Here is a 72,089-nt window from a genome sequence, read left to right as displayed (position 1 = left end):
ACACACACCTGGGCATGAGTATCCCACACATGCACATCTCTCCCCTCCCCCTCCACTCCATTTGCTCTAAGGATGGGAAGAGTCTTTTTCTGGGTATACCCAGAGGAGTTGGGTCTGTCCAATGTCCTGGGGAACCGGAACTGCAAACAATCTACAATGTAACATTTGGATCTCAGGCAACCCAATCCCAAGTGCGCTGTGCAAGCCTAGGAAGGCGAAAACACCCCACTCTGAGCACAAGGTCTGCCTGGGGCAGTGGCTCCTCCAGTGGACTCAGAGACAGGCAGAGGCAGACAGCGTTTTCAGGTTCAAAACCTGTACTTCCCAGAAGCTGGTCCATCAGTAGGGTAAAAAAAAAAAAAAGGCTTTTTTTTTTTTTCCCACTGCCTGACTCTCCTGTGTGATGCCTGTTTCTCAGTGAAACAAGGGACAAAAATCTTTTTGGGAGGGAGCAGGACCAAGATGCAGGCAGGTGGACTCCGTGGAGGCTGGATGGGTAGATGGACCATGTCCTGGCTCTAGAGCCCCAGCTGCTGTTCCAGGCACTCACTGATTCCAGAGATCCCCCTGTGGCTTCTCATGAGACTATTTCCAAGACTGATCCTCAGGATATTGAGGATTCAAAAAATAGACAGGTGATATTGATGTCAAAAGGAAATCCAGGGAGGTTGGGCGGAATGTCAGAGGGTTAAGAGGTGGTGGAGGAAACGAGGGGACAGGCAGAAGGATCTGCAGTATGGCCCCCAGACCCCCACCTGCAGGGGAGTAGCTTTACAGGGGGTGAAGCAGATCTTCAGGGGCTCTATCTTTCACTTCCCCCTCTGACTTTCCCCTCCCCTATCCCTTTTTCTCTGTCCTATGCATGGACAGTAACAACAACAACAACAATAAGAAGAAGAAGCACAATGATCAAGCTACAAGGGCAGCAAAAGGAGAATAAATGGTCTGCAGGAGCAGTGGATTCCAGGTATATGTATCGAGCACAGGCAGTGACCATGGAAGCAATAAATAAATATATATATATATATATATATATATATATATATATAAACTCATAGAGAAAATATACAGGTAATATACATGTATACATGTGTCGGTGTATCCACTTTGTAAATAAATGTACATGCACTTTTGTTTATCTAGTGAAGCAGACCTGCAGGGGTCTACCTTTCTCTCACCCTTCTGTGTTTCCACTCCTCTCTCCCTTTCTCTCTGTCCTATGCAAGGACAGTAACAGCAACAACAACGATAATAATAACCACAACAAAGTTCAGGCAACAAGGGCAGCCAAAGGGGAAAACATGGTCTGCAGGAGCAGTGGGTTCGTGGTACAGGCCCCTAGCCCTGACAATAACCCTGGAGGCAATCAATCAGTCAATCAATCAATCAATAAATAAAGAATACATAAATAAAAAATGCAGGTATTATACATGTATACGTGTCTCTGTGTTTCTACTGAGTCAAATGAAAATGTGCTTTATTTATTTAGTGAAGCAGATCTTCAGGGGGCCTATCTTTCTCTCCCCCATCCCTCTTTAAGCTCCTATTTCCATTTTTCTCTGTTCTCCGCAAGGACAGTAACTATCACAAAAACAATAATAATATTATTAATAACCACAATATTCAAGCCACAAGGGCAGCAAAAGGGGAAAAAATGGAACATAGGAGCAGTGGATTAGTGGTACTGGCACTGCGCTATGGCAATAACCCCTTGTGGCAATAAATAAATAAATGAATAATACAAGTATTATACAAGAATATGTCCCAGTGTGTGTTTCCACAGTGTAAACGTAAAAGCACTTTTATTTACTTATTTATATTTTAATTATTTCTTACCTAGCCAAGAGAATTTCTTTTCATTGCTAAAAAATGTCACATTAAGCTTAGCAGGTGGTGCCTCACCTGGTTAAGCACTCATGTTAAACTGTAGGAGGACCTGGGTTCAAGACCCTGGTTCCAACCTGCAGTGGGAAATCTTTACAAGTGGTGCAGATGTGCTGCAGGTATCTCTCTGGTTCTCAAAATCTCTATCCCTCCCTTGTCTCTCAATTCTTGACTGTCCATTCCAAAAAATAAATCAAGATAATAGAAAGCAAAAAAAAAGAAGATGAAGAAGAAGAAGAAGAAGAAGAAGAAGAAGAAGAAGAAGAAGAAGAAGAAGAAGAAGGCAAAATGAAATATCCTAATATTTCAAGGGGCTGCTAAAAACAATGCTTTCCTTATTATGATCCTCACAGCATACCATATTCAGAAAGGGAAAAGACACCGCGTTTTTTTAACCCAGTTTATTTAATACATTTATTCATTTATTTATTGAGGTGTTAATGTTTTACATTCGACAGAAGACTAGGGCTCTTATGCCAGAGGTCTCAAGTACCCCTAGATGGCTCTCTGCCTCTACAAAACCAATTGATCATGCATCATTCCATCCTTCCATCCATCCATCCTTCCATCCATCCACCATCCATCCATCCATCCATCCATCCATCCATCCATCCATCCAACTATCAATCGACAATCAACCAAGCTAAGTACAAACGGAGATATAATCTTGAATAATAAAGACAGTCAAACCTGCACAGATACGTTGCCAACTGGGCAGTTTGGCTGAATAGGGCGGAGGAGCTGCTCCAGGGAATGTGGTGGGGCGTGTGGCTGTGGGTGGGGTGAGCAGAGGAGCCTGTGAGCTGGGTCCCATCAGGGACGCGGTGGGGTGGTGTGGGCAGCTGTCACAGGTGAAATGTCAAAAGCGCTCGAGCTGGTGATCAGGGCACCCGGAAGTGAGGAGAGAAAAGAGGAGCGGAGCGGACAGGAGAGGAGAGGAGAAGAGAGGAGAGGACAGGAGAGGACAGGAGAGGAACTGAGAAACCCACCTGGACAGAGGTAGCATACCGGCATCCAGCAAGGCAGGCAGGCATGTAGGTAGCTGTAGCCCGGGCTCCCTGGCTCCTGGGCGCACCTCCTCCTTTGCTCTCTTGGCTGCCAGCCCCGAGGTCCGTCGTCGGTCAGCGCTGTCCTCCCGTTCTTCCGTCCCTCTGTGCCAGGGCCCAGGGGTCTGGTTGCTGCCGCTTGACATAGTGGCAGGACAGTTGGGCTGCCCAGTGCCAGTGCGCATGCGCACAGAATCCTGGGAGGGGGACATCACAGAGGGCTCCAGAGGTTGCTAGGCCACGAGGACCCCGCCCACCTAGTTGACCCCTAGGGAGGCAGTGGTGGTGGCAGCAGCCATGACACCCACCCTGAACTTGATCTGAGGGGTGGTGGCCAGCCACCAGAGCCAGAGCCCCAGGCCAAAGCCAGCGCAGGTGGGCAGGGCTCTGAGGCAAGGGGCACGGTGGGGGCGTGTCCGGGGGCGGGGCCGGCATCTGACAGCCCAGGGCTGGGGTCCAAGGGCCGCCAGGCCCCTGTCCAAGCAAGTGCACTGACACACAGACAGACTGACTGACTGACAGCCCCCAACCCACAGACACCCCCCAGGGCCCTGGGAGCCCTGAGCTGCCCCGGATCTGGCGGGCAGCCACCTGGACACAGGCCTCCACAGTGGAGGCCCCTGTAGACCCCGTTGCCTGCTGACAGCGGCCCTCCTCCCCCTCCCTCTACCCCTCCCCCTCCCCTTCCTCATCCTCAGAGGGACTCACTCAGGGCCCTTGGCCTAGGCAAGCCAGGGCTGCTGCTCTGGCTGCTGCAGCTGCTATCCAGTGGGTGGGTGCAGGTATCTGGCCCTGTCACTTCCTGATTCTTGGGACCTGCCTGCCTCCAGCTCCACCCACTCTCCAGTCCAGCCCCCTGCCCCTCCTCCGCAAGGATGCCCCCTTTTCCCCTTGCCCCCTGTCCCCCAGCTCCCCAACTGTCATCTACTGTTTGCCTCCTTTCCTGCCAGCCTGCTGCTGCCCTCCAGCCCTGGGGGCCCTGGGCCAGCCCAGCTGCCATCTTCACCATCCTGCAGGGGGACCTGCCCTAATGCCCTGCCACCACAGGCACACACAGACCTGCACCTATTCAGGGGCTCCCCTGCCTGCAGCCTGCCCCCCAAACAGTCTCCTTCTGCCCCTCAACCCCCTTCTAACCCCTGTCAGGGCCCCTCACACACACCTGGGCATGAGTATCCCACACATGCACATCTCTCCCCTCCCCCTCCACTCCATTTGCTCTAAGGATGGGAAGAGTCTTTTTCTGGGTATACCCAGAGGAGTTGGGTCTGTCCAATGTCCTGGGGAGCCGGAACTGCAAACAATCTACAATGTAACATTTGGATCTCAGGCAACCCAATCCCAAGTGCGCTGTGCAAGCCTAGGAAGGCGAAAACACCCCACTCTGAGCACAAGGTCTGCCTGGTGCAGTGGCTCCTCCAGTGGACTCAGAGACAGGCAGAGGCAGACAGCGTTTTCAGGTTCAAAACCTGTACTTCCCAGAAGCTGGTCCATCAGTAGGGTAAAAAAAAAAAAAAGGCTTTTTTTTTTTTTTTTTCCCACTGCCTGACTCTCCTGTGTGATGCCTGTTTCTCAGTGAAACAAGGGACAAAAATCTTTTTGGGAGGGAGCAGGACCAAGATGCAGGCAGGTGGACTCCGTGGAGGCTGGATGGGTAGATGGACCATGTCCTGGCTCTAGAGCCCCAGCTGCTGTTCCAGGCACTCACTGATTCCAGAGATCCCCCTGTGGCTTCTCATGAGACTATTTCCAAGACTGATCCTCAGGATATTGAGGATTCAAAAAATAGACAGGTGATATTGATGTCAAAAGGAAATCCAGGGAGGATGGGCGGAATGTCAGAGGGTTAAGAGGTGGTGGACGAAACGAGGGGACAGGCAGAAGGATCTGCAGTATGGCCCCCAGACCCCCACCTGAAGGGGAGTAGCTTTACAGGGGGTGAAGCAGATCTTCAGGGGCTCTATCTTTCACTTCCCCCTCTGACTTTCCCCTCCCCTATCCCTTTTTCTCTGTCCTATGCATGGACAGTAACAACAACAACAACAATAAGAAGAAGAAGCACAACAATGATCAAGCTACAAGGGCAGCAAAAGGAGAATAAATGGTCTGCAGGAGCAGTGGATTCCAGGTATATGTATCGAGCACAGGCAGTGACCCTGGAAGCAATATATATATATATATATATATATATATATATATATATATATATATATATAACTCATAGAGAAAATATACAGGTAATATACATGTATACATGTGTCGGTGTATCCACTTTGTAAATAAATGTACATGCACTTTTGTTTATCTAGTGAAGCAGACCTGCAGGGGTCTACCTTTCTCTCACCCTTCTGTGTTTCCACTCCTCTCTCCCTTTCACTCTGTCCTATGCAAGGACAGTAACAGCAACAACAACGATAATAATAACCACAACAAAGTTCAGGCAACAAGGGCAGCCAAAGGGGAAAACATGGTCTGCAGGAGCAGTGGGTTCGTGGTGCAGGCCCCTAGCCCTGACAATAACCCTGGAGGCAATCAATCAGTCAATCAATCAATCAATAGATAAAGAATACATAAATAAAAAATGCAGGTATTATACATGTATACGTGTCTCTGTGTTTCTACTGAGTCAAATGAAAATGTGCTTTATTTATTTAGTGAAGCAGATCTTCAGGGGGCCTATCTTTCTCTCCCCCATCCCTCTTTAACCTCCTATTTCCATTTTTCTCTGTTCTCCGCAAGGACAGTAACTATCACAACAACAATAATAATATTATTAATAACCACAATATTCAAGCCACAAGGGCAGCAAAAGGGGAAAAAATGGAACATAGGAGCAGTGGATTAGTGGTACTGGCACTGCGCTATGGCAATAACCCCTTGTGGCAATAAATAAATAAATAAATAATACAAGTCATATACAAGAATATGTCCCAGTGTGTGTTTCCACAGTGTAAACGTAAAAGCACTTTTATTTACTTATTTATATTTTATTTATTTCTTACCTAGCCAAGAGAATTTCTTTTCATTGCTAAAAAATGTCACATTAAGCTTAGCAGGTGGTGCCTCACCTGGTTAAGCACTCATGTTAAACTGTAGGAGGACCTGGGTTCAAGACCCTGGTTCCAACCTGCAGTGGGAAATCTTTACAAGTGGTGCAGATGTGCTGCAGGTATCTCTCTGGTTCTCAAAATCTCTATCCCTCCCTTGTCTCTCAATTCTTGACTGTCCATTCCAAAAAATAAATCAAGATAATAGAAAGCAAAAAAAAAAGAAGATGAAGAAGAAGAAGAAGAAGGCAAAATGAAATATCCTAATATTTCAAGGGGCTGCTAAAAACAATGCTTTCCTTATTATGATCCTCACAGCATACCATATTCAGAAAGGGAAAAGACACCGCGTTTTTTTAACCCAGTTTATTTAATACATTTATTCATTTATTTATTGAGGTGTTAATGTTTTACATTCGACAGAAGACTAGGGCTCTTATGCCAGAGGTCTCAAGTACCCCTAGATGGCTCTCTGCCTCTACAAAACCAATTGATCGTGCATCATTCCATCCTTCCATCCATCCATCCTTCCATCCATCCACCCATCCATCCATCCATCCATCCAACTATCAATCGACAATCAACCAAGCTAAGTACAAACGGAGATATAATCTTGAATAATAAAGACAGTCAAACCTGCACAGATACGTTGCCAACTGGGCAGTTTGGCTGAATAGGGCGGAGGAGCTGCTCCAGGGAATGTGGTGGGGCGTGTGGCTGTGGGTGGGGTGAGCAGAGGAGCCTGTGAGCTGGGTCCCATCAGGGACGCGGTGGGGTGGTGTGGGCAGCTGTCACAGGTGAAATGTCAAAAGCGCTCGAGCTGGTGATCAGGGCACCCGGAAGTGAGGAGAGAAAAGAGGAGCGGAGCGGACAGGAGAGGAGAGGAGAAGAGAGGAGAGGACAGGAGAGGACAGGAGAGGAACTGAGAAACCCACCTGGACAGAGGTAGCATACCGGCATCCAGCAAGGCAGGCAGGCATGTAGGTAGCTGTAGCCCGGGCTCCCTGGCTCCTGGGCGCACCTCCTCCTTTGCTCTCTTGGCTGCCAGCCCCGAGGTCCGTCGTCGGTCAGCGCTGTCCTCCCGTTCTTCCGTCCCTCTGTGCCAGGGCCCAGGGGTCTGGTTGCTGCCGCTTGACATAGTGGCAGGACAGTTGGGCTGCCCAGTGCCAGTGCGCATGCGCACAGAATCCTGGGAGGGGGACATCACAGAGGGCTCCAGAGGTTGCTAGGCCACGAGGACCCCGCCCACCTAGTTGACCCCTAGGGAGGCAGTGGTGGTGGCAGCAGCCATGACACCCACCCTGAACTTGATCTGAGGGGTGGTGGCCAGCCACCAGTGCCAGAGCCCCAGGCCAAAGCCAGCGCAGGTGGGCAGGGCTCTGAGGCAAGGGGCACGGTGGGGGCGTGTCTGGGGGCGGGGCCGGCATCTGACAGCCCAGGGCTGGGGTCCAAGGGCCGCCAGGCCCCTGTCCAAGCAAGTGCACTGACACACAGACAGACTGACTGACTGACAGCCCCCAACCCACAGACACCCCCCAGGACCCTGGGAGCCCTGAGCTGCCCCGGATCTGGCGGGCAGCCACCTGGACACAGGCCTCCACAGTGGAGGCCCCTGTAGACCCCGTTGCCTGCTGACAGCGGCCCTCCTCCCCCTCCCTCTACCCCTCCCCCTCCCCTTCCTCTTCCTCAGAGGGACTCACTCAGGGCCCTTGGCCTAGGCAAGCCAGGGCTGCTGCTCTGGCTGCTGCAGCTGCTATCCAGTGGGTGGGTGCAGGTATCTGGCCCTGTCACTTCCTGATTCTTGGGACCTGCCTGCCTCCAGCTCCACACACTCTCCAGTCCAGCCCCCTGCCCCTCCTCCGCAAGGATGCCCCCTTTTCCCCTTGTCCCCTGTCCCCCAGCTCCCCAACTGTCATCTACTGTTTGCCTCCTTTCCTGCCAGCCTGCTGCTGCCCTCCAGCCCTGGGGGCCCTGGGCCAGCCCAGCTGCCATCTTCACCATCCTGCAGGGGGACCTGCCCTAATGCCCTGCCACCACAGGCACACACAGACCTGCACCTATTCAGGGGCTCCCCTGCCTGCAGCCTGCCCCCCAAACAGTCTCCTTCTGCCGCTCAACCCCCTTCTTACCCCTGTCAGGGCCCCTCACACACACCTGGGCATGAGTATCCCACACATGCACATCTCTCCCCTCCCCCTCCACTCCATTTGCTCTAAGGATGGGAAGAGTCTTTTTCTGGGTATACCCAGAGGAGTTGGGTCTGTCCAATGTCCTGGGGAGCCGGAACTGCAAACAATCTACAATGTAACATTTGGATCTCAGGCAACCCAATCCCAAGTGCGCTGTGCAAGCCTAGGAAGTCGAAAACACCCCACTCTGAGCACAAGGTCTGCCTGGGGCAGTGGCTCCTCCAGTGGACTCAGAGACAGGCAGAGGCAGACAGCGTTTTCAGGTTCAAAACCTGTACTTCCCAGAAGCTGGTCCATCAGTAGGGTAAAAAAAAAAAAAGGCTTTTTTTTTTTTCCCACTGCCTGACTCTCCTGTGTGATGCCTGTTTCTCAGTGAAACAAGGGACAAAAATCTTTTTGGGAGGGAGCAGGACCAAGATGCAGGCAGGTGGACTCCGTGGAGGCTGGATGGGTAGATGGACCATGTCCTGGCTCTAGAGCCCCAGCTGCTGTTCCAGGCACTCACTGATTCCAGAGATCCCCCTGTGGCTTCTCATGAGACTATTTCCAAGACTGATCCTCAGGATATTGAGGATTCAAAAAATAGACAGGTGATATTGATGTCAAAAGGAAATCCAGGGAGGTTGGGCTTAATGTCAGAGGGTTAAGAGGTGGTGGAGGAAACGAGGGGACAGGCAGAAGGATCTGCAGTATGGCCCCCAGACCCCCACCTGCAGGGGAGTAGCTTTACAGGGGGTGAAGCAGATCTTCAGGGGCTCTATCTTTCACTTCCCCCTCTGACTTTCCCCTCCCCTATCCCTTTTTCTCTGTCCTATGCATGGACAGTAACAACAACAACAACAATAAGAAGAAGAAGCACAACAATGATCAAGCTACAAGGGCAGCAAAAGGAGAATAAATGGTCTGCAGGAGCAGTGGATTCCAGGTATATGTATCGAGCACAGGCAGTGACCCTGGAAGCAATAAATAAATAAATAAATAAATAAATATATATATATATATATATATATATATATATAACTCATAGAGAAAATATACAGGTAATATACATGTATACATGTGTCGGTGTATCCACTTTGTAAATAAATGTACATGCACTTTTGTTTATCTAGTGAAGCAGACCTGCAGGGGTCTACCTTTCTATCACCCTTCTGTGTTTCCACTCCTCTCTCCCTTTCTCTCTGTCCTATGCAAGGACAGTAACAGCAACAACAACGATAATAATAACCACAACAAAGTTCAGGCAACAAGGGCAGCCAAAGGGGAAAACATGGTCTGCAGGAGCAGTGGGTTCGTGGTGCAGGCCCCTAGCCCTGACAATAACCCTGGAGGCAATCAATCAGTCAATCAATCAATCAATCAATAGATAAAGAATACATAAATAAAAAATGCAGGTATTATACATGTATACGTGTCTCTGTGTTTCTACTGAGTCAAATGAAAATGTGCTTTATTTATTTAGTGAAGCAGATCTTCAGGGGGCCTATCTTTCTCTCCCCCATCCCTCTTTAACCTCCTATTTCCATTTTTCTCTGTTCTCCGCAAGGACAGTAACTATCACAACAACAATAATAATATTATTAATAACCACAATATTCAAGCCACAAGGGCAGCAAAAGGGGAAAAAATGGAACATAGGAGCAGTGGATTAGTGGTACTGGCACTGCGCTATGGCAATAACCCCTTGTGGCAATAAATAAATAAATAAATAATACAAGTCATATACAAGAATATGTCCCAGTGTGTGTTTCCACAGTGTAAACGTAAAAGCACTTTTATTTACTTATTTATATTTTATTTATTTCTTACCTAGCCAAGAGAATTTCTTTTCATTGCTAAAAAAATGTCACATTAAGCTTAGCAGGTGGTGCCTCACCTGGTTAAGCACTCATGTTAAACTGTAGGAGGACCTGGGTTCAAGACCCTGGTTCCAACCTGCAGTGGGAAATCTTTACAAGTGGTGCTTGTGTGCTGCAGGTATCTCTCTGGTTCTCAAAATCTCTATCCCTCCCTTGTCTCTCAATTCTTGACTGTCCATTCCAAAAAATAAATCAAGATAATAGAAAGCAAAAAAAAAAGAAGATGAAGAAGAAGAAGAAGAAGAAGAAGGCAAAATGAAATATCCTAATATTTCAAGGGGCTGCTAAAAACAATGCTTTCCTTATTATGATCCTCACAGCATACCATATTCAGAAAGGGAAAAGACACCGCGTTTTTTTAACCCAGTTTATTTAATACATTTATTCATTTATTTATTGAGGTGTTAATGTTTTACATTCGACAGAAGACTAGGGCTCTTATGCCAGAGGTCTCAAGTACCCCTAGATGGCTCTCTGCCTCTACAAAACCAATTGATCGTGCATCATTCCATCCTTCCATCCATCCATCCTTCCATCCATCCACCCATCCATCCATCCATCCATCCATCCATCCAACTATCAATCGACAATCAACCAAGCTAAGTACAAACGGAGATATAATCTTGAATAATAAAGACAGTCAAACCTGCACAGATACGTTGCCAACTGGGCAGTTTGGCTGAATAGGGCGGAGGAGCTGCTCCAGGGAATGTGGTGGGGCGTGTGGCTGTGGGTGGGGTGAGCAGAGGAGCCTGTGAGCTGGGTCCCATCAGGGACGCGGTGGGGTGGTGTGGGCAGCTGTCACAGGTGAAATGTCAAAAGCGCTCGAGCTGGTGATCAGGGCACCCGGAAGTGAGGAGAGAAAAGAGGAGCGGAGCGGACAGGAGAGGAGAGGAGAAGAGAGGAGAGGACAGGAGAGGACAGGAGAGGAACTGAGAAACCCACCTGGACAGAGGTAGCATACCGGCATCCAGCAAGGCAGGCAGGCATGTAGGTAGCTGTAGCCCGGGCTCCCTGGCTCCTGGGCGCACCTCCTCCTTTGCTCTCTTGGCTGCCAGCCCCGAGGTCCGTCGTCGGTCAGCGCTGTCCTCCCGTTCTTCCGTCCCTCTGTGCCAGGGCCCAGGGGTCTGGTTGCTGCCGCTTGACATAGTGGCAGGACAGTTGGGCTGCCCAGTGCCAGTGCGCATGCGCACAGAATCCTGGGAGGGGGACATCACAGAGGGCTCCAGAGGTTGCTAGGCCACGAGGACCCCGCCCACCTAGTTGACCCCTAGGGAGGCAGTGGTGGTGGCAGCAGCCATGACACCCACCCTGAACTTGATCTGAGGGGTGGTGGCCAGCCACCAGAGCCAGAGCCCCAGGCCAAAGCCAGCGCAGGTGGGCAGGGCTCTGAGGCAAGGGGCACGGTGGGGGCGTGTCCGGGGGCGGGGCCGGCATCTGACAGCCCAGGGCTGGGGTCCAAGGGCCGCCAGGCCCCTGTCCAAGCAAGTGCACTGACACACAGACAGACTGACTGACTGACAGCCCCCAACCCACAGACACCCCCCAGGGCCCTGGGAGCCCTGAGCTGCCCCGGATCTGGCGGGCAGCCACCTGGACACAGGCCTCCACAGTGGAGGCCCCTGTAGACCCCGTTGCCTGCTGACAGCGGCCCTCCTCCCCCTCCCTCTACCCCTCCCCCTCCCCTTCCTCATCCTCAGAGGGACTCACTCAGGGCCCTTGGCCTAGGCAAGCCAGGGCTGCTGCTCTGGCTGCTGCAGCTGCTATCCAGTGGGTGGGTGCAGGTATCTGGCCCTGTCACTTCCTGATTCTTGGGACCTGCCTGCCTCCAGCTCCACACACTCTCCAGTCCAGCCCCCTGCCCCTCCTCCGCAAGGATGCCCCCTTTTCCCCTTGCCCCCTGTCCCCCAGCTCCCCAACTGTCATCTACTGTTTGCCTCCTTTCCTGCCAGCCTGCTGCTGCCCTCCAGCCCTGGGGGCCCTGGGCCAGCCCAGCTGCCATCTTCACCATCCTGCAGGGGGACCTGCCCTAATGCCCTGCCACCACAGGCACACACAGACCTGCACCTATTCAGGGGCTCCCCTGCCTGCAGCCTGCCCCCCAAACAGTCTCCTTCTGCCCCTCAACCCCCTTCTAACCCCTGTCAGGGCCCCTCACACACACCTGGGCATGAGTATCCCACACATGCACATCTCTCCCCTCCCCCTCCACTCCATTTGCTCTAAGGATGGGAAGAGTCTTTTTCTGGGTATACCCAGAGGAGTTGGGTCTGTCCAATGTCCTGGGGAGCCGGAACTGCAAACAATCTACAATGTAACATTTGGATCTCAGGCAACCCAATCCCAAGTGCGCTGTGCAAGCCTAGGAAGGCGAAAACACCCCACTCTGAGCACAAGGTCTGCCTGGGGCAGTGGCTCCTCCAGTGGACTCAGAGACAGGCAGAGGCAGACAGCGTTTTCAGGTTCAAAACCTGTACTTCCCAGAAGCTGGTCCATCAGTAGGGTAAAAAAAAAAAAAAGGCTTTTTTTTTTTCCCACTGCCTGACTCTCCTGTGTGATGCCTGTTTCTCAGTGAAACAAGGGACAAAAATCTTTTTGGGAGGGAGCAGGACCAAGATGCAGGCAGGTGGACTCCGTGGAGGCTGGATGGGTAGATGGACCATGTCCTGGCTCTAGAGCCCCAGCTGCTGTTCCAGGCACTCACTGATTCCAGAGATCCCCCTGTGGCTTCTCATGAGACTATTTCCAAGACTGATCCTCAGGATATTGAGGATTCAAAAAATAGACAGGTGATATTGATGTCAAAAGGAAATCCAGGGAGGATGGGCGGAATGTCAGAGGGTTAAGAGGTGGTGGAGGAAACGAGGGGACAGGCAGAAGGATCTGCAGTATGGCCCCCAGACCCCCACCTGAAGGGGAGTAGCTTTACAGGGGGTGAAGCAGATCTTCAGGGGCTCTATCTTTCACTTCCCCCTCTGACTTTCCCCTCCCCTATCCCTTTTTCTCTGTCCTATGCATGGACAGTAACAACAACAACAACAATAAGAAGAAGAAGCACAACAATGATCAAGCTACAAGGGCAGCAAAAGGAGAATAAATGGTCTGCAGGAGCAGTGGATTCCAGGTATATGTATCGAGCACAGGCAGTGACCCTGGAAGCAATAAATATATATATATATATATATATATATATATATATATATATATATATATATATAAACTCATAGAGAAAATATACAGGTAATATACATGTATACATGTGTCGGTGTATCCACTTTGTAAATAAATGTACATGCACTTTTGTTTATCTAGTGAAGCAGACCTGCAGGGGTCTACCTTTCTATCACCCTTCTGTGTTTCCACTCCTCTCTCCCTTTCTCTCTGTCCTATGCAAGGACAGTAACAGCAACAACAACGATAATAATAACCACAACAAAGTTCAGGCAACAAGGGCAGCCAAAGGGGAAAACATGGTCTGCAGGAGCAGTGGGTTCGTGGTGCAGGCCCCTAGCCCTGACAATAACCCTGGAGGCAATCAATCAGTCAATCAATCAATCAATAGATAAAGAATACATAAATAAAAAATGCAGGTATTATACATGTATACGTGTCTCTGTGTTTCTACTGAGTCAAATGAAAATGTGCTTTATTTATTTAGTGAAGCAGATCTTCAGGGGGCCTATCTTTCTCTCCCCCATTCCTCTTTAACCTCCTATTTCCATTTTTCTCTGTTCTCCGCAAGGACAGTAACTATCACAACAACAATAATAATATTATTAATAACCACAATATTCAAGCCACAAGGGCAGCAAAAGGGGAAAAAATGGAACATAGGAGCAGTGGATTAGTGGTACTGGCACTGCGCTATGGCAATAACCCCTTGTGGCAATAAATAAATAAATAAATAATACAAGTCATATAAGAATATGTCCCAGTGTGTGTTTCCACTGTGTAAACGTAAAAGCACTTTTATTTACTTATTTATATTTTATTTATTTCTTACCTAGCCAAGAGAATTTCTTTTCATTGCTAAAAAAATGTCACATTAAGCTTAGCAGGTGGTGCCTCACCTGGTTAAGCACTCATGTTAAACTGTAGGAGGACCTGGGTTCAAGACCCTGGTTCCAACCTGCAGTGGGAAATCTTTACAAGTGGTGCAGATGTGCTGCAGGTATATCTCTGGTTCTCAAAATCTCTATCCCTCCCTTGTCTCTCAATTCTTGACTGTCCATTCCAAAAAATAAATCAAGATAATAGAAAGCAAAAAAAAAGAAGATGAAGAAGAAGAAGAAGAAGAAGAAGAAGGCAAAATGAAATATCCTAATATTTCAAGGGGCTGCTAAAAACAATGCTTTCCTTATTATGATCCTCACAGCATACCATATTCAGAAAGGGAAAAGACACCGCGTTTTTTTAACCCAGTTTATTTAATACATTTATTCATTTATTTATTGAGGTGTTAATGTTTTACATTCGACAGAAGACTAGGGCTCTTATGCCAGAGGTCTCAAGTACCGCTAGATGGCTCTCTGCCTCTACAAAACCAATTGATCGTGCATCATTCCATCCTTCCATCCATCCATCCTTCCATCCATCCAACCATCCATCCATCCATCCATCCATCCCTCCATCCATCCATCCAACTATCAATCGACAATCAACCAAGCTAAGTACAAACGGAGATATAATCTTGAATAATAAAGACAGTCAAACCTGCACAGATACGTTGCCAACTGGGCAGTTTGGCTGAATAGGGCGGAGGAGCTGCTCCAGGGAATGTGGTGGGGCGTGTGGCTGTGGGTGGGGTGAGCAGAGGAGCCTGTGAGCTGGGTCCCATCAGGGACGCGGTGGGGTGGTGTGGGCAGCTGTCACAGGTGAAATGTCAAAAGCGCTCGAGCTGGTGATCAGGGCACCCGGAAGTGAGGAGAGAAAAGAGGAGCGGAGCGGACAGGAGAGGAGAGGAGAAGAGAGGAGAGGACAGGAGAGGACAGGAGAGGAACTGAGAAACCCACCTGGACAGAGGTAGCATACCGGCATCCAGCAAGGCAGGCAGGCATGTAGGTAGCTGTAGCCCGGGCTCCCTGGCTCCTGGGCGCACCTCCTCCTTTGCTCTCTTGGCTGCCAGCCCCGAGGTCCGTCGTCGGTCAGCGCTGTCCTCCCGTTCTTCCGTCCCTCTGTGCCTGGGCCCAGGGGTCTGGTTGCTGCAGCTTGACATAGTGGCAGGACAGTTGGGCTACCCAGTGCCAGTGCGCATGCGCACAGAATCCTGGGAGGGGGACATCACAGAGGGCTCCAGAGGTTGCTAGGCCACGAGGACCCCGGCCACCTAGTTGACCCCTAGGGAGGCAGTGGTGGTGGCAGCAGCCATGACACCAACCCTGAACTTGATCTGAGGGGTGGTGGCCAGCCACCAGAGCCAGAGCCCCAGGCCAAAGCCAGCGCAGGTGTGCAGGGCTCTGAGGCAAGGGGCACGGTGGGGGCGTGTCCGGGGGCGGGGCCGGCATCTGACAGCCCAGGGCTGGGGTCCAAGGGCCGCCAGGCCCCTGTCCAAGCAAGTGCACTGACACACAGACAGACTGACTGACTGACAGCCCCCAACCCACAGACACCCCCCAGGGCCCTGGGAGCCCTGAGCTGCCCCGGATCTGGCGGGCAGCCACCTGGACACAGGCCTCCACAGTGGAGGCCCCTGTAGACCCCGTTGCCTGCTGACAGCGGCCCTCCTCCCCCTCCCTCTACCCCTCCCCCTCCCCTTCCTCATCCTCAGAGGGACTCACTCAGGGCCCTTGGCCTAGGCAAGCCAGGGCTGCTGCTCTGGCTGCTGCAGCTGCTATCCAGTGGGTGGGTGCAGGTATCTGGCCCTGTCACTTCCTGATTCTTGAGACCTGCCTGCCTCCAGCTCCACCCACTCTCCAGTCCAGCCCCCTGCACCTCCTCCGCAAGGATGCCCCCTTTTCCCCTTGCCCCCTGTCCCCCAGCTCCCCAACTGTCATCTACTGTTTGCCTCCTTTCCTGCCAGCCTGCTGCTGCCCTCCAGCCCTGGGGGCCCTGGGCCAGCCCAGCTGCCATCTTCACCATCCTGCAGGGGGACCTGCCCTAATGCCCTGCCACCACAGGCACACACAGACCTGCACCTATTCAGGGGCTCCCCTGCCTGCAGCCTGCCCCCCAAACAGTCTCCTTCTGCCCCTCAACCCCCTTCTAACCCCTGTCAGGGCCCCTCACACACACCTGGGCATGAGTATCCCACACATGCACATCTCTCCCCTCCCCCTCCACTCCATTTGCTCTAAGGATGGGAAGAGTCTTTTTCTGGGTATACCCAGAGGAGTTGGGTCTGTCCAATGTCCTGGGGAGCCGGAACTGCAAACAATCTACAATGTAACATTTGGATCTCAGGCAACCCAATCCCAAGTGCGCTGTGCAAGCCTAGGAAGGCGAAAACACCCCACTCTGAGCACAAGGTCTGCCTGGGGCAGTGGCTCCTCCAGTGGACTCAGAGACAGGCAGAGGCAGACAGCGTTTTCAGGTTCAAAACCTGTACTTCCCAGATGCTGGTCCCTAAGTAGGGTAAAAAAAAAAAAAGGCTTTTTTTTTTTTCCCCACTGCCTGACTCTCCTGTGTGATGCCTGTTTCTCAGTGAAACAAGGGACAAAAATCTTTTTGGGAGGGAGCAGGACCAAGATGTAGGCAGGTGGACTCCGTGGAGGGTGGATGGGTAGATGGACCATGTCCTGGCTCTAGAGCCCCAGCTGCTGTTCCAGGCACTCACTGATTCCAGAGATCCCCCTGTGGCTTTTCATGAGACTATTTCCAAGACTGATCCTCAGGATATTGAGGATTCAAAAAATAGACAGGTGATATTGATGTCAAAAGGAAATCCAGGGAGGTTGGGCGGAATGTCAGAGGGTTAAGAGGTGGTGGAGGAAACGAGGGGACAGGTAGAAGGATCTGCAGTATGGCCCCCAGACCCCCACCTGCAGGGGAGTAGCTTTACAGGGGGTGAAGCAGATCTTCAGGGGCTCTATCTTTCACTTCCCCCTCTGACTTTCCCCTCCCCTATCCCTTTTTCTCTGTCCTATGCATGGACAGTAACAACAACAACAATAAGTAGAAGAAGCACAACAATGATCAAGCTACAAGGGCAGCAAAAGGAGAATAAATGGTCTGCAGGAGCAGTGGATTCCAGGTATATGTATCGAGCACAGGCAGTGACCCTGGAAGCAATAAATAAATATATATATATATATATATATATATATATATATATATATATAAACTCATAGAGAAAATATACAGGTAATATACATGTATACATGTGTCGGTGTATCCACTTTGTAAATAAATGTACATGCACTTTTGTTTATCTAGTGAAGCAGACCTGCAGGGGTCTACCTTTCTCTCACCCTTCTGTGTTTCCACTCCTCTCTCCCTTTCTCTCTGTCCTATGCAAGGACAGTAACAGCAACAACAACGATAATAATAACCACAACAAAGTTCAGGCAACAAGGGCAGCCAAAGGGGAAAACATGGTCTGCAGGAGCAGTGGGTTCGTGGTGCAGGCCCCTAGCCCTGACAATAACCCTGGAGGCAATCAATCAGTCAATCAATCAATCAATAAATAAAGAATACATAAATAAAAAATGCAGGTATTATACATGTATACGTGTCTCTGTGTTTCTACTGAGTCAAATGAAAATGTGCTTTATTTATTTAGTGAAGCAGATCTTCAGGGGGCCTATCTTTCTCTCCCCCATCCCTCTTTAACCTCCTATTTCCATTTTTCTCTGTTCTCCGCAAGGACAGTAACTATCACAACAACAATAATAATATTATTAATAACCACAATATTCAAGCCACAAGGGCAGCAAAAGGGGAAAAAATGGAACATAGGAGCAGTGGATTAGTGGTACTGGCACTGCGCTATGGCAATAACCCCTTGTGGCAATAAATAAATAAATAAATAATACAAGTCATATACAAGAATATGTCCCAGTGTGTGTTTCCACAGTGTAAACGTAAAAGCACTTTTATTTACTTATTTATATTTTATTTATTTCTTACCTAGCCAAGAGAATTTATTTTCATTGCTAAAAAAATGTCACATTAAGCTTAGCAGGTGGTGCCTCACCTGGTTAAGCACTCATGTTAAACTGTAGGAGGACCTGGGTTCAAGACCCTGGTTCCAACCTGCAGTGGGAAATCTTTACAAGTGGTGCAGATGTGCTGCAGGTATCTCTCTGGTTCTCAAAATCTCTATCCCTCCCTTGTCTCTCAATTCTTGACTGTCCATTCCAAAAAATAAATCAAGATAATAGAAAGCAAAAAAAAAGAAGATGAAGAAGAAGAAGAAGAAGAAGGCAAAATGAAATATCCTAATATTTCAAGGGGCTGCTAAAAACAATGCTTTCCTTATTATGATCCTCACAGCATACCATATTCAGAAAGGGAAAAGACACCGCGTTTTTTTAACCCAGTTTATTTAATACATTTATTCATTTATTTATTGAGGTGTTAATGTTTTACATTCGACAGAAGACTAGGGCTCTTATGCCAGAGGTCTCAAGTACCCCTAGATGGCTCTCTGCCTCTACAAAACCAATTGATCGTGCATCATTCCATCCTTCCATCCATCCATCCTTCCATCCATCCACCCATCCATCCATCCATCCATCCATCCATCCATCCAACTATCAATCGACAATCAACCAAGCTAAGTACAAACGGAGATATAATCTTGAATAATAAAGACAGTCAAACCTGCACAGATACGTTGCCAACTGGGCAGTTTGGCTGAATAGGGCGGAGGAGCTGCTCCAGGGAATGTGGTGGGGCGTGTGGCTGTGGGTGGGGTGAGCAGAGGAGCCTGTGAGCTGGGTCCCATCAGGGACGCGGTGGGGTGGTGTGGGCAGCTGTCACAGGTGAAATGTCAAAAGCGCTCGAGCTGGTGATCAGGGCACCCGGAAGTGAGGAGAGAAAAGAGGAGCGGAGCGGACAGGAGAGGAGAGGAGAAGAGAGGAGAGGACAGGAGAGGACAGGAGAGGAACTGAGAAACCCACCTGGACAGAGGTAGCATACCGGCATCCAGCAAGGCAGGCAGGCATGTAGGTAGCTGTAGCCCGGGCTCCCTGGCTCCTGGGCGCACCTCCTCCTTTGCTCTCTTGGCTGCCAGCCCCGAGGTCCGTCGTCGGTCAGCGCTGTCCTCCCGTTCTTCCGTCCCTCTGTGCCAGGGCCCAGGGGTCTGGTTGCTGCCGCTTGACATAGTGGCAGGACAGTTGGGCTGCCCAGTGCCAGTGCGCATGCGCACAGAATCCTGGGAGGGGGACATCACAGAGGGCTCCAGAGGTTGCTAGGCCACGAGGACCCCGCCCACCTAGTTGACCCCTAGGGAGGCAGTGGTGGTGGCAGCAGCCATGACACCCACCCTGAACTTGATCTGAGGGGTGGTGGCCAGCCACCAGAGCCAGAGCCCCAGGCCAAAGCCAGCGCAGGTGGGCAGGGCTCTGAGGCAAGGGGCACGGTGGGGGCGTGTCCGGGGGCGGGGCCGGCATCTGACAGCCCAGGGCTGGGGTCCAAGGGCCGCCAGGCCCCTGTCCAAGCAAGTGCACTGACACACAGACAGACTGACTGACTGACAGCCCCCAACCCACAGACACCCCCCAGGGCCCTGGGAGCCCTGAGCTGCCCCGGATCTGGCGGGCAGCCACCTGGACACAGGCCTCCACAGTGGAGGCCCCTGTAGACCCCGTTGCCTGCTGACAGCGGCCCTCCTCCCCCTCCCTCTACCCCTCCCCCTCCCCTTCCTCATCCTCAGAGGGACTCACTCAGGGCCCTTGGCCTAGGCAAGCCAGGGCTGCTGCTCTGGCTGCTGCAGCTGCTATCCAGTGGGTGGGTGCAGGTATCTGGCCCTGTCACTTCCTGATTCTTGGGACCTGCCTGCCTCCAGCTCCACCCACTCTCCAGTCCAGCCCCCTGCCCCTCCTCCGCAAGGATGCCCCCTTTTCCCCTTGCCCCCTGTCCCCCAGCTCCCCAACTGTCATCTACTGTTTGCCTCCTTTCCTGCCAGCCTGCTGCTGCCCTCCAGCCCTGGGGGCCCTGGGCCAGCCCAGCTGCCATCTTCACCATCCTGCAGGGGGACCTGCCCTAATGCCCTGCCACCACAGGCACACACAGACCTGCACCTATTCAGGGGCTCCCCTGCCTGCAGCCTGCCCCCCAAACAGTCTCCTTCTGCCCCTCAACCCCCTTCTAACCCCTGTCAGGGCCCCTCACACACACCTGGGCATGAGTATCCCACACATGCACATCTCTCCCCTCCCCCTCCACTCCATTTGCTCTAAGGATGGGAAGAGTCTTTTTCTGGGTATACCCAGAGGAGTTGGGTCTGTCCAATGTCCTGGGGAGCCGGAACTGCAAACAATCTACAATGTAACATTTGGATCTCAGGCAACCCAATCCCAAGTGCGCTGTGCAAGCCTAGGAAGGCGAAAACACCCCACTCTGAGCACAAGGTCTGCCTGGGGCAGTGGCTCCTCCAGTGGACTCAGAGACAGGCAGAGGCAGACAGCGTTTTCAGGTTCAAAACCTGTACTTCCCAGAAGCTGGTCCATCAGTAGGGTAAAAAAAAAAAAAAAGGCTTTTTTTTTTTTTCCCACTGCCTGACTCTCCTGTGTGATGCCTGTTTCTCAGTGAAACAAGGGACAAAAATCTTTTTGGGAGGGAGCAGGACCAAGATGCAGGCAGGTGGACTCCGTGGAGGCTGGATGGGTAGATGGACCATGTCCTGGCTCTAGAGCCCCAGCTGCTGTTCCAGGCACTCACTGATTCCAGAGATCCCCCTGTGGCTTCTCATGAGACTATTTCCAAGACTGATCCTCAGGATATTGAGGATTCAAAAAATAGACAGGTGATATTGATGTCAAAAGGAAATCCAGGGAGGTTGGGCTTAATGTCAGAGGGTTAAGAGGTGGTGGAGGAAACGAGGGGACAGGCAGAAGGATCTGCAGTATGGCCCCCAGACCCCCACCTGCAGGGGAGTAGCTTTACAGGGGGTGAAGCAGATCTTCAGGGGCTCTATCTTTCACTTCCCCCTCTGACTTTCCCCTCCCCTATCCCTTTTTCTCTGTCCTATGCATGGACAGTAACAACAACAACAACAATAAGAAGAAGAAGCACAACAATGATCAAGCTACAAGGGCAGCAAAAGGAGAATAAATGGTCTGCAGGAGCAGTGGATTCCAGGTATATGTATCGAGCACAGGCAGTGACCCTGGAAGCAATAAATAAATATATATATATATATATATATATATATATATATATATATATATAAACTCATAGAGAAAATATACAGGTAATATACATGTATACATGTGTCGGTGTATCCACTTTGTAAATAAATGTACATGCACTTTTGTTTATCTAGTGAAGCAGACCTGCAGGGGTCTACCTTTCTATCACCCTTCTGTGTTTCCACTCCTCTCTCCCTTTCTCTCTGTCCTATGCAAGGACAGTAACAGCAACAACAACGATAATAATAACCACAACAAAGTTCAGGCAACAAGGGCAGCCAAAGGGGAAAACATGGTCTGCAGGAGCAGTGGGTTCGTGGTGCAGGCCCCTAGCCCTGACAATAACCCTGGAGGCAATCAATCAGTCAATCAATCAATCAATAGATAAAGAATACATAAATAAAAAATGTAGGTATTTTACATGTATACGTGTCTCTGTGTTTCTACTGAGTCAAATGAAAATGTGCTTTATTTATTTAGTGAAGCAGATCTTCAGGGGGCCTATCTTTCTCTCCCCCATCCCTCTTTAACCTCCTATTTCCATTTTTCTCTGTTCTCCGCAAGGACAGTAACTATCACAAAAACAATAATAATATTATTAATAACCACAATATTCAAGCCACAAGGGCAGCAAAAGGGGAAAAAATGGAACATAGGAGCAGTGGATTAGTGGTACTGGCACTGCGCTATGGCAATAACCCCTTGTGGCAATAAATAAATAAATAAATAATACAAGTATTATACAAGAATATGTCCCAGTGTGTGTTTCCACAGTGTAAACGTAAAAGCACTTTTATTTACTTATTTATATTTTATTTATTTCTTACCTAGCCAAGAGAATTTCTTTTCATTGCTAAAAAAATGTCACATTAAGCTTAGCAGGTGGTGCCTCACCTGGTTAAGCACTCATGTTAAACTGTAGGAGGACCTGGGTTCAAGACCCTGGTTCCAACCTGCAGTGGGAAATCTTTACAAGTGGTGCAGATGTGCTGCAGGTATCTCTCTGGTTCTCAAAATCTCTATCCCTCCCTTGTCTCTCAATTCTTGACTGTCCATTCCAAAACATAAATCAAGATAATAGAAAGCAAAAAAAAAGAAGATGAAGAAGAAGAAGAAGAAGAAGAAGAAGAAGAAGAAGAAGGCAAAATGAAATATCCTAATATTTCAAGGGGCTGCTAAAAACAATGCTTTCCTTATTATGATCCTCACAGCATACCATATTCAGAAAGGGAAAAGACACCGCGTTTTTTTAACCCAGTTTATTTAATACATTTATTCATTTATTTATTGAGGTGTTAATGTTTTACATTCGACAGAAGACTAGGGCTCTTATGCCAGAGGTCTCAAGTACCCCTAGATGGCTCTCTGCCTCTACAAAACCAATTGATCGTGCATCATTCCATCCTTCCATCCATCCATCCTTCCATCCATCCACCCATCCATCCATCCATCCATCCATCCATCCATCCATCCATCCAACTATCAATCGACAATCAACCAAGCTAAGTACAAACGGAGATATAATCTTGAATAATAAAGACAGTCAAACCTGCACAGATACGTTGCCAACTGGGCAGTTTGGCTGAATAGGGCGGAGGAGCTGCTCCAGGGAATGTGGTGGGGCGTGTGGCTGTGGGTGGGGTGAGCAGAGGAGCCTGTGAGCTGGGTCCCATCAGGGACGCGGTGGGGTGGTGTGGGCAGCTGTCACAGGTGAAATGTCAAAAGCGCTCGAGCTGGTGATCAGGGCACCCGGAAGTGAGGAGAGAAAAGAGGAGCGGAGCGGACAGGAGAGGAGAGGAGAAGAGAGGAGAGGACAGGAGAGGACAGGAGAGGAACTGAGAAACCCACCTGGACAGAGGTAGCATACCGGCATCCAGCAAGGCAGGCAGGCATGTAGGTAGCTGTAGCCCGGGCTCCCTGGCTCCTGGGCGCACCTCCTCCTTTGCTCTCTTGGCTGCCAGCCCCGAGGTCCGTCGTCGGTCAGCGCTGTCCTCCCGTTCTTCCGTCCCTCTGTGCCAGGGCCCAGGGGTCTGGTTGCTGCCGCTTGACATAGTGGCAGGACAGTTGGGCTGCCCAGTGCCAGTGCGCATGCGCACAGAATCCTGGGAGGGGGACATCACAGAGGGCTCCAGAGGTTGCTAGGCCACGAGGACCCCGGCCACCTAGTTGACCCCTAGGGAGGCAGTGGTGGTGGCAGCAGCCATGACACCCACCCTGAACTTGATCTGAGGGGTGGTGGCCAGCCACCAGAGCCAGAGCCCCAGGCCAAAGCCAGCGCAGGTGGGCAGGGCTCTGAGGCAAGGGGCACGGTGGGGGCGTGTCCGGGGGCGGGGCCGGCATCTGACAGCCCAGGGCTGGGGTCCAAGGGCCGCCAGGCCCCTGTCCAAGCAAGTGCACTGACACACAGACAGACTGACTGACTGACAGCCCCCAACCCACAGACAACCCCCAGGGCCCTGGGAGCCCTGAGCTGCCCCGGATCTGGCGGGCAGCCACCTGGACACAGGCCTCCACAGTGGAGGCCCCTGTAGACCCCGTTGCCTGCTGACAGCGGCCCTCCTCCCCCTCCCTCTACCCCTCCACCTCCCCTTCCTCATCCTCAGAGGGACTCACTCAGGGCCCTTGGCCTAGGCAAGCCAGGGCTGCTGCTCTGGCTGCTGCAGCTGCTATCCAGTGGGTGGGTGCAGGTATCTGGCCCTGTCACTTCCTGATTCTTGGGACCTGCCTGCCTCCAGCTCCACCCACTCTCCAGTCCAGGCCCCTGCCCCTCCTCCGCAAGGATGCCCCCTTTTCCCCTTGCCCCCTGTCCCCCAGCTCCCCAACTGTCATCTACTGTTTGCCTCCTTTCCTGCCAGCCTGCTGCTGCCCTCCAGCCCTGGGGGCCCTGGGCCAGCCCAGCTGCCATCTTCACCATCCTGCAGGGGGACCTGCCCTAATGCCCTGCCACCACAGGCACACACAGACCTGCACCTATTCAGGGGCTCCCCTGCCTGCAGCCTGCCCCCCAAACAGTCTCCTTCTGCCCCTCAACCCCCTTCTAACCCCTGTCAGGGCCCCTCACACACACCTGGGCATGAGTATCCCACACATGCACATCTCTCCCCTCCCCCTCCACTCCATTTGCTCTAAGGATGGGAAGAGTCTTTTTCTGGGTATACCCAGAGGAGTTGGGTCTGTCCAATGTCCTGGGGAGCCGGAACTGCAAACAATCTACAATGTAACATTTGGATCTCAGGCAACCCAATCCCAAGTGCGCTGTGCAAGCCTAGGAAGGCGAAAACACCCCACTCTGAGCACAAGGTCTGCCTGGGGCAGTGGCTCCTCCAGTGGACTCAGAGACAGGCAGAGGCAGACAGCGTTTTCAGGTTCAAAACCTGTACTTCCCAGAAGCTGGTCCATCAGTAGGGTAAAAAAAAAAAAAAGGCTTTTTTTTTCCCCACTGCCTGACTCTCCTGTGTGATGCCTGTTTCTCAGTGAAACAATGGACAAAAATCTTTTTGGGAGGGAGCAGGACCAAGATGCAGGCAGGTGGACTCCGTGGAGGCTGGATGGGTAGATGGACCATGTCCTGGCTCTAGAGCCCCAGCTGCTGTTCCAGGCACTCACTGATTCCAGAGATCCCCCTGTGGCTTCTCATGAGACTATTTCCAAGACTGATCCTCAGGATATTGAGGATTCAAAAAATAGACAGGTGATATTGATGTCAAAAGGAAATCCAGGGAGGATGGGCGGAATGTCAGAGGGTTAAGAGGTGGTGGAGGAAACGAGGGGACAGGCAGAAGGATCTGCAGTATGGCCCCCAGACCCCCACCTGAAGGGGAGTAGCTTTACAGGGGGTGAAGCAGATCTTCAGGGGCTCTATCTTTCACTTCCCCCTCTGACTTTCCCCTCCCCTATCCCTTTTTCTCTGTCCTATGCATGGACAGTAACAACAACAACAACAATAAGAAGAAGAAGCACAACAATGATCAAGCTACAAGGGCAGCAAAAGGAGAATAAATGGTCTGCAGGAGCAGTGGATTCCAGGTATATGTATCGAGCACAGGCAGTGACCCTGGAAGCAATAAATAAATAAATAAATAAATATATATATATATATATATATAAACTCATAGAGAAAATATACAGGTAATATACATGTATACATGTGTCGGTGTATCCACTTTGTAAATAAATGTACATGCACTTTTGTTTATCTAGTGAAGCAGACCTGCAGGGGTCTACCTTTCTATCACCCTTCTGTGTTTCCACTCCTCTCTCCCTTTCTCTCTGTCCTATGCAAGGACAGTAACAGCAACAACAACGATAATAATAACCACAACAAAGTTCAGGCAACAAGGGCAGCCAAAGGGGAAAACATGGTCTGCAGGAGCAGTGGGTTCGTGGTGCAGGCCCCTAGCCCTGACAATAACCCTGGAGGCAATCAATCAGTCAATCAATCAATCAATCAATAGATAAAGAATACATAAATAAAAAATGCAGGTATTATACATGTATACGTGTCTCTGTGTTTCTACTGAGTCAAATGAAAATGTGCTTTATTTATTTAGTGAAGCAGATCTTCAGGGGGCCTATCTTTCTCTCCCCCATCCCTCTTTAACCTCCTATTTCCATTTTTCTCTGTTCTCCGCAAGGACAGTAACTATCACAACAACAATAATAATATTATTAATAACCACAATATTCAAGCCACAAGGGCAGCAAAAGGGGAAAAAATGGAACATAGGAGCAGTGGATTAGTGGTACTGGCACTGCGCTATGGCAATAACCCCTTGTGGCAATAAATAAATAAATAAATAAATAATACAAGTCATATACAAGAATATGTCCCAGTGTGTGTTTCCACAGTGTAAACGTAAAAGCACTTTTATTTACTTATTTATATTTTATTTATTTCTTACCTAGCCAAGAGAATTTCTTTTCATTGCTAAAAAAATGTCACATTAAGCTTAGCAGGTGGTGCCTCACCTGGTTAAGCACTCATGTTAAACTGTAGGAGGACCTGGGTTCAGGACCCTGGTTCCAACCTGCAGTGGGAAATCTTTACAAGTGGTGCAGATGTGCTGCAGGTATCTCTCTGGTTCTCAAAATCTCTATCCCTCCCTTGTCTCTCAATTCTTGACTGTCCATTCCAAAAAATAAATCAAGATAATAGAAAGCAAAAAAAAAGAAGAAGAAGAAGAAGAAGAAGAAGAAGAAGGCAAAATGAAATATCCTAATATTTCAAGGGGCTGCTAAAAACAGTGCTTTCCTTATTATGATCCTCACAGCATACCATATTCAGAAAGGGAAAAGACACCGCGTTTTTTTAACCCAGTTTATTTAATACATTTATTCATTTATTTATTGAGGTGTTAATGTTTTACATTCGACAGAAGACTAGGGCTCTTATGCCAGAGGTCTCAAGTACCTCTAGATGGCTCTCTGCCTCTACAAAACCAATTGATCGTGCATCATTCCATCCTTCCATCCATCCATCCTTCCATCCATCCACCCATCCATCCATCCATCCATCCATCCATCCATCCAACTATCAATCGACAATCAACCAAGCTAAGTACAAACGGAGATATAATCTTGAATAATAAAGACAGTCAAACCTGCACAGATACGTTGCCAACTGGGCAGTTTGGCTGAATAGGGCGGAGGAGCTGCTCCAGGGAATGTGGTGGGGCGTGTGGCTGTGGGTGGGGTGAGCAGAGGAGCCTGTGAGCTGGGTCCCATCAGGGACGCGGTGGGGTGGTGTGGGCAGCTGTCACAGGTGAAATGTCAAAAGCGCTCGAGCTGGTGATCAGGGCACCCCGAAGTGAGGAGAGAAAAGAGGAGCAGAGCGGACAGGAGAGGAGAGGAGAAGAGAGGAGAGGACAGGAGAGGACAGGAGAGGAACTGAGAAACCCACCTGGACAGAGGTAGCATACCGGCATCCAGCAAGGCAGGCAGGCATGTAGGTAGCTGTAGCCCGGGCTCCCTGGCTCCTGGGCGCACCTCCTCCTTTGCTCTCTTGGCTGCCAGCCCCGAGGTCCGTCGTCAGTCAGCGCTGTCCTCCCGTTCTTCCGTCCCTCTGTGCCAGGGCGCAGGGGTCTGGTTGCTGCAGCTTGACATAGTGGCAGGACAGTTGGGCTGCCCAGTGCCAGTGCGCATGCGCACAGAATCCTGGGAGGGGGACATCACAGAGGGCTCCAGAGGTTGCTAGGCCACGAGGACCCCGGCCACCTAGTTGACCCCTAGGGAGGCAGTGGTGGTGGCAGCAGCCATGACACCCACCCTGAACTTGATCTGAGGGGTGGTGGCCAGCCACCAGAGCCAGAGCCCCAGGCCAAAGCCAGCGCAGGTGGGCAGGGCTCTGAGGCAAGGGGCACGGTGGGGGCGTGTCCGGGGGCGGGGCCGGCATCTGACAGCCCAGGGCTGGGGTCCAAGGGCCGCCAGGCCCCTGTCCAAGCAAGTGCACTGACACACAGACAGACTGACTGACTGACAGCCCCCAACCCACAGACAACCCCCAGGGCCCTGGGAGCCCTGAGCTGCCCCGGATCTGGCGGGCAGCCACCTGGACACAGGCCTCCACAGTGGAGGCCCCTGTAGACCCCGTTGCCTGCTGACAGCGGCCCTCCTCCCCCTCCCTCTACCCCTCCACCTCCCCTTCCTCATCCTCAGAGGGACTCACTCAGGGCCCTTGGCCTAGGCAAGCCAGGGCTGCTGCTCTGGCTGCTGCAGCTGCTATCCAGTGGGTGGGTGCAGGTATCTGGCCCTGTCACTTCCTGATTCTTGGGACCTGCCTGCCTCCAGCTCCACACACTCTCCAGTCCAGCCCCCTGCCCCTCCTCCGCAAGGATGCCCCCTTTTCCCCTTGCCCCCTGTCCCCCAGCTCCCCAACTGTCATCTACTGTTTGCCTCCTTTCCTGCCAGCCTGCTGCTGCCCTCCAGCCCTGGGGGCCCTGGGCCAGCCCAGCTGCCATCTTCACCATCCTGCAGGGGGACCTGCCCTAATGCCCTGCCACCACAGGCACACACAGACCTGCACCTATTCAGGGGCTCCCCTGCCTGCAGCCTGCCCCCCAAACAGTCTCCTTCTGCCCCTCAACCCCCTTCTTACCCCTGTCAGGGCCCCTCACACACACCTGGGCATGAGTATCCCACACATGCACATCTCTCCCCTCCCCCTCCACTCCATTTGCTCTAAGGATGGGAAGAGTCTTTTTCTGGGTATACCCAGAGGAGTTGGGTCTGTCCAATGTCCTGTGGAGCCGGAACTGCAAACAATCTACAATGTAACATTTGGATCTCAGGCAACCCAATCCCAAGTGCGCTGTGCAAGCCTAGGAAGGCGAAAACACCCCACTCTGAGCACAAGGTCTGCCTGGGGCAGTGGCTCCTCCAGTGGACTCAGAGACAGGCAGAGGCAGATAGCGTTTTCAGGTTCAAAACCTGTACTTCCCAGAAGCTGGTCCATCAGTAGGGTAAAAAAAAAAAAAAAGGCTTTTTTTTTTTTTTTCCCACTGCCTGACTCTCCTGTGTGATGCCTGTTTCTCAGTGAAACAAGGGACAAAAATCTTTTTGGGAGGGAGCAGGACCAAGATGCAGGCAGGTGGACTCCGTGGAGGGTGGATGGGTAGATGGACCATGTCCTGGCTCTAGAGCCCCAGCTGCTGTTCCAGGCACTCACTGATTCCAGAGATCCCCCTGTGGCTTCTCATGAGACTATTTCCAAGACTGATCCTCAGGATATTGAGGATTCAAAAAATAGACAGGTGATATTGATGTCAAAAGGAAATCCAGGGAGGTTGGGCTTAATGTCAGAGGGTTAAGAGGTGGTGGAGGAAACGAGGGGACAGGCAGAAGGATCTGCAGTATGGCCCCCAGACCCCCACCTGCAGGGGAGTAGCTTTACAGGGGGTGAAGCAGATCTTCAGGGGCTCTATCTTTCACTTCCCCCTCTGACTTTCCCCTCCCCTATCCCTTTTTCTCTGTCCTATGCATGGACAGTAACAACAACAACAACAATAAGAAGAAGAAGCACAACAATGATCAAGCTACAAGGTCAGCAAAAGGAGAATAAGTGGTCTGCAGGAGCAGTGGATTCCAGGTATATGTATCGAGCACAGGCAGTGACCCTGGAAGCAATAAATAAATAAATATATATATATATATATATATATATATATATATAAACTCATAGAGAAAATATACAGGTAATATACATGTATACATGTGTCGGTGTATCCACTTTGTAAATAAATGTACATGCACTTTTGTTTATCTAGTGAAGCAGACCTGCAGGGGTCTACCTTTCTATCACCCTTCTGTGTTTCCACTCCTCTCTCCCTTTCTCTCTGTCCTATGCAAGGACAGTAACAGCAACAACAACGATAATAATAACCACAACAAAGTTCAGGCAACAAGGGCAGCCAAAGGGGAAAACATGGTCTGCAGGAGCAGTGGGTTCGTGGTGCAGGCCCCTAGCCCTGACAATAACCCTGGAGGCAATCAATCAGTCAATCAATCAATCAATCAATAGATAAAGAATACATAAATAAAAAATGCAGGTATTATACATGTATACGTGTCTCTGTGTTTCTACTGAGTCAAATGAAAATGTGCTTTATTTATTTAGTGAAGCAGATCTTCAGGGGGCCTATCTTTCTCTCCCCCATCCCTCTTTAACCTCCTATTTCCATTTTTCTCTGTTCTCCGCAAGGACAGTAACTATCACAACAACAATAATAATATTATTAATAACCACAATATTCAAGCCACAAGGGCAGCAAAAGGGGAAAAAATGGAACATAGGAGCAGTGGATTAGTGGTACTGGCACTGCGCTATGGCAATAACCCCTTGTGGCAATAAATAAATAAATAAATAAATAATACAAGTCATATACAAGAATATGTCCCAGTGTGTGTTTCCACAGTGTAAACGTAAAAGCACTTTTATTTACTTATTTATATTTTATTTATTTCTTACCTAGCCAAGAGAATTTCTTTTCATTGCTAAAAAAATGTCACATTAAGCTTAGCAGGTGGTGCCTCACCTGGTTAAGCACTCATGTTAAACTGTAGGAGGACCTGGGTTCAGGACCCTGGTTCCAACCTGCAGTGGGAAATCTTTACAAGTGGTGCAGATGTGCTGCAGGTATCTCTCTGGTTCTCAAAATCTCTATCCCTCCCTTGTCTCTCAATTCTTGACTGTCCATTCCAAAAAATAAATCAAGATAATAGAAAGCAAAAAAAAAAAAAGAAGAAGAAGAAGAAGAAGAAGAAGAAGGCAAAATGAAATATCCTAATATTTCAAGGGGCTGCTAAAAACAATGCTTTCCTTATTATGATCCTCACAGCATACCATATTCAGAAAGGGAAAAGACACCGCGTTTTTTTAACCCAGTTTATTTAATACATTTATTCATTTATTTATTGAGGTGTTAATGTTTTACATTCGACAGAAGACTAGGGCTCTTATGCCAGAGGTCTCAAGTACCCCTAGATGGCTCTCTGCCTCTACAAAACCAATTGATCGTGCATCATTCCATCCTTCCATCCATCCATCCTTCCATCCATCCACCCATCCATCCATCCATCCATCCATCCAACTATCAATCGACAATCAACCAAGCTAAGTACAAACGGAGATATAATCTTGAATAATAAAGACAGTCAAACCTGCACAGATACGTTGCCAACTGGGCAGTTTGGCTGAATAGGGCGGAGGAGCTGCTCCAGGGAATGTGGTGGGGCGTGTGGCTGTGGGTGGGGTGAGCAGAGGAGCCTGTGAGCTGGGTCCCATCAGGGACGCGGTGGGGTGGTGTGGGCAGCTGTCACAGGTGAAATGTCAAAAGCGCTCGAGCTGGTGATCAGGGCACCCGGAAGTGAGGAGAGAAAAGAGGAGCGGAGCGGACAGGAGAGGAGAGGAGAAGAGAGGAGAGGACAGGAGAGGACAGGAGAGGAACTGAGAAACCCACCTGGACAGAGGTAGCATACCGGCATCCAGCAAGGCAGGCAGGCATGTAGGTAGCTGTAGCCCGGGCTCCCTGGCTCCTGGGCGCACCTCCTCCTTTGCTCTCTTGGCTGCCAGCCCCGAGGTCCGTCGTCAGTCAGCGCTGTCCTCCCGTTCTTCCGTCCCTCTGTGCCAGGGCCCAGGGGTCTGGTTGCTGCAGCTTGACATAGTGGCAGGACAGTTGGGCTGCCCAGTGCCAGTGCGCATGCGCACAGAATCCTGGGAGGGGGACATCACAGAGGGCTCCAGAGGTTGCTAGGCCACGAGGACCCCGCCCACCTAGTTGACCCCTAGGGAGGCAGTGGTGGTGGCAGCAGCCATGACACCCACCCTGAACTTGATCTGAGGGGTGGTGGCCAGCCACCAGAGCCAGAGCCCCAGGCCAAAGCCAGCGCAGGTGGGCAGGGCTCTGAGGCAAGGGGCACGGTGGGGGCGTGTCCGGGGGCGGGGCCGGCATCTGACAGCCCAGGGCTGGGGTCCAAGGGCCGCCAGGCCCCTGTCCAAGCAAGTGCACTGACACACAGACAGACTGACTGACTGACAGCCCCCAACCCACAGACACCCCCCAGGGCCCTGGGAGCCCTGAGCTGCCCCGGATCTGGCGGGCAGCCACCTGGACACAGGCCTCCACAGTGGAGGCCCCTGTAGACCCCGTTGCCTGCTGACAGCGGCCCTCCTCTCCCTCCCTCTACCCCTCCCCCTCCCCTTCCTCATCCTCAGAGGGACTCACTCAGGGCCCTTGGCCTAGGCAAGCCAGGGCTGCTGCTCTGGCTGCTGCAGCTGCTATCCAGTGGGTGGGTGCAGGTATCTGGCCCTGTCACTTCCTGATTCTTGGGACCTGCCTGCCTCCAGCTCCACCCACTCTCCAGTCCAGCACCCTGCCCCTCCTCCGCAAGGATGCCCCCTTTTCCCCTTGCCCCCTGTCCCCCAGCTCCCCAACTGTCATCTACTGTTTGCCTCCTTTCCTGCCAGCCTGCTGCTGCCCTCCAGCCCTGGGGGCCCTGGGCCAGCCCAGCTGCCATCTTCACCATCCTGCAGGGGGACCTGCCCTAATGCCCTGCCACCACAGGCACACACAGACCTGCACCTATTCAGGGGCTCCCCTGCCTGCAGCCTGCCCCCCAAACAGTCTCCTTCTGCCCCTCAACCCCCTTCTAACCCCTGTCAGGGCCCCTCACACACACCTGGGCATGAGTATCCCACACATGCACATCTCTCCCCTCCCCCTCCACTCCATTTGCTCTAAGGATGGGAAGAGTCTTTTTCTGGGTATACCCAGAGGAGTTGGGTCTGTCCAATGTCCTGGGGAGCCGGAACTGCAAACAATCTACAATGTAACATTTGGATCTCAGGCAACCCAATCCCAAGTGCGCTGTGCAAGCCTAGGAAGGCGAAAACACCCCACTCTGAGCACAAGGTCTGCCTGGGGCAGTGGCTCCTCCAGTGGACTCAGAGACAGGCAGAGGCAGACAGCGTTTTCAGGTTCAAAACCTGTACTTCCCAGAAGCTGGTCCATCAGTAGGGTAAAAAAAAAAAAAAGGCTTTTTTTTTCCCACTGCCTGACTCTCCTGTGTGATGCCTGTTTCTCAGTGAAACAAGGGACAAAAATCTTTTTGGGAGGGAGCAGGACCAAGATGCAGGCAGGTGGACTCCGTGGAGGCTGGATGGGTAGATGGACCATGTCCTGGCTCTAGAGCCCCAGCTGCTGTTCCAGGCACTCACTGATTCCAGAGATCCCCCTGTGGCTTCTCATGAGACTATTTCCAAGACTGATCCTCAGGATATTGAGGATTCAAAAAATAGACAGGTGATATTGATGTCAAAAGGAAATCCAGGGAGGATGGGCGGAATGTCAGAGGGTTAAGAGGTGGTGGAGGAAACGAGGGGACAGGCAGAAGGATCTGCAGTATGGCCCCCAGACCCCCACCTGAAGGGGAGTAGCTTTACAGGGGGTGAAGCAGATCTTCAGGGGCTCTATCTTTCACTTCCCCCTCTGACTTTCCCCTCCCCTATCCCTTTTTCTCTGTCCTATGCATGGACAGTAACAACAACAACAACAATAAGAAGAAGAAGCACAACAATGATCAAGCTACAAGGGCAGCAAAAGGAGAATAAATGGTCTGCAGGAGCAGTGGATTCCAGGTATATGTATCGAGCACAGGCAGTGACCCTGGAAGCAATAAATAAATAAATAAATAAATAAATATATATATATATAAACTCATAGAGAAAATATACAGGTAATATACATGTATACATGTGTCGGTGTATCCACTTTGTAAATAAATGTACATGCACTTTTGTTTATCTAGTGAAGCAGACCTGCAGGGGTCTACCTTTCTCTCACCCTTCTGTGTTTCCACTCCTCTCTCCCTTTCTCTCTGTCCTATGCAAGGACAGTAACAGCAACAACAACGATAATAATAACCACAACAAAGTTCAGGCAACAAGGGCAGCCAAAGGGGAAAACATGGTCTGCAGGAGCAGTGGGTTCGTGGTGCAGGCCCCTAGCCCTGACAATAACCTTGGAGGCAATCAATCAGTCAATCAATCAATCAATAAATAAAGAATACATAAATAAAAAATGCAGGTATTATACATGTATACGTGTCTCTGTGTTTCTACTGAGTCAAATGAAAATGTGCTTTATTTATTTAGTGAAGCAGATCTTCAGGGGGCCTATCTTTCTCTCCCCCATCCCTCTTTAACCTCCTATTTCCATTTTTCTCTGTTCTCCGCAAGGACAGTAACTATCACAACAACAATAATAATATTATTAATAACCACAATATTCAAGCCACAAGGGCAGCAAAAGGGGAAAAAATGGAACATAGGAGCAGTGGATTAGTGGTACTGGCACTGCGCTATGGCAATAACCCCTTGTGGCAATAAATAAATAAATAAATAATACAAGTATTATACAAGAATATGTCCCAGTGTGTGTTTCCACAGTGTAAACGTAAAAGCACTTTTATTTACTTATTTATATTTTATTTATTTCTTACCTAGCCAAGAGAATTTCTTTTCATTGCTAAAAAAATGTCACATTAATCTTAGCAGGTGGTGCCTCACCTGGTTAAGCACTCATGTTAAACTGTAGGAGGACCTGGGTTCAAGACCCTGGTTCCAACCTGCAGTGGGAAATCTTTACAAGTGGTGCAGATGTGCTGCAGGTATCTCTCTGGTTCTCAAAATCTCTATCCCTCCCTTGTCTCTCAATTCTTGACTGTCCATTCCAAAAAATAAATCAAGATAATAGAAAGCAAAAAAAAAGAAGATGAAGAAGAAGAAGAAGAAGAAGAAGAAGAAGGCAAAATGAAATATCCTAATATTTCAAGGGGCTGCTAAAAACAATGCTTTCCTTATTATGATCCTCACAGCATACCATATTCAGAAAGGGAAAAGACACCGCGTTTTTTTAACCCAGTTTATTTAATACATTTATTCATTTATTTATTGAGGTGTTAATGTTTTACATTCGACAGAAGACTAGGGCTCTTATGCCAGAGGTCTCAAGTACCGCTAGATGGCTCTCTGCCTCTACAAAACCAATTGATCGTGCATCATTCCATCCTTCCATCCATCCATCCTTCCATCCATCCACCCATCCATCCATCCATCCATCCATCCATCCATCCAACTATCAATCGACAATCAACCAAGCTAAGTACAAACGGAGATATAATCTTGAATAATAAAGACAGTCAAACCTGCACAGATACGTTGCCAACTGGGCAGTTTGGCTGAATAGGGCGGAGGAGCTGCTCCAGGGAATGTGGTGGGGCGTGTGGCTGTGGGTGGGGTGAGCAGAGGAGCCTGTGAGCTGGGTCCCATCAGGGACGCGGTGGGGTGGTGTGGGCAGCTGTCACAGGTGAAATGTCAAAAGCGCTCGAGCTGGTGATCAGGGCACCCGGAAGTGAGGAGAGAAAAGAGGAGCGGAGCGGACAGGAGAGGAGAGGAGAAGAGAGGAGAGGACAGGAGAGGACAGGAGAGGAACTGAGAAACCCACCTGGACAGAGGTAGCATACCGGCATCCAGCAAGGCAGGCAGGCATGTAGGTAGCTGTAGCCCGGGCTCCCTGGCTCCTGGGCGCACCTCCTCCTTTGCTCTCTTGGCTGCCAGCCCCGAGGTCCGTCGTCGGTCAGCGCTGTCCTCCCGTTCTTCCGTCCCTCTGTGCCAGGGCCCAGGGGTCTGGTTGCTGCAGCTTGTCATAGTGGCAGGACAGTTGGGCTGCCCAGTGCCAGTGCGCATGCGCACAGAATCCTGGGAGGGGGACATCACAGAGGGCTCCAGAGGTTGCTAGGCCACGAGGACCCCGCCCACCTAGTTGACCCCTAGGGAGGCAGTGGTGGTGGCAGCAGCCATGACACCCACCCTGAACTTGATCTGAGGGGTGGTGGCCAGCCACCAGAGCCAGAGCCCCAGGCCAAAGCCAGCGAAGGTGGGCAGGGCTCTGAGGCAAGGGGCACGGTGGGGGCGTGTCCGGGGGCGGGGCCGGCATCTGACAGCCCAGGGCTGGGGTCCAAGGGCCACCAGGCCCCTGTCCAAGCAAGTGCACTGACACACAGACAGACTGACTGACTGACAGCCCCCAACCCACAGACACCCCCCAGGGCCCTGGGAGCCCTGAGCTGCCCCGGATCTGGCGGGCAGCCACCTGGACACAGGCCTCCACAGTGGAGGCCCCTGTAGACCCCGTTGCCTGCTGACAGCGGCCCTCCTCCCCCTCCCTCTACCCCTCCCCCTCCCCTTCCTCATCCTCAGAGGGACTCACTCAGGGCCCTTGGCCTAGGCAAGCCAGGGCTGCTGCTCTGGCTGCTGCAGCTGCTATCCAGTGGGTGGGTGCAGGTATCTGGCCCTGTCACTTCCTGATTCTTGGGACCTGCCTGCCTCCAGCTCCACCCACTCTCCAGTCCAGCCCCCTGCCCCTCCTCCACAAGGATGCCCCCTTTTCCCCTTGCCCCCTGTCCCCCAGCTCCCCAACTGTCATCTACTGTTTGCCTCCTTTCCTGCCAGCCTGCTGCTGCCCTCCAGCCCTGGGGGCCCTGGGCCAGCCCAGCTGCCATCTTCACCATCCTGCAGGGGGACCTGCCCTAATGCCCTGCCACCACAGGCACACACAGACCTGCACCTATTCAGGGGCTCCCCTGCCTGCAGCCTGCCCCCCAAACAGTCTCCTTCTGCCCCTCAACCCCCTTCTAACCCCTGTCAGGGCCCCTCACACACACCTGGGCATGAGTATCCCACACATGCACATCTCTCCCCTCCCCCTCCACTCCATTTGCTCTAAGGATGGGAAGAGTCTTTTTCTGGGTATACCCAGAGGAGTTGGGTCTGTCCAATGTCCTGGGGAGCCGGAACTGCAAACAATCTACAATGTAACATTTGGATCTCAGGCAACCCAATCCCAAGTGCGCTGTGCAAGCCTAGGAAGGCGAAAACACCCCACTCTGAGCACAAGGTCTGCCTGGGGCAGTGGCTCCTCCAGTGGACTCAGAGACAGGCAGAGGCAGACAGCGTTTTCAGGTTCAAAACCTGTACTTCCCAGAAGCTGGTCCATCAGTAGGGTAAAAAAAAAAAAAAGGCTTTTTTTTTTCCCACTGCCTGACTCTCCTGTGTGATGCCTGTTTCTCAGTGAAACAAGGGACAAAAATCTTTTTGGGAGGGAGCAAGACCAAGATGCAGGCAGGTGGACTCCGTGGAGGCTGGATGGGTAGATGGACCATGTCCTGGCTCTAGAGCCCCAGCTGCTGTTCCAGGCACTCACTGATTCCAGAGATCCCCCTGTGGCTTCTCATGAGACTATTTCCAAGACTGATCCTCAGGATATTGAGGATTCAAAAAATAGACAGGTGATATTGATGTCAAAAGGAAATCCAGGGAGGATGGGCGGAATGTCAGAGGGTTAAGAGGTGGTGGAGGAAACGAGGGGACAGGCAGAAGGATCTGCAGTATGGCCCCCAGACCCCCACCTGAAGGGGAGTAGCTTTACAGGGGGTGAAGCAGATCTTCAGGGGCTCTATCTTTCACTTCCCCCTCTGACTTTCCCCTCCCCTATCCCTTTTTCTCTGTCCTATGCATGGACAGTAACAACAACAACAACAATAAGAAGAAGAAGCACAACAATGATCAAGCTACAAGGGCAGCAAAAGGAGAATAAATGGTCTGCAGGAGCAGTGGATTCCAGGTATATGTATCGAGCACAGGCAGTGACCCTGGAAGCAATAAATATATATATATATATATATATATATATATATATATATATATAAACTCATAGAGAAAATATACAGGTAATATACATGTATACATGTGTCGGTGTATCCACTTTGTAAATAAATGTACATGCACTTTTGTTTATCTAGTGAAGCAGACCTGCAGGGGTCTACCTTTCTCTCACCCTTCTGTGTTTCCACTCCTCTCTCCCTTTCTCTCTGTCCTATGCAAGGACAGTAACAGCAACAACAACGATAATAATAACCACAACAAAGTTCAGGCAACAAGGGCAGCCAAAGGGGAAAACATGGTCTGCAGGAGCAGTGGGTTCGTGGTGCAGGCCCCTAGCCCTGACAATAACCCTGGAGGCAATCAATCAGTCAATCAATCAATCAATAGATAAAGAATACATAAATAAAAAATGCAGGTATTATACATGTATACATGTCTCTGTGTTTCTACTGAGTCAAATGAAAATGTGCTTTATTTATTTAGTGAAGCAGATCTTCAGGGGGCCTATCTTTCTCTCCCCCATCCCTCTTTAACCTCCTATTTCCATTTTTCTCTGTTCTCCGCAAGGACAGTAACTATCACAACAACAATAATAATATTATTAATAACCACAATATTCAAGCCACAAGGGCAGCAAAAGGGGAAAAAATGGAACATAGGAGCAGTGGATTAGTGGTACTGGCACTGCGCTATGGCAATAACCCCTTGTGGCAATAAATAAATAAATAAATAATACAAGTATTATACAAGAATATGTCCCAGTGTGTGTTTCCACAGTGTAAACGTAAAAGCACTTTTATTTACTTATTTATATTTTATTTATTTCTTACCTAGCCAAGAGAATTTCTTTTCATTGCTAAAAAAATGTCACATTAAGCTTAGCAGGTGGTGCCTCACCTGGTTAAGCACTCATGTTAAACTGTAGGAGGACCTGGGTTCAAGACCCTGGTTCCAACCTGCAGTGGGAAATCTTTACAAGTGGTGCAGATGTGCTGCAGGTATCTCTCTGGTTCTCAAAATCTCTATCCCTCCCTTGTCTCTCAATTCTTGACTGTCCATTCCAAAAATAAATCAAGATAATAGAAAGCAAAAAAAAAGAAGATGAAGAAGAAGAAGAAGAAGAAGAAGAAGAAGAAGAAGAAGAAGGCAAAATGAAATATCCTAATATTTCAAGGGGCTGCTAAAAACAATGCTTTCCTTATTATGATCCTCACAGCATACCATATTCAGAAAGGGAAAAGACACCGCGGTTTTTTAACCCAGTTTATTTAATACATTTATTCATTTATTTATTGAGGTGTTAATGTTTTACATTCGACAGAAGACTAGGGCTCTTATGCCAGAGGTCTCAAGTACCGCTAGATGGCTCTCTGCCTCTACAAAACCAATTGATCGTGCATCATTCCATCCTTCCATCCATCCATCCTTCCATCCATCCATCCATCCATCCATCCATCCATCCATCCATCCATCCATCCAACTATCAATCGACAATCAACCAAGCTAAGTACAAACGGAGATATAATCTTGAATAATAAAGACAGTCAAACCTGCACAGATACGTTGCCAACTGGGCAGTTTGGCTGAATAGGGCGGAGGAGCTGCTCCAGGGAATGTGGTGGGGCGTGTGGCTGTGGGTGGGGTGAGCAGAGGAGCCTGTGAGCTGGGTCCCATCAGGGACGCGGTGGGGTGGTGTGGGCAGCTGTCACAGGTGAAATGTCAAAAGCGCTCGAGCTGGTGATCAGGGCACCCGGAAGTGAGGAGAGAAAAGAGGAGCGGAGCGGACAGGAGAGGAGAGGAGAAGAGAGGAGAGGACAGGAGAGGACAGGAGAGGAACTGAGAAACCCACCTGGACAGAGGTAGCATACCGGCATCCAGCAAGGCAGGCAGGCATGTAGGTAGCTGTAGCCCGGGCTCCCTGGCTCCTGGGCGCACCTCCTCCTTTGCTCTCTTGGCTGCCAGCCCCGAGGTCCGTCGTCGGTCAGCGCTGTCCTCCCGTTCTTCCGTCCCTCTGTGCCAGGGCCCAGGGGTCTGGTTGCTGCCGCTTGACATAGTGGCAGGACAGTTGGGCTGCCCAGTGCCAGTGCGCATGCGCACAGAATCCTGGGAGGGGGACATCACAGAGGGCTCCAGAGGTTGCTAGGCCACGAGGACCCCGCCCACCTAGTTGACCCCTAGGGAGGCAGTGGTGGTGGCAGCCATGACACCCACCCTGAACTTGATCTGAGGGGTGGTGGCCAGCCACCAGAGCCAGAGCCCCAGGCCAAAGCCAGCGCAGGTGGGCAGGGCTCTGAGTCAAGGGGCACGGTGGGGGCGTGTCCGGGGGCGGGGCCGGCATCTGACAGCCCAGGGCTGGGGTCCAAGGGCCGCCAGGCCCCTGTCCAAGCAAGTGCACTGACACACAGACAGACTGACTGACTGACAGCCCCCAACCCACAGACACCCCCCAGGGCCCTGGGAGCCCTGAGCTGCCCCGGATCTGGCGGGCAGCCACCTGGACACAGGCCTCCACAGTAGTGGCCCCTGTAGACTCCGTTGCCTGCTGACAGCGGCCCTCCTCCCCCTCCCTCTACCCCTCCCCCTCCCCTTCCTCATCCTCAGAGGGACTCACTCAGGGCCCTTGGCCTAGGCAAGCCAGGGCTGCTGCTCTGGCTGCTGCAGCTGCTATCCAGTGGGTGGGTGCAGGTATCTGGCCCTGTCACTTCCTGATTCTTGAGACCTGCCTGCCTCCAGCTCCACCCACTCTCCAGTCCAGCCCCCTGCCCCTCCTCCGCAAGGATGCCCCCTTTTCCCCTTGCCCCCTGTCCCCCAGCTCCCCAACTGTCATCTACTGTTTGCCTCCTTTCCTGCCAGCCTGCTGCTGCCCTCCAGCCCTGGGGGCCCTGGGCCAGCCCAGCTGCCATCTTCACCATCCTGCAGGGGGACCTGCCCTAATGCCCTGCCACCACAGGCACACACAGACCTGCACCTATTCAGGGGCTCCCCTGCCTGCAGCCTGCCCCCCAAACAGTCTCCTTCTGCCGCTCAACCCCCTTCTTACCCCTGTCAGGGCCCCTCACACACACCTGGGCATGAGTATCCCACACATGCACATCTCTCCCCTCCCCCTCCACTCCATTTGCTCTAAGGATGGGAAGAGTCTTTTTCTGGGTATACCCAGAGGAGTTGGGTCTGTCCAATGTGCTGGGGAGCCGGAACTGCAAACAATCTACAATGTAACATTTGGATCTCAGGCAACCCAATCCCAAGTGCGCTGTGCAAGCCTAGGAAGGCGAAAACACCCCACTCTGAGCACAAGGTCTGCCTGGGGCAGTGGCTCCTCCAGTGGACTCAGAGACAGGCAGAGGCAGACAGCGTTTTCAGGTTCAAAACCTATACTTCCCAGAAGCTGGTCCATCAGTAGGGTAAAAAAAAAAAAAAAGGCTTTTTTTTTTTTTCCCACTGCCTGACTCTCCTGTGTGATGCCTGTTTCTCAGTGAAACAAGGGACAAAAATCTTTTTGGGAGGGAGCAGGACCAAGATGCAGGCAGGTGGACTCCGTGGAGGCTGGATGGGTAGATGGACCATGTCCTGGCTCTAGAGCCCCAGCTGCTGTTCCAGGCACTCACTGATTCCAGAGATCCCCCTGTGGCTTCTCATGAGACTATTTCCAAGACTGATCCTCAGGATATTGAGGATTCAAAAAATAGACAGGTGATATTGATGTCAAAAGGAAATCCAGGGAGGATGGGCGGAATGTCAGAGGGTTAAGAGGTGGTGGAGGAAACGAGGGGACAGGCAGAAGGATCTGCAGTATGGCCCCCAGACCCCCACCTGCAGGGGAGTAGCTTTACAGGGGGTGAAGCAGATCTTCAGGGGCTCTATCTTTCACTTCCCCCTCTGACTTTCCCCTCCCCTATCCCTTTTTCTCTGTCCTATGCATGGACAGTAACAACAACAACAACAATAAGAAGAAGAAGCACAACAATGATCAAGCTACAAGGGCAGCAAAAGGAGAATAAATGGTCTGCAGGAGCAGTGGATTCCAGGTATATGTATCGAGCACAGGCAGTGACCCTGGAAGCAATAAATAAATAAATATATATATATATATATATATAAACTCATAGAGAAAATATACAGGTAATATACATGTATACATGTGTCGGTGTATCCACTTTGTAAATAAATGTACATGCACTTTTGTTTATCTAGTGAAGCAGACCTGCAGGGGTCTACCTTTCTCTCACCCTTCTGTGTTTCCACTCCTCTCTCCCTTTCTCTCTGTCCTATGCAAGGACAGTAACAGCAACAACAACGATAATAATAACCACAACAAAGTTCAGGCAACAAGGGCAGCCAAAGGGGAAAACATGGTCTGCAGGAGCAGTGGGTTCGTGGTGCAGGCCCCTAGCCCTGACAATAACCCTGGAGGCAATCAATCAGTCAATCAATCAATCAATAGATAAAGAATACATAAATAAAAAATGCAGGTATTATACATGTATACGTGTCTCTGTGTTTCTACTGAGTCAAATGAAAATGTGCTTTATTTATTTAGTGAAGCAGATCTTCAGGGGGCCTATCTTTCTCTCCCCCATCCCTCTTTAACCTCCTATTTCCATTTTTCTCTGTTCTCCGCAAGGACAGTAACTATCACAACAACAATAATAATATTATTAATAACCACAATATTCAAGCCACAAGGGCAGCAAAAGGGGAAAAAATGGAACATAGGAGCAGTGGATTAGTGGTACTGGCACTGCGCTATGGCAATAACCCCTTGTGGCAATAAATAAATAAATAAATAATACAAGTATTATACAAGAATATGTCCCAGTGTGTGTTTCCACAGTGTAAACGTAAAAGCACTTTTATTTACTTATTTATATTTTATTTATTTCTTACCTAGCCAAGAGAATTTCTTTTCATTGCTAAAAAAATGTCACATTAAGCTTAGCAGGTGGTGCCTCACCTGGTTAAGCACTCATGTTAAACTGTAGGAGGACCTGGGTTCAAGACCCTGGTTCCAACCTGCAGTGGGAAATCTTTACAAGTGGTGCAGATGTGCTGCAGGTATCTCTCTGGTTCTCAAAATCTCTATCCCTCCCTTGTCTCTCAATTCTTGACTGTCCATTCCAAAAAATAAATCAAGATAATAGAAAGCAAAAAAAAAGAAGATGAAGAAGAAGAAGAAGAAGAAGAAGGCAAAATGAAATATCCTAATATTTCAAGGGGCTGCTAAAAACAACGCTTTCCTTATTATGATCCTCAAGCATACCATATTCAGAAAGGGAAAAGACACCGCGTTTTTTTAACCCAGTTTATTTAATACATTTATTCATTTATTTATTGAGGTGTTAATGTTTTACATTCGACAGAAGACTAGGGCTCTTATGCCAGAGGTCTCAAGTACCGCTAGATGGCTCTCTGCCTCTACAAAACCAATTGATCGTGCATCATTCCATCCTTCCATCCATCCATCCTTCCATCCATCCACCCATCCATCCATCCATCCATCCATCCATCCATCCATCCATCCAACTATCAATCGACAATCAACCAAGCTAAGTACAAACGGAGATATAATCTTGAATAATAAAGACAGTCAAACCTGCACAGATACGTTGCCAACTGGGCAGTTTGGCTGAATAGGGCGGAGGAGCTGCTCCAGGGAATGTGGTGGGGCGTGTGGCTGTGGGTGGGGTGAGCAGAGGAGCCTGTGAGCTGGGTCCCATCAGGGACGCGGTGGGGTGGTGTGGGCAGCTGTCACAGGTGAAATGTCAAAAGCGCTCGAGCTGGTGATCAGGGCACCCGGAAGTGAGGAGAGAAAAGAGGAGCGGAGCGGACAGGAGAGGAGAGGAGAAGAGAGGAGAGGACAGGAGAGGACAGGAGAGGAACTGAGAAACCCACCTGGACAGAGGTAGCATACCGGCATCCAGCAAGGCTGGCAGGCATGTAGGTAGCTGTAGCCCGGGCTCCCTGGCTCCTGGGCGCACCTCCTCCTTTGCTCTCTTGGCTGCCAGCCCCAAGGTCCGTCGTCGGTCAGCGCTGTCCTCCCGTTCTTCCGTCCCTCTGTGCCAGGGCCCAGGGGTCTGGTTGCTGCCGCTTGACATAGTGGCAGGACAGTTGGGCTGCCCAGTGCCAGTGCGCATGCGCACAGAATCCTGGGAGGGGGACATCACAGAGGGCTCCAGAGGTTGCTAGGCCACGAGGACCCCGCCCACCTAGTTGACCCCTAGGGAGGCAGTGGTGGTGGCAGCAGCCATGACACCCACCCTGAACTTGATCTGAGGGGTGGTGGCCAGCCACCAGAGCCAGAGCCCCAGGCCAAAGCCAGCTCAGGTGGGCAGGGCTCTGAGGCAAGGGGCACGGTGGGGGCGTGTCCGGGGGCGGGGCCGGCATCTGACAGCCCAGGGCTGGGGTCCAAGGGCCGCCAGGCCCCTGTCCAAGCAAGTGCACTGACACACAGACAGACTGACTGACTGACAGCCCCCAACCCACAGACACCCCCCAGGGCCCTGGGAGCCCTGAGCTGCCCCGGATCTGGCGGGCAGCCACCTGGACACAGGCCTCCACAGTGGAGGCCCCTGTATACCCCGTTGCCTGCTGACAGCGGCCCTCCTCCCCCTCCGTCTACCCCTCCCCCTCCCCTTCCTCATCCTCAGAGGGACTCACTCAGGGCCCTTGGCCTAGGCAAGCCAGGGCTGCTGCTCTGGCTGCTGCAGCTGCTATCCAGTGGGTGGGTGCAGGTATCTGGCCCTGTCACTTCCTGATTCTTGGGACCTGCCTGCCTCCAGCTCCACCCACTCTCCAGTCCAGCCCCCTGCCCCTCCTCCGCAAGGATGCCCCCTTTTCCCCTTGCCCCCTGTCCCCCAGCTCCCCAACTGTCATCTACTGTTTGCCTCCTTTCCTGCCAGCCTGCTGCTGCCCTCCAGCCCTGGGGGCCCTGGGCCAGCCCAGCTGCCATCTTCACCATCCTGCAGGGGGACCTGCCCTAATGCCCTGCCACCACAGGCACACACAGACCTGCACCTATTCAGGGGGTCCCCTGCCTGCAGCCTGCCCCCCAAACAGTCTCGTTCTGCCCCTCAACCCCCTTCTAACCCCTGTCAGGGCCCCTCACACACACCTGGGCATGAGTATCCCACACATGCACATCTCTCCCCTCCCCCTCCACTCCATTTGCTCTAAGGATGGGAAGAGTCTTTTTCTGGGTATACCCAGATGAGTTGGGTCTGTCCAATGTCCTGGGGAGCCGGAACTGCAAACAATCTACAATGTAACATTTGGATCTCAGGCAACCCAATCCCACGTGCGCTGTGCAAGCCTAGGAAGGCGAAAACACCCCACTCTGAGCACAAGGTCTGCCTGGGGCAGTGGCTCCTCCAGTGGACTCAGAGACAGGCAGAGGCAGACAGCGTTTTCAGGTTCAAAACCTGTACTTCCCAGAAGCTGGTCCATCAGTAGGGTAAAAAAAAAAAAAAGGCTTTTTTTTTCCCACTGCCTGACTCTCCTGTGTGATGCCTGTTTCTCAGTGAAACAAGGGACAAAAATCTTTTTGGGAGGGAGCAGGACCAAGATGCAGGCAGGTGGACTCCGTGGAGGGTGGATGGGTAGATGGACCATGTCCTGGCTCTAGAGCCCCAGCTGCTGTTCCAGGCACTCACTGATTCCAGAGATCCCCCTGTGGCTTTTCATGAGACTATTTCCAAGACTGATCCTCAGGATATTGAGGATTCAAAAAATAGACAGGTGATATTGATGTCAAAAGGAAATCCAGGGAGGTTGGGCGGAATGTCAGAGGGTTAAGAGGTGGTGGAGGAAACGAGGGGACAGGCAGAAGGATCTGCAGTATGGCCCCCAGACCCCCACCTGCAGGGGAGTAGCTTTACACGGGGTGAAGCAGATCTTCAGGGGCTCTATCTTTCACTTCCCCCTCTGACTTTCCCCTCCCCTATCCCTTTTTCTCTGTCCTATGCATGGACAGTAACAACAACAACAACAATAAGAAGAAGAAGCACAACAATGATCAAGCTACAAGGGCAGCAAAAGGAGAATAAATGGTCTGCAGGAGCAGTGGATTCCAGGTATATGTATCGAGCACAGGCAGTGACCCTGGAAGCAATAAATAAATAAATAAATATATATATATATATATATATATATAAACTCATAGAGAAAATATACAGGTAATATACATGTATACATGTGTCGGTGTATCCACTTTGTAAATAAATGTACATGCACTTTTGTTTATCTAGTGAAGCAGACCTGCAGGGGTCTACCTTTCTCTCACCCTTCACTGTTTCCACTCCTCTCTCCCTTTCTCTCTGTCCTATGCAAGGACAGTAACAGCAACAACAACGATAATAATAACCACAACAAAGTTCAGGCAACAAGGGCAGCCAAAGGGGAAAACATGGTCTGCAGGAGCAGTGGGTTCGTGGTGCAGGCCCCTAGCCCTGACAATAACCCTGGAGGCAATCAATCAGTCAATCAATCAATCAATAGATAAAGAATACATAAATAAAAAATGCAGGTATTATACATGTATACGTGTCTCTGTGTTTCTACTGAGTCAAATGAAAATGTGCTTTATTTATTTAGTGAAGCAGATCTTCAGGGGGCCTATCTTTCTCTCCCCCATCCCTCTTTAACCTCCTATTTCCATTTTTCTCTGTTCTCCGCAAGGACAGTAACTATCACAACAACAATAATAATATTATTAATAACCACAATATTCAAGCCACAAGGGCAGCAAAAGGGGAAAAAATGGAACATAGGAGCAGTGGATTAGTGGTACTGGCACTGCGCTATGGCAATAACCCCTTGTGGCAATAAATAAATAAATAAATAATACAAGTATTATACAAGAATATGTCCCAGTGTGTGTTTCCACAGTGTAAACGTAAAAGCACTTTTATTTACTTATTTATATTTTATTTATTTCTTACCTAGCCAAGAGAATTTCTTTTCATTGCTAAAAAAATGTCACATTAAGCTTAGCAGGTGGTGCCTCACCTGGTTAAGCACTCATGTTAAACTGTAGGAGGACCTGGGTTCAAGACCCTGGTTCCAACCTGCAGTGGGAAATCTTTACAAGTGGTGCAGATGTGCTGCAGGTATCTCTCTGGTTCTCAAAATCTCTATCCCTCCCTTGTCTCTCAATTCTTGACTGTCCATTCCAAAAAATAAATCAAGATAATAGAAAGCAAAAAAAAAGAAGATGAAGAAGAAGAAGAAGAAGAAGAAGGCAAAATGAAATATCCTAATATTTCAAGGGGCTGCTAAAAACAATGCTTTCCTTATTATGATCCTCACAGCATACCATATTCAGAAAGGGAAAAGACACCGCGTTTTTTTAACCCAGTTTATTTAATACATTTATTCATTTATTTATTGAGGTGTTAATGTTTTACATTCGACAGAAGACTAGGGCTCTTATGCCAGAGGTCTCAAGTACCGCTAGATGGCTCTCTGCCTCTACAAAACCAATTGATCGTGCATCATTCCATCCTTCCATCCATCCATCCTTCCATCCATCCACCCATCCATCCATCCATCCATCCATCCATCCATCCATCCAACTATCAATCGACAATCAACCAAGCTAAGTACAAACGGAGATATAATCTTGAATAATAAAGACAGTCAAACCTGCACAGATACGTTGCCAACTGGGCAGTTTGGCTGAATAGGGCGGAGGAGCTGCTCCAGGGAATGTGGTGGGGCGTGTGGCTGTGGGTGGGGTGAGCAGAGGAGCCTGTGAGCTGGGTCCCATCAGGGACGCGGTGGGGTGGTGTGGGCAGCTGTCACAGGTGAAATGTCAAAAGCGCTCGAGCTGGTGATCAGGGCACCCGGAAGTGAGGAGAGAAAAGAGGAGCGGAGCGGACAGGAGAGGAGAGGAGAAGAGAGGAGAGGACAGGAGAGGAAAGGAGAGGAACTGAGAAACCCACCTGGACAGAGGTAGCATACCGGCATCCAGCAAGGCTGGCAGGCATGTAGGTAGCTGTAGCCCGGGCTCCCTGGCTCCTGGGCGCACCTCCTCCTTTGCTCTCTTGGCTGCCAGCCCCAAGGTCCGTCGTCGGTCAGCGCTGTCCTCCCGTTCTTCCGTCCCTCTGTGCCAGGGCCCAGGGGTCTGGTTGCTGCCGCTTGACATAGTGGCAGGACAGTTGGGCTGCCCAGTGCCAGTGCGCATGCGCACAGAATCCTGGGAGGGGGACATCACAGAGGGCTCCAGAGGTTGCTAGGCCACGAGGACCCCGCCCACCTAGTTGACCCCTAGGGAGGCAGTGGTGGTGGCAGCAGCCATGACACCCACCCTGAACTTGATCTGAGGGGTGGTGGCCAGCCACCAGAGCCAGAGCCCCAGGCCAAAGCCAGCTCAGGTGGGCAGGGCTCTGAGGCAAGGGGCACGGTGGGGGCGTGTCCGGGGGCGGGGCCGGCATCTGACAGCCCAGGGCTGGGGTCCAAGGGCCGCCAGGCCCCTGTCCAAGCAAGTGCACTGACACACAGACAGACTGACTGACTGACAGCCCCCAACCCACAGACACCCCCCAGGGCCCTGGGAGCCCTGAGCTGCCCCGGATCTGGCGGGCAGCCACCTGGACACAGGCCTCCACAGTGGAGGCCCCTGTATACCCCGTTGCCTGCTGACAGCGGCCCTCCTCCCCCTCCGTCTACCCCTCCCCCTCCCCTTCCTCATCCTCAGAGGGACTCACTCAGGGCCCTTGGCCTAGGCAAGCCAGGGCTGCTGCTCTGGCTGCTGCAGCTGCTATCCAGTGGGTGGGTGCAGGTATCTGGCCCTGTCACTTCCTGATTCTTGGGACCTGCCTGCCTCCAGCTCCACCCACTCTCCAGTCCAGCCCCCTGCCCCTCCTCCGCAAGGATGCCCCCTTTTCCCCTTGCCCCCTGTCCCCCAGCTCCCCAACTGTCATCTACTGTTTGCCTCCTTTCCTGCCAGCCTGCTGCTGCCCTCCAGCCCTGGGGGCCCTGGGCCAGCCCAGCTGCCATCTTCACCATCCTGCAGGGGGACCTGCCCTAATGCCCTGCCACCACAGGCACACACAGACCTGCACCTATTCAGGGGGTCCCCTGCCTGCAGCCTGCCCCCCAAACAGTCTCGTTCTGCCCCTCAACCCCCTTCTAACCCCTGTCAGGGCCCCTCACACACACCTGGGCATGAGTATCCCACACATGCACATCTCTCCCCTCCCCCTCCACTCCATTTGCTCTAAGGATGGGAAGAGTCTTTTTCTGGGTATACCCAGATGAGTTGGGTCTGTCCAATGTCCTGGGGAGCCGGAACTGCAAACAATCTACAATGTAACATTTGGATCTCAGGCAACCCAATCCCACGTGCGCTGTGCAAGCCTAGGAAGGCGAAAACACCCCACTCTGAGCACAAGGTCTGCCTGGGGCAGTGGCTCCTCCAGTGGACTCAGAGACAGGCAGAGGCAGACAGCGTTTTCAGGTTCAAAACCTGTACTTCCCAGAAGCTGGTCCCTCAGTAGGGTAAAAAAAAAAAAAAGGCTTTTTTTTCCCACTGCCTGACTCTCCTGTGTGATGCCTGTTTCTCAGTGAAACAAGGGACAAAAATCTTTTTGGGAGGGAGCAGGACCAAGATGCAGGCAGGTGGACTCCGTGGAGGGTGGATGGGTAGATGGACCATGTCCTGGCTCTAGAGCCCCAGCTGCTGTTCCAGGCACTCACTGATTCCAGAGATCCCCCTGTGGCTTTTCATGAGACTATTTCCAAGACTGATCCTCAGGATATTGAGGATTCAAAAAATAGACAGGTGATATTGATGTCAAAAGGAAATCCAGGGAGGTTGGGCGGAATGTCAGAGGGTTAAGAGGTGGTGGAGGAAACGAGGGGACAGGCAGAAGGATCTGCAGTATGGCCCCCAGACCCCCACCTGCAGGGGAGTAGCTTTACAGGGGGTGAAGCAGATCTTCAGGGGCTCTATCTTTCACTTCCCCCTCTGACTTTCCCCTCCCCTATCCCTTTTTCTCTGTCCTATGCATGGACAGTAACAACAACAACAACAATAAGAAGAAGAAGCACAACAATGATCAAGCTACAAGGGCAGCAAAAGGAGAATAAATGGTCTGCAGGAGCAGTGGATTCCAGGTATATGTATCGAGCACAGGCAGTGACCCTGGAAGCAATAAATAAATAAATATATAAATATATATATATATATATATATATATATATATATATATATAACTCATAGAGAAAATATACAGGTAATATACATGTATACATGTGTCGGTGTATCCACTTTGTAAATAAATGTACATGCACTTTTGTTTATCTAGTGAAGCAGACCTGCAGGGGTCTACCTTTCTCTCACCCTTCACTGTTTCCACTCCTCTCTCCCTTTCTCTCTGTCCTATGCAAGGACAGTAACAGCAACAACAACGATAATAATAACCACAACAAAGTTCAGGCAACAAGGGCAGCCAAAGGGGAAAACATGGTCTGCAGGAGCAGTGGGTTCGTGGTGCAGGCCCCTAGCCCTGACAATAACCCTGGAGGCAATCAATCAGTCAATCAATCAATCAATAGATAAAGAATACATAAATAAAAAATGCAGGTATTATACATGTATACGTGTCTCTGTGTTTCTACTGAGTCAAATGAAAATGTGCTTTATTTATTTAGTGAAGCAGATCTTCAGGGGGCCTATCTTTCTCTCCCCCATCCCTCTTTAACCTCCTATTTCCATTTTTCTCTGTTCTCCGCAAGGACAGTAACTATCACAACAACAATAATAATATTATTAATAACCACAATATTCAAGCCACAAGGGCAGCAAAAGGGGAAAAAATGGAACATAGGAGCAGTGGATTAGTGGTACTGGCACTTCTATATGGCAATAACCCCTTGTGGCAATAAATAAATAAATAAATAATACAAGTCATATACAAGAATATGTCCCAGTGTGTGTTTCCACAGTGTAAACGTAAAAGCACTTTTATTTACTTATTTATATTTTATTTATTTCTTACCTAGCCAAGAGAATTTCTTTTCATTGCTAAAAAAATGTCACATTAAGCTTAGCAGGTGGTGCCTCACCTGGTTAAGCACTCATGTTAAACTGTAGGAGGACCTGGGTTCAAGACCCTGGTTCCAACCTGCAGTGGGAAATCTTTACAAGTGGTGCAGATGTGCTGCAGGTATCTCTCTGGTTCTCAAAATCTCTATCCCTCCCTTGTCTCTCAATTCTTGACTGTCCATTCCAAAAAATAAATCAAGATAATAGAAAGCAAAAAAAAAAAAAGAAGAAGAAGAAGAAGGCAAAATGAAATATCCTAATATTTCAAGGGGCTGCTAAAAACAACGCTTTCCTTATTATGATCCTCAAAGCGTACCATATTCAGAAAGGGAAAAGACACCGCGTTTTTTTAACCCAGGTTATTTAATACATTTATTCATTTATTTATTGAGGTGTTAATGTTTTACATTCGACAGAAGACTAGGGCTCTTATGCCAGAGGTCTCAAGTACCCCTAGATGGCTCTCTGCCTCTACAAAACCAATTGATCGTGCATCATTCCATCCTTCCATCCATCCATCCTTCCATCCATCCACCCATCCATCCATCCATCCATCCAACTATCAATCGACAATCAACCAAGCTAAGTACAAACGGAGATATAATCTTGAATAATAAAGACAGTCAAACCTGCACAGATACGTTTCATCTATTTTGGGGGCAATTAATTTTATTACTACTATTATTAATATAAAACCACCTGCTGTATCCCAATATCAAACCCCCTTATTCGTCTGATCCATCTTGATTACTGCTATCCTTCTACTTCTAGCTCTCCCAGTTCTAGCCGCAGGTATTACTATACTACTGACAGACCGTAATCTTAATACAACTTTTTTTGATCCCTCAGGAGGAGGTGACCCCATCTTATACCAGCACTTATTTTGATTTTTCGGTCACCCTGAAGTTTATATTCTTATTCTTCCAGGATTCGGCATTATTTCCCACATTGTAACTTATTATTCAGGTAAAAAAGAGCCTTTCGGCTATATAGGAATAGTATGAGCCATGATATCTATTGGATTTTTAGGGTTCATTTTATGGGCTCACCATATATTTACTGTAGGTTTAGATGTTGATACCCGAGCATACTTTACATCAGCTAGTATAATCATTGCCATCCCCACAGGAGTAAAAGTATTTAGCTGACTAGCAACACTTCACGGAGGTCATATTAAATGATCCCCAGCAATAATATGAGCCTTAGGCTTTATCTTTTTATTTACCGTTGGAGGCCTTACAGGAATTGTTTTAGCCAACTCATCATTAGATATTATTCTCCACGATACTTACTATGTTGTAGCACATTTTCACTACGTATTATCTATAGGAGCTGTATTTGCCATTATGGGGGGGTTCATTCATTGATTCCCCTTATTCACAGGATACACACTTAATGATACTTGAGCCAAAATCCATTTTATTATTATATTTATAGGCGTAAATATTACCTTTTTCCCTCAACATTTCCTTGGACTAGCAGGAATACCTCGTCGATACTCAGACTACCCTGATGCCTATACAACATGAAATACCGTATCATCAATAGGATCATTTATTTCACTAACAGCCGTGATACTTATAGTTTTTTTAATTTGAGAAGCATTCGCTGCAAAACGAGAGATTCTTAAAATTGAATTTACGAATACAAATATTGAATGACTACATGGATGCCCTCCTCCATATCATACATTTGAAGAACCAACATATGTATTAACAAAATAAGAAAGGAAGGAATTGAACCCCCAAAAATTGGTTTCAAGCCAATCTTATAACCACTATAACTTTCTCGAAGCAAGAGATTTTAGTATTAATAAATACGTTACTTTGTCAAAGTAAAAGTAAAGGTTATAATCCTTTATTTCTCTTATGGCTTATCCTCTAGAATTAGGCTTACAAGATGCCTCTTCACCCATTATAGAAGAACTCCTATATTTCCACGACCATACTTTAATAATTGTATTTCTTATTAGCTCATTAGTTTTATATATTATCTCTGCTATACTTACTACAAATCTTATGCATACAAGTACAGTAGATGCTCAAGAAATTGAAACTGTATGAACAATCCTTCCTGCAGTTATTCTCATCTTAATTGCCCTACCCTCCTTGCGCATTCTATATATAATAGAGGAAATAAATGACCCTTCACTTACAATAAAAACTTTAGGCCACCAATGATACTGAAGTTACGAATACTCAGATTTTGAAGACTTATCTTTAGACTCATATATAATTCCCACTTCAGATCTCAACCTAGGCATATTTCGACTTTTAGAAGTAGATAATCGTATTGTTCTCCCCACAGATACTACGACCCGCATTCTAATTTCATCAGAAGATGTCCTTTCTGAGAAACTGAGAACCTTTCTGAGAACTGAGAAACCCACCTGGACAGAGGTAGCATACCGGCATCCAGCAAGGCAGGCAGGCATGTAGGTAGCTGTAGCCAGGGCTCCCTGGCTCCTGGGCGCACCTCCTCCTTTGCTCTCTTGGCTGCCAGCCCCGAGGTCCGTCGTCGGTCAGCGCTGTCCTCCCATACTTCCGTCCCTCTGTGCCAGGGCCCAGGGGTCTGGTTGCTGCCGCTTGATATAGTGGCAGGACAGTTGGGCTGCCCAGTGCCAGTGCGCATGCGCACAGAATCCTGGGAGGGGGACATCACAGAGGGCTCGAGAGGTTGCTAGGCCACGAGGACCCCGCCCACCCAGTTGACCCCTAGGGAGGCAGTGGTGGTGGCAGCAGCCATGACACCCACCCTGAACTTGATCTGAGGGGTGGTGGCCAGCCACCAGAGCCAGAGCCCCAGGCCAAAGCCAGCGCAGGTCGGCAGGGCTCTGAGGCAAGGGGCACGGTGGGGGCGTGTCCGGGGGCGGGGCCGGCATCTGACAGCCCAGGGCTGGGGTCCAAGGGCCGCCAGGCCCTGTCCAAGCAAGTGCACTGACACACCGACAGACTGACTGACTGACAGCCCCCAACCCACAGACACCCCCCAGGGCCCTGGGAGCCCTGAGCTGCCCCAAATCTGGCGGGCAGCCACCTGGACACAGGCCTCCATAGTGGAGGCCCCTGTAGACCCCGTTGCCTGCTGACAGCGGCCCTCCTCCCCCTCCCTGTACCCCTCCCCCTCCCCTTCCTCATCCTCAGAGGGACTCACTCAGGGCCCTTAGCCTAGGCAAGCCAGGGCTGCTGCTCTGGCTGCTGCAGCTGCTATCCAGTGGGTGGGTGCAGGTATCTGGCCCTGTCACTTCCTGATTCTTGGGACCTGCCTGCCTCCAGCTCCACCCACTCTCCAGTCCAGCCCCCTGCCCCTCCTCTGCAAGGATGCCCCCTTTTCCCCTTGCCCCCTGTCCCCCAGCTCCCCAACTGTCATCTACTGTTTGCCTCCTTTCCTGCCAGCCTGCTGCTGCCCTCCAGCCCAGGGGGCCCGGGGCCAGCCCAGCTGCCATCTTCACCAACCTGCAGGGGGACCTGCCCTAACGCCCTGCCACCACAGGCACACACAGCCCTGCACCTATTCAGGGGCTCCCCTGCCTGCAGCCTGCCCGCCAAACAGTCTCCTTCTGCCCCTCAACCCCCTTCTAACCCCTGTCAAGGCCCCTCACACACACCTGGGCTTGAGTATCCCACACATGCACATCTCTCCCCTCCCCCTCCACTCCATTTGCACTAAGGATGGGAAGAGTCTTTTTCTGGGTATCCCCAGAGGAGTTGGGTCTGTCCAATGTCCTGGGGAGCCGGAACTGCAAACAATCTACAATGTAACATTTGGATCTCAGGCAACACAATCCCAAGTGCGCTGTGCAAGCCTAGGACTGGCGAAAACACCCCACTCTGAGCACAAGGTCTGCCTGGGGCAGTGGCTCCTCCAGTGGACTCAGAGACAGGCAGAGGCAGACAGCGTTTTCAGGTTCAAAACCTGTACTTCCCAGAAGCTGGTCCATCAGTAGGGTAAAAAAAAAAAAAAAGGCTTTTTATTTTTCCCCACTGCCTGACTCTCCTGTGTGATGCCTGTTTCTCAGTGAAACAAGGGACAAAAATCTTTTTGGGAGGGAGCAGGACCAAGATGCAGGCAGGTGGACTCCGTGGAGGGTGGATTGGTAGATGGACCATGCCCTGGCTCTAGAGCCCCAGCTGCTGTTCCAGGCGCTCTCTGATTCCAGAGATCCCCCTGTGGCTTCTCATGAGACTATTTCCAAGACTGATCCTCAGGATATTGAGGATTCAAAAAATAGACAGGTCATATTGCTGTCAAAAGGAAATCCAGGGAGGTTGGGCGGAATGTCAGAGGGTTAAGAGGTGGTGGAGGAAACGAGGGGACAGGCAGAAGGATCTGCGGTATGGCCCCCAGACCCCCACCTGCAGGGGAGTAGCTTTACAGGGGGTGAAGCAGATCTTCAGGGGCTCTATCTTTCACTTCCCCCTCTGACTTTCCCCTCCCCTATCCCTTTCTCTCTGTCCTATGCAAGGACAGTAACAACAACAACAACAATAAGAAGAAGAAGCACAACAATGATCAAGCAACAAGGGCAGCAAAAGGAGAATAAATGGTCTGCAGGAGCAGTGGATTCCAGGTATATGTATCGAGCACAGGCAGTGACCCTGGAAGCAATAAATACATAAATAAATACATACATACATATATATATATATATATATAACTCATAGAGAAAATATACAGGTAATATACATGTATACATGTGTCGGTGTATCCACTTTGTAAATAAATGTACATGCACTTTTGTTTATCTAGTGAAGCAGACCTGCAGGGGTCTACCTTTCTCTCACCCTTCTGTGTTTCCACTCCTCTCTCCCTTTCTCTCTGTCCTATGCAAGGACAGTAACAGCAACAACAACGATAATAATAACCACAACAAAGTTCAGGCAACAAGGGCAGCCAAAGGGGAAAACATGGTCTGCAGGAGCAGTGGGTTCGTGGTGCAGGCCCCTAGCCCTGACAATAACCCTGGAGGCAATCAATCAGTCAATCAATCAATCAATAGATAAAGAATACATAAATAAAAAATGCAGGTATTATACATGTATACGTGTCTCTGTGTTTCAATTGAGTCAAATGAAAATGTGCTTTATTTATTTAGTGAAGCAGATCTTCAGGGGGCCTATCTTTCTCTCCCCCATCTCTCTTTAACCTCCTCTTTCCATTTTTCTCTGTTCTCCGCAAGGACAGTAACTATCACAACAACAATAATAATATTATTAATAACCACAATATTCAAGCCACAAGGGCAGCAAAAGGGGAAAAAATGGAACATAGGAGCAGTGGATTAGTGGTACTGGCACTGCGCTATGGCAATAACCCCTTGTGGCAATAAATAAATAAATAAATAATACAAGTAATATACAAGAATATGTCCCAGTGTGTGTTTCCACTGTGTTAACGTAAAAGCACTTTTATTTACTTATTTATATTTTATTTATTTCTTACCTAGCCAAGAGAATTTCTTTTCATTGCTAAAAAAAATGTTACATTAAGCTTAGCAGGTGGTGCCTCACCTGGTTTAGCACTCATGTTAAACTGTAGGAGGACCTGGTTCAAGACCCTGGTTCCGACCTTTTGTGGGAAATATTTACAAGTGGTGTAGATGTGCTGCAGGTATCTCTCTGGTTCTCAAAATCTCTATCCCTCCCTTGTCTCTCAATTCTTGACTGTCCATTCCAAAAAATAAATCAAGATAATAGAAAGCAAAGAAAAAAAAAGAAGATGATGAAGAAGAAGAAGAAGAAGAAGAAGAAGAAGGGAAAATGAAATATCCCAATATTTCAAGGGGCTGCTCAGAACAATGCTTTCCTTATTATGATCCTCACAGCATACCATATTCAGAAAGGGAAAAGACACTGCTTTTTTTTAACCCAGTTTATTTAATACATTTATTCATTTATTTATAGAGGTGTTAATGTTTTACATTCGACAGAGGACTAGGGCTCTTATGCCAGAGGTCTCAAGTACCCCTAGATGGCTCTCTGCCTCTACAAAACCAATCGATCAACCCGTGGATCACTCGATCCTTCCATCCATCCATCCATCCATCCATCCATCCATCCATCCATCCATCCATCCACTATCCATTGACAATCAACCAAGCTAAGTACAGAAGGAGATATAACCTTGAATGATAAAGACAGTCAAGCCTGCACAGATACTTTGCCAACTGGGCAGTTTGGCTGAATAGGGCAGAGGAGCTGATCCAGGGAATGTGGTGGGGAGTGTGGGTTTGGGTGGGGTGAGCAGGTGAGCCTGTGAGCTGGGTCAAGTCACTGACTCGGAGGGGGGGTGTGGACAGCTGTCAAAGGTGAAATGTCAAAAGCGCTCTAGCTGGTGATCAGGGCACCGGGAAGTGGGGAGAGAAGAGAGGAGAGGAGCGGACAGGAGAGGAGAGGACAGAAGAGGAGAGGAGAGGAGAGGACAGGAGAGGACAGGAGAGAACAGGAGAGGACAGGAGAGGACAGGAGAGGAACTGAGAAACCCACATGGACAGAGGTAGCATACCGGCATCCAGCAAGGCAGGCAGGCATGTAGGTAGCTGTAGCCCGGGCTCCCTGGCTCCTGGGCGCACCTGCTCCTTTCTCTCTTGGCTGCCAGCCCCGAGGTCCGTCATCGGTCAGCGCTGTCCACCCGTTCTTCCGTCCCTCTGTGCCAGGGCCCAGGGGTCTGTTTGCTGCCACCTGACATAGTGGCAGGACAGTTGGGCTGCCCAGAGCCAGTGCGCATGCACACAGAATCCTGGGGGGGGACATCACAGAGGGATCGAGAGGTTGCTAGGCCACGAGGACCCCGCCCACCCAGTTGACCCCTAGGGAGGCAGTGGTGGTGGCAGCAGCCATGACACCCACCCTGAACTTGATCTGAGGGGTGGTGGCCAGCCACCAGAGCCAGAGCCCCAGGCAAAAGCCAGCGCAGGTGGGCAGGGCTCTGAGGCAAGGGGCACGGTGGGGGCGTGTCTGGGGGCGGGACCGGCATGTGACAGCGCAGGGCTGGGGTCCAAGAGCCGCCAGGCCCCTGTCCAAGCAAGTGCACTGACACACAGACAGACTGACTGACTGACAGCCCCCAACCCACAGACACCCCCCAGGGCCCTGGGAGCCCTGAGCTGCCCCAAATCTGGCGGGCAGCCACCTGGACACAGGCCTCCATAGTGGAGGCCCCTGTAGACCCGTTGCCTGCTGACAGCGGCCCTCCATCCCCTCCCTCTACCCCTCCCCCTCCCCTTCCTCATCCTCAGAGGGACTCACTCAGGGCCCTTGGCCTAGGCAAGCCAGGGCTGCTGCTCTGGCTGCTGCAGCTGCTATCCAGTGGGTGGGTGCTGGTATCTGGCCCTGTCAGTTCCTGATTCTTGGGACCTGCCTGCCTCCAGCTCCATCGACTCTCCAGTCCAGCCCCCTCCCCCTTCTCCGCAAGGATGCCCCCTTTTCCCCTTGCCCCCTGTCCCCCAGCTCCCCAACTGTCATCTACTGTTTGCCTCCTTTCCTGCCAGCCTGCTGCTGCCCTCCAACCCTGGGGGCCCTGGGCCAGCCCAGCTGCCATCTTCACCATCCTGCAGGGGGACCTGCCCTAACGCCCTGCCACCACAGGCACACACAGCCCTGCACCTATTCAGGGGCTCCCCTGCCTGCAGCCTGCCCCCCAAACAGTCTCCTTCTGCCCCTCAACCCCCTTCTAACCCCTGTCAGTGCCCCTCACACACACCTGGGCATGAGTATCCTACACATGCACATCTCTCCCCTCCCCCTCCACTCTATTTGCACTAGGGATGGGAATAGTCTTTTTCTCTGGATATCCCCAGAGGAGTTGGGTCTGTCCAATGTCCTGGGGAGCCGGAACTGCAAACAATCTACAATGTAACATTTGGATCTCAGGCAACACAATCCCAAGTGCGCTGTGCAAGCCTAGGACTGACGAAAACACCCCACTCTGAGCACAAGATCTGCCTGGGGCAGTGGCTCCTCCAGTGGACTCAGAGACAGGCAGAGGCAGACAGCGTTTTCAGGTTCAAAACTTGTACTTACCAGAAGCTGGTCCATCAGTAGGGTAAAAAAAAAAAAAAAAAAGCATTTTTTTTCCCAGTACCTGACTCTCCTGTGTGATGCCTGTTTCTCAGTGAAACAAGGGAAAAATCTTTTTGGGAGGGAGCAGGACCAAGATGCAGGCAGGTGGACTTCATTGAGGGTGGATGGGTAGATGGACCATGCCCTGGCTCTAGAGCCCCAGCTGCTGTTCCAGGCGCTCTCTGATTCCAGAGATCCCCCTGTGGCTTTTCATGAGACTATTTCCAAGACTGATCCTCAGGATATTGAGGATTCAAAACATAGACAGGTCATATTGCTGTAAAAAGCAAATCCAGGGAGGTTGGGCGGAATGTCAGAGGGTTAAGAGGTGGTGGAGGAAACGAGGGAGCAGGCAGAAGGATCTGCGGTATGGCCCCCAGACCCCCACCTGCAGGGGAGTAGCTTTACAGGGGGTGAAGCAGATCTTCAGGGGTGCTTTCTCTTCCACCTCTGACTTTCCCCTCCCCTATCCCTTTCTCTCTGTCCTATGTAAGGACAGTAACAACAACAACAATAAGAAGAAGCACAACAGTGATCAAGAACAAAGGCAGCAAAAGGAGAATAAATGGTCTGCAGGAGCAGTGGATTCCAGGTATATGTATTGAGCACCGGCAGTGACCCTGGATGCAATAAATAAATACATACATATATATATATATATATATATATATATATATATATATATACACATAGAGAAAATATACAGGTAATATACATGTACACATGTGTCGGTGTATCCTCTTTGTAAATAAATGTACATGCTTTTTGTTTATCTAGTGAAGCAGACCTGCAGGGGTCTACCTTTCTCTCACCCTTCTGTGTTTCCACTCCTCTCTCCCTTTCTGTCCTATGCAAGGACAGTAACAGCAACAACAATGATAAGAATAACCACAACAAAGTTCAGGCAACAAGGGCAGCCAAAGGGGAAAACATGGTCTGCAGGAGCAGTGGGTTCGTGGTGCAGGCCCCTAGCCCTGACAATAACCCTGGAGGCAATCAATCAGTCAATCAATTAGTCATTAGATAAAGAATACATAAATAAAAAATGCAGGTATTATACATGTATACGTGTCTCTGTGTTTCTACTGAGTCAAATGAAAATGTGCTTTATTTATTTAGTGAAGCAGATCTTCAGGGGGCCTATCTTTCTCTCCCCCATCTCTCTTTAACCTCCTCTTTCCATTTTTCTCTGTTCTCCGCAAGGACAGTAACTATCACAACAACAATAATAATATTATTAATAACCACAATATTCAAGCCACAAGGCCAGCAAAAGGGGAAAAATGGAACATAGGAGCAGTGGATTAGTGGTACTGGCACTGCGCTATGGCAATAACCCCTTGTGGCAATAAATAAATAAATAATACAAGTAATATACAAGAATATGTCCCAGTGTGTGTTTCCACTGTGTAAACGTAAAAGCACTTTTATTTACTTATTTATATTTTATTTATTTCTTACCTAGCCAAGAGAATTTCTTTTCATTGCTAAAAAAATGTCACATTAAGCTTAGCAGGTGGTTCCTCACCTGGTTAAGCAGTCATGTTAAACTGTAGGAGGACCTGGTTCAAGACCCTGGTTCCAACCTGCAGTGGGAAATCTTTACAAGTAGTGCAGATGTGCTGCAGGTATCTCTCTGGTTCTCAAAATCTCTATCCCTCCCTTGTCTCTCAATACTTGACTGTCCATTCCAAAAAATAAATCAAGATAATAGAAAGCAAAGAAAAAAAAAACAAATGAAGAAAAAGAAGATGAAGAAGAAGAAGAAGGCAAAATGAAATATCCCAATATTTCACACACACACACACACACACACACACACACACACACACACACACACTACTGTCAGATCTGGTAGTACAGCATAACGTGAAAGCTGGGGCTTCTTGGCGTCTCTGGGCATTAGAGCTGCTGCCTTACAATCTGTACAAGCCTGGTTTGAACCTGTCATCAATGAACACATTTTAGGAGGTTTTTGAATTCTGGTCTCTTTCCAACTCTTCTATTTCTCTTCTTGCCTTCTCTGTCCCTAACTCTCACATTCTCTCACTCACTCTGTCTTCCCTCATGGTACTCAAAGCTGCTGGCCTATCACTGATTAGGGGCCCTGACCCTGCTGGGCGTGTCCAAGCACACTGGCCAATGAGATTGCTGGCAGGGGTTCTGGGCGTGGCCTAGGACTCTGGCCTATCAGAGCATGGCTGGTGCCCTGTGTGGTGGCCTTCTGATGGAAGCCCGCCTATGAGAGCTCAGAGATGGCCTTAAAAGGCTGGGCATGCTTCCAGTAAGTGAAATGCAGGGTTCAGCCCAGTGCCCTGCCTTGCAGAAGCTGTCCAGTGCGCATGTGTATAACTCCATTTGTGCCTGTGCCTCTGTGGATGTGTGCGTGTGTGTGACTGTGAGAGTGTGTGTTTGTGTGTGTGTGTGTGTGTGTGTGAGGGAGAGAGAGAGAGAACAACAGAATCATGTGGCACAGGTGATTTTGTGCAAAACAGTTGGCACATTCTGATTTACAGCTCAATATGACACCATTATAGCTCTCCTTGGCCATTGGCCACTTTTCTTCTGTTCAGATGTGAAGACACTGAAGAGGGAGAGGTTTTTCCCTGTGGCTTGCACTGGGAACTAGCAGCTGCCCTGTGTGTGTTGCCAGACTAGGAAACTTGTGAGCCTGTCCATGTGGAGTGTCTCCTGGATGAGTTCCTACTCGAGCCTTTTTTCCTTAGTCCCTTTGGAGCTGCATATAGCTAATGATTTGGAGATTTTACTTCTTTGGACAATTCTTTTCCTGATGCACAGTTTCCCTCCAGGTTTTAGCAATCTATTGTTTGAATGTCATATCGAATCCATTGTAGAAAATGACTACATCAGTATCTCACTCTCTCTATATATATGTAACATGTAGAGGTCTGAAAATATATTTTAGCTAGAGACATGCAGAGCTCTGGATTAGGGTAGTAATGCGGAAACCCCTGGCCCTTCTGAGCCACAGTCATGAGATACATTTCGCAGAGCCATTTGTATACCTCTTATCACTCTAAAAATCTCTCTCAGCACAAACTACGTCTGCCAAATCATCTATTCCCTCTTGCTCTTTTTGTCCACTGAATCCTATCCCAAAACTGTAAATCAAAGAACGAATAGACATAGTGCAGTTTTCTGCACACAGAACAGGCTGAGGCTGGACAAAGGAGATGCAATACGTCAGCCTGCATCTTGGCTGGAGCATCACTAAGACTACTTCTAATTTGGAGAGGCAAGGGCAGTTTTGGAGAGTGGGCTGCAGGCCAAGTGTTGCTTCTCAGAGTGGCTAAGATCTAGATGTTCTAAGTGTTACTTTCCTCACAAACATAAAATAGCAATGCCACTTGTAAGAAGTATGCATGGGCATGGAGGGTTTTTCTTCAGAGCTCTGGCACTGATCAACACAGGGCCAGAATTAAAGTCCTTTTCTGTTTCTGTCATTCTTTCTCTCTGACTGTCTCTACGTGCCTTCTTCACTGGGCCCTTACAGTGAATGCATTGTGCACTCAGTCTTCCTGCTGTTGAAATTTCCCTTTCTTTGCCCTTAGGATTATTCAGTCTCCTGCATATGGCGTAGTACATTGGGGAACTGAGGAGACAACGTTCCTGCTGCAGGTAACAGGCATATGTCCATCTCCAGATGCAGCTGTCCAGGCCCTCTGTGCTTGCCTCCCATTGTTCAGGGCCCTGAGGCTGACACTCAGCCTAAATGCAGCCCTCCTCAATTTCCTGCACCACATCCTTGTCCTTATTCCATGAGAGCCCAGGTCAAAGAAGTGTAAATCTACCACCCTGGCACACACATTGTGCTTTCCCTCTATTGGGCCTAATGTAAAGGATCTGTGGTACGGATGGCCACACCAGTGTCCAGATTTTCCATGCAAAACGGAAGCTTCCAGGGTTCAGAAAGAGGGTGTCTTGATGGCTGTGAAATGTCTTTTCCACGTGCCTCCTAGGTTTCAAATCCTTTTGAAACCTGAAGTTCATTCTTGGATCTAGGGAATATTCTCACCTCTGGCCAGAATGCCCTCCCAACTAGGAGCACAGCTATCCTGGGGTCAGGAGGTCTGCCAGCCTGCTAGCTTCTGGAGGGATTTCTGAGTATGTCCTCAGGCCCCAAGTGGTAACAGGTGTTTCCACTGGAAACACTGGACAGGGTCCTGCCCCTGAATTTTGACGGGTGCCCCAGCTTTCCCCATTGGCAGTTTTTGCATGATAGTGAGGCATGAGATTGAATCTGGAACTCAGGAGAGCGAGACATGAGAGTCCCTTTGCATATGCATTCTTGCTTAGCCAGAATCTGGGCCTGCTGGCTTTCCCTAACCAGCTAGGTTCTCTGTACATAAGTTGCAGTTGAGGCTGGCTACCTTGCCACCCATGCTCTGAGACTACCATAGGTGAGTTCTGAGCACACACAGACACAAACTGACAGACAGACAGACACACACACATACAAACATTACTGTCAGGTCTTGTAGTACAGCATATGGTGAAGACTGGGGCTCTCTGGGGTCTGTGGGCATGAGAGTTGCTGCCTTACAATCTCTGCAAGCCAGGTTTAAACCTGTCATCAATGAACACAGTGTAGGAGGTTTTTGAATTCTGTTCTCTTTCCAAATCATCTATTTCTCTTCTCGCCTTCTCTGTCTCTAACTCTCACATGCTCTCACACACTCTGTCTTCACTCATTAATATTTTACTTATATACTTATTTTATTGACTGGCCCAGATATCCAAATAGAGTTACCAGAGCACTGCTGAGCTCTGGCTTGTTGTGTTGGCGATTTCACCTAGGCTACTTGAGCCTCAGTTTGTAAGTTTCTGAAACAAGCCATATTCTGTCTCCTCATTTCCATGCCAGTATCACTCAGAGTTTATAATAAAGTGTTTTTTTTCGCAAAAAAATGGTACATTCTGATTTACAGCTCAATATTGACACCATCGTAGCTCTCTTTGGCCCTTGGTCACTTTGCTTCTTTTCAGATTTAAAAACACTGAAGAGGGAGAGGTGTTTGCCCTGAGGTTTCCACTGGGAACTACCAGCTGCCCTGTGTCTGTTGCCAGACTAGGAATCTTGTGGTGCCTGTCCATGTGGAGAGTCTCCTTGATGAGTTCCTTCTCAAGCCTTTTTCGCTCTGTCCAGTTGAAGCTGCATATAGCTAATGCTTTTGAGATTTTACTACTTTAGACAAATCTTTTCCTGATTCACAGTTTCTCTCCAGGTTTTAGCAATCAATTGTCTGAATATCTTATCGAATCCATTGTAGAAAATGACTACATCAGTCTCTCTCTCTCTCTCTCTCTCTCTCTCTCTCTCTCTCTATATATATATATATATATATATATATATATATGTAACATGTAGAGATCTGAAAATTTTTTTTAGATAGAGACCTCCACAGCTCAGGATTAGGGTAGTAACGAGGATACACCTGGCCCTGCTGAGCCGCAGTCATGAGAGACATCTCACAGAGCCATACATATACCTCTTATAACTCTACAAATCTTTCTCAGCACAAACTACCGCTGGCAAATCATCTACTTCCCTCTTGCTCTTTTTGTCCACCGAGTCCTATCCTAAAACTGTAAATCAAAGAAGAAATAGACATAGTGCAGTTCCCTGTACACAGGACAGTCTGAGGCTGGAGCAGGGAGATGCAATAAGCCAGCCTGCATCTTGGCTGGAGCATCACTAAGACTAGTTCCAAATTGGAGAGGCGAGGGCAGTTTTGGAGAGTGGGCTGCAGGCCAAGTGCTGCTTCTCAGAGTGGGCTAAGACCTAGATGTTCTAAGTGTAACCTTTCCTCACAAACATAAAGTAACAATGTCAATTGTAAGAATTATGCATGGTCATGGAGGGATTGTCTTTAGTCCTCTGGCAATGATCAACACAGTGCCATAATTTCAGTCCTTTTCTGTCTCTGTCATCCTGTCTCTCTGATTGTCTCTACGTGCCTTCTTCCCTGGACCCTTCGTGTAAGTCAGTGCATGCATCGTGAACTTGGACTTCCTGGTGTTGAAATTTTCCTTTCTTTGCCCTTAGGATTATTCAGTCTCCTGCATATGGCTTAGTACATTGGGGAACTGAGGAGACAGCGATCCTGCTGCAGGTAACAGGCATATGTCCATCTCCAGCTGAAGCTGTCCAGGCCATTGTGCTTGACCCCCATTCTCCAGGGCCCTGAGGCAGACACTCAGCATAGTGCAGCCCTCCTCAATTTCCTGCACTGCATTCTTGTCATTATTCCATGAGAGTCAAGGTCAAGAGAAGTGTAAATCTACCACCCTGGCACACACATTGTGCTTTCCCTCTATTGGTCCGAATGTAAAGGATCTGTGGTACTGATGGCCACACCAGTGTCCAGATTTTCCACACAAAACGGAAGCTTCCAGGGTTCTGAAAGAGGGTGTTTTGATGGCTGTGAAAAGTCTTTTCCTAGTTCCTCATGGGGTTTCAAATCCTTTTGAAACCTGAAGTTATTTCTTGTATCTAGGGAATATTCTCACCTCTGGCCCGAAGTCATTCCCAACTAGGAGCACACCTATCCCCGGGTCAGGAGGTCTGCCAGTCTGCTAGCTCTTGGAGGGTTTTCTGAGTATTATGTCCTCAGGTCCCAAGTGGTAACAGGTGTTTCCAATTGACTTTATTAGCAGCAGCCATGCACTCAGGTGAGGGGCGGGGTTGTGATCTCCACTGGAAACTCCTATTTCAGCCGATGGAGGCATCCATCTTCCTTTTATCTCTCCGTAGCAAGGGCCCGGGGAGTTTGTGCTTCCTGCAAACAAAGTGACTTTGTATGGAACACTCATGCATGCCTACTTCTGGGAATCTCTTTGAGTGTGATGTGTGGACACCAGGACACCATGATCATGGATTGTGAGGCCACAGGAGCAATTGATTTAGCCGGACCCAAAGGGTAGGTGTGAGGGGCTGGATTCATCCACTATTGTTTGGTCAAACACAGTTCCCATCTATGTTGAAACACAGCTCTTTCTGGGTTCTTTCAGGGCTTGTAATCTGCTGCCCTGAGCAGTGGACTGAGAGTCTGAAGGCTGAGTAGGCAGCCAAACGTGACTGCCTACTCAGCCTCATGCCCCTGAATTCTGAGGGGTGCCCCAGCTTACCCCGTTGGCAGTGTTTGGATGATAGTGAGGCATGAGATTGAATCGGGAACTCAGGAGAGGGAGACATGAGAGTCCCTTTGCCTGTGCATTCTTGCTTAGCCAGAATCTGGGCTAGCTGGCTTGCCCTGACCAGCTAGGTTCTCTGTACATAAGTTGCAGGTGAGGCTGGCTACCTTGCCACCCATGTCTGAGACTACTATAGGTGAACTCTGAGCACACACAGACACACACAGACAGACAGACAGACAGACAGACAGACAGAGACACACATTACTGTCAGGTCTGGTAGTACATCATATGGTGAAGGCTGGGGTTGTATGGGGTCTGTGCTCATGAGAGATGCTGCCTTACAATCTCTACAAGCCAGGTTTGAACATGCCATCAATGAACACAGTGTTGGAGGTTTTTGACTTCTGGTCTTTCAAACTCATCTATTTCTCTTCTCGCCTTCTCTGTCTCTAACTCTCACATGCTCTCACACACTCTGTCTTCACTGATTGATATTTTACTTATATACTTATTTTACTGACAGGCCCAGATATACAAAGAGAGTTACCAGAGCACTGTTGAGATCTGGCTTGTTTCATTGGTGATATCACGTAGGCTACTAGAGCCACAGCTTTATAAGTCTCTATGACACAAGTGATATTCTGTCTCCTCATTTCTGTGGCAGTATATCTCAGACATTATAATAAACATATATCCATATATATATATATATATACATATATATCTCATTTATAGAATTGTCGACCTATGTAATTGATCTTTATCAGAAATTACCCCTCATGTAATATAGGACTAAATAAATATGCAAATAAATGGGGAAGATATAGGAGGATTTGAAAAAAATGAAAAATAAAAACAAAAAGAACAAGAAGACCTGATTACAGCAGAAAATGGAAACCATCTGCTGAGAAACAGAGGGCTGCTTCAAAAATTCCGAGACACTTCAGAGTCCAGGGAAATTAAGATTTCAGGAGAATGAAAAGAAACTCATATGTACTGAAGCTTACACTAGAGAAAGGAGGCAAGTTCTGTACTATGATATTTACAATAAGGATGCTGATAGAAATGCTATTAGAAATGCTACTGGAAGGTTCTATTATTTATAATTGTATTGAATCCTGCTCCAACTAGGTGGACTATTATTAATGAAAAAGGAAGCTGTTATACATGTGTTTACTGTCAGGTTAGGTAGTACATCATATGGTGAAGGCTGGTGTGTTCTGGGGTCTTTGGACATGAGACTGCTGCCTTACAAGCTCTACAACCCAGGATTGAACCTGTCATGTATGAACACAGTGTGGGAGGCTTTGAATTCTGGTCTCTTTACCACTCTTCTATTTCTCTTCTTGCCTTCTCTGTCTCTGACTCTCACAGGCTCTCACTCACTCTGCACTCATTAATATTTTACTTATATACTTATTTTACTGACAGGCCCTGATATACAAGAGAGTCACCAGGGCACTGCTGAGCTCTGGCTTGTTTTGTTGGCAATTTCACCTAGGTTTCTGGAGCCTCAGCTTTGTAAGTCTCTCTGGCACAAGCCATACTCTGTCTCCTCATAGCCATGCCAGTATCCCTCAGAGTCTATAATAAAGATAAACTTAGATATATGTACTTATATATATATATATATATATATCAGTCATTTTAGAATTGTTGACCTTTTTATTTGATCTTAATGCAGAATTACCACATTTATAACAGCCATCTTATTCATAAATAATTGGTCACATAGTTGGAGCTGGATTCACTACAATTATAAATTATAAACCTTCTAGGAGCGTTTCCAATAGCCTTTCTATCAGTATCCTCATTGTAATTATCATAGCACAGACTTGGTGAAGGCTGGGGTTGTATGGGGTCTGTGGGCATGAGACCTGCTGCCTTACAATCTCTATATGCCAGGTTTGAACCTGCCATCAATGAACACAGTGTAGGAGGTTTTTGAATTCTCATCTCTTTCCAGCAGAAGTGGCTGGTGGGCTGGCCTTCCAGAGGCTGCCCAATGAGCGTGCTACAGGGCCGTGTGGGTGGTGGTCAACATTGCTGGCCAATCACTGACTAGGGGCCTTGACACTCCTGGGCATGTCGTAGCACACTGGCCAATGATATTGCTGGCATGGGTTCCGGGCATGGCCAAGGCCTCTGGCCTATCAGAGCATGGCTGGTGCCCTATCTGCAGGCCTTCTGAAGTAAGCCTGACAACGTGAGCTCAGTGCTGGCCTTAAAAGCCTGGGCATGCTTCCAGGAAGTGCGAAGCAGTGTTCAGCTCAGGGCCCTGCCTTGCAAAAGCTGTCCAGTGTGCATGTGTATAACTCCGTGTGTGCCTGTGCCTCTGTGGATGTGTGCGTGTGTGTAACTGTGAGAGTGTGTGTTTGTGTGTGTTTGTGTGTCTGTGTGTGAGGGAGGGAGAGAGAGAGAGAACAACAGAATCACTGTGGCACAGGTGATTTTGTGCAAAACACTTGGCACATTCTGATTTACAGCTCAATATTGACACCATTGTAGCTCTCCTTGGCCCTTGGTCACTTTCTTATTTTCAGATGTAAAGACTGTGTGCCTCCCTGCGCTACTTTACTGTCACCCTGCTTCTTCCCTTCAGTCCTGGGGGCCCAGGGCCAGCACAGCTGCCATCTCACCATCCAGCAGGGGGACCTTCCCTAACCCCCTGCCACCACACCCACACACACAGCCCTGCACACACTCACGGGCTCCCCTGCCTGCAGCCTGTCTCTCAAAAAGTCTTCCTCTGCCCCCTATCCCCCTTAGAGCCTCTGCCACGGCCCCCCACATACACCTGGGCATGAGCAGCTAAGACGTGCAACAAGCTCCACTCGCCCCCACTCCATTTGCTCTAAGGCTGGTCAAGAATATTTTTTTCATGCTGTAGGGGAGGGAGTTGAGAAAGTCCAATGTCCTGGGGAGCAAGAACTGCAAACAGTCCATCTACAATGTAACATTTGGGTCTCAGGCCACCCAATCCCTAGTGCGCTGTGCAGACTTTTGACTGGCAAAAACACCCCATCTGAGCATGAGATCTGGCTGGGCTAGTGGCTCTTTCTGTGGACTAGGAGACAGACAGACAGAGTTTTCAGGTTCAAAACCTGTACTTCCCGCAAGATGGTCATTCGCTATGGTTAAAAAAAAAAAAAAAAAAGCTTTTTATTTATTTATTTTCCCCCCTGCCTGGGTAACCTGCCTGCTGCTTGTTTCTCAGTGAAAAAAGGGAAAGATCTTTTTGGGAGGAAAAAGGACCAAAATGCAGGCAGGTGGACTCCGTGGAGGGTGGATGGGGAGTTGCTGCTGCCCTGGCACTAGAGCCCCAGCTACTGTTCCAGGTGCTCTCTGATACCAGAGATCTCTGTGTGTCCTGTCATGACACTGTCACCAGGACTGACCCTCAGGATAATGAGATTCAAAACGAGGCAGGTCATATTGCCTTCAAAAGTAAATCCAGGGAGGTTTGGTGGTATGTCAGAGGGTTACGGTCTTGTGGCGCTCACAAAAAGAGGGGACAGGTGGAAGAGTCTGGGGTCTGGCGCCCAGACCCCCACCTGCAGGGGAGTCGCTTTACAGGGGGTGAAGCCGGTCTTTAGGGGCTCTATCTTTCTCTCCCACTCTGTATTTCCCCTGCTCTCTCCTTTTCTCTCTGTCTGATGCAAGGTCAGTAACAACAACAACAACCTCAACAATAACCACCACAGTGACCAAGCAAAAAGGGCAGCGAAAGGGGAACAAATGGAGTGCAGGAGGTTGGATTATTCGTGGCTCGGGCATTGAGCTGAGGCAATAACCCCTTGAGGCAATCAATCAATCAATGAATAAGTAGTACAGGTAACAGAGATATATATGTCCCAATGTTTTTCCACAGAGTTAATGTAAATGCACTTTTATTTATTTCTTCTTTTAATTATTACCTTGCCTCGAGAATTTCTTTTCATTGCTAAAAAAAGTGTCCCATCAAGGGTACCAGGTGGTGCCACACCCAGTTAAGCACTCATGTTACAATGCAGGGGGACTGGGCTTCAAGACCCTGGTCCCCACCTGCCGGGGGAAATCTTTACAAGTGGTGTAGAAGTGCTGCAGGTGACTCTCTCTGTGTCTCAAACTCTCTATCCCTCCCTTCCCTCTCAATTCCTGTCTATTTATTCCAATAAATAATCAAGAAAACAGAAAGTAAAAAAAAGGAAAAGGAAAAGGAAATATTCCACTACTTCAATGGGGCTACTCAGGACAATGCTTTCCTTGTGAAGATCCTCACAGCATACCATATGCAGAAAGGCAAAGACGCCATGTATTTTTAACCCAGGTTTTATATTTATTTATTTATTTATTTAGGTGCTTATTCATTTTTGTTATTGATGAATTAATGTTTTACATTTGACATAGACTCGGGCTCTGACACCAGCGATCTCAATACCCCTAGATGGTACTCTGCCTCTACAAAACCGATCCATTGACCGGTCCATGCATCCATCCACCCATCAATCTATCCATCCATCCATCCATCCATGCATCCATCCATCCATCCATCCACCAGTCAACCAAGCTAAGTACAAAAGGAGATCTCTCGTTGAATGGTGAAGACAAACAACGATGCATAGGTAGGTTGCAAAGGGGCCAGTTCGGCTGAATAGGGCAGTGGAGCTGAACCAGGGAATGTGTTGGGGGGTGTGGGTGTGGGTGGGGTGAGCCGGTGACCCTGTGAGCTGGGTCACGTCAGGGGGTGGAAGGGGTTGCGAACAGCTGTCACTGGAGAACCATCACAAGTGCTGGAGCTGTTGAGCAGGGCACTCGGAAGAGAAGACAGACAAAGGAGAGAAGCAAAATGCAGAGGAGAGGAGAGGGGAGAGGATGGTGAGGACAGGAGAGGACAGGAGAGGACAGGAGTGGAGGGGACCTGAGACACCTACCTGGACAAATGCAGCATACAGACATCCAGGAAGGCAGGCAGGCATGCAGGCAGCTCTGGCCTGGACTCCCTGGATCCCGGGCACACCTCCACCTGTCTTCTCTTGGCTGCCAGCCCTGAGGTCCCTCGTCGGTCAGCACTGTCTTCCCATCCTTCCATCCCTCTGTGCCAGGGCCCAGGCGTCTGGGCGCTGCTGGCTGACCTAGTGGCCGGGCAGTTGGGCTGCCCAGTGCCAGTGCGGCCAGCACAGAATGCCAGGGGCTAGGACATCACCGAGGGCTCCTGTGGTTGCTAGGCCACGGGGACCCCGCCCATCCAGTTGACCAGAAGCCATGACCCCCACCCTGAACTTGACCTTGAGGGGTGGTGGCCAGCCACCAGAGCCAAAGCCCGAGGCCAAAGCTGGTGCAGGTTGGCCGGGCCAAGTGGCTATGGGCAGATTGGTGTGTTTATAATAAAGAAACACATACATATATGTACATATATATATACATATATATAGATATCAGTCATTTCTAGAATTTTTGACCTTTTTATTTGATCTTAATGCAGAATTACCACATTTATAACAGCCTCCTTATTCTCAAATAATTGGTCACATAGTTGGAGCAGGATTCACTACAATTATAAATTATAAACCTTCCAGGAGCATTTCCAATAGCCTTTCTATCAGCATCCTTATTGTAATTATCATAGTACAGAACTTGCCTCCTTTCTCTAGTGTAAGCTTCAATAAGTATGTGTTTCTTTTCATTCTCCAGAATTCTTAATTTGCCTGGACCCTGAAGTGTCAGGGTATTTTTGAAGCAGCCCTCTGTTTCTCAGCAGACGTTTTCTATATTTCTGCTGTAATCAGGTCTTCCTGTGGTTTTTGTTTTTATTTTTTTCAAATCCTCCTAGATCATCCCCATTTATTTGCATATTTATTTATTTATTTAGTCCCATATCACATGAGGGGTCATTTCTTCTGCCTGGTAGATTTTCTCTTATAATTGACGGGAACTTTGACACACAATACATTTCCTTTTGCAGATACTACACACTACTACAACTATTACTGTACTGTTTTTGACAGTGACATCCAATGCACAATGGATTACTATTGCATGGCTCTAAAGAATGTTCCCTATTTAACCTACAATGATTTTAACCTCACAAATATTTATTCTGTTCTTTCTTGGGGGATGAATGGTTTATAGTCAACATTTACATGTAATAGTGGGCCCGGGGGTAATTTTTTCCACTTTCCCTGTATTTCTGTACATCATTTGTGACTTTCTTATTGAGGAGAAGGAAACAGTCATAAATAGAGAGAGCAGGGCCCAAGCAGGAAGAGAGACAGAGAGACAGCTGCAGTTCTGATTTGACACTAGCCCAGCTTT

General features: G+C 49.4%; 1 pseudogene; it reads left to right on the top strand.

The window, feature by feature from the left end:
* Positions 1–51,339: 51,339 nt before the first annotated feature.
* Positions 51,340–52,374, top strand: LOC132536174 (cytochrome c oxidase subunit 1-like; annotated as a pseudogene).
* The last annotated feature ends 19,715 nt before the right edge of the window (positions 52,375–72,089 follow it).

The sequence above is a fragment of the Erinaceus europaeus genome (assembly GCF_950295315.1).
Source record: "Erinaceus europaeus chromosome 6 unlocalized genomic scaffold, mEriEur2.1 SUPER_6_unloc_3, whole genome shotgun sequence".
In the NCBI taxonomy this organism is placed as follows: Eukaryota; Metazoa; Chordata; class Mammalia; order Eulipotyphla; family Erinaceidae; genus Erinaceus; species Erinaceus europaeus.
This window is presented reverse-complemented; position numbering and strand designations above follow the sequence as displayed.